Genomic DNA, 65,210 nt, shown 5'->3' with positions numbered 1-65,210 from the left:
TGTTCAAAAATGGGGCATAAGTTTTGTGAATATTTTTGACTTAGAGATACAAGGCCGAGGCTGAAAGAATTTGAAAAGACATATTAATATAGTGGAAAATAACTCTAAGATATTGTACAAAGGGCATACAAATAAGTGTGTAGCAGAATGGGTAGATATCAAATCTGAACCATTTGTTTATTTAGCTTTGAAGCCATCTCCACAAAGGAGTCGGCTGAGAGTGAAAAAGTATACATTTGCTTTTACCAAGTGTGATCAGATTTTTGATATCTTATTGCAAGAAAAATATATTAAGTTACTTGATCATCGTGTTATGCCATCACATGAAGAGTTGAAAGAGCGTTCATATTGCAAGTGGCACAATTTATCTACTCATAGTACTAATAGTTGTAATGTGTTTCACCAACAGTTACAATCGACCATTAATGAAAAATGATTGTAGTTTGCAAATCATCTAGAGACAAGGGGGCATAAAGTAGATGGACTATCTCTCGATGTGAGTATGTTTAATTGTGAAGACAAGAAAATGTTGATTTGGCCAAAAAAGGGCTGATGCAACCAAAGGAAAGGAAGTAGTGCTAGATAGTAAGCTCATTGATCACAGAACTAAAAAGGCTAGCAATTTTTTGGGGACAAAGAAGAATATGGTTTGGGTCCCTAAAGGCAGTAAATAAGTTAAGACTAATGATAGTGTTCAAGCATCAACCCCTAGAGCTACATAGAATGTAAAGTCGAAGGTGATATTCAAACAACTTTTGGTTAAGTATGAGAGGGAGAAAACCGGGCCAAGTACAGCTGGTCGGTTTGGTAATTTTGCACCACCGGGAACAACTACAAAGCATAAGTTTGATGGTCAGGATCGATGATTGCAAGGTTTTCATGCAGCAGCGCTGCATCATCCTTTTGGGCCACCAATGTCCATGTCGTGGGGGACTTTTTTCTATGGTATTTCCTCCTTGTCTGTCGTGGGGCTGGTATGGTCCATGGACACCACCTCTGGTGCCTTTTAGTTGTTCCATCCACGGTGGAAAACATCTAGGTCACCAGTGTTTGATGGACTATCTTATCCTAGAGATGGACGATTAAAGCTAAAGAATCGGTCAAATAATGGGAGAGGTAGGAAGGAGGTAAAAAGGTTTTGTCGTGTGAAGGAGAGGCTAATTCAAGTGACAAATCGTATCTGAAATCAAAAGAGAAAAGGCCGAGTATTGAGAAAGAGAAGGTACAACAACAACTGGCTAATGTTGTTTCAAGTGTTAACCATGGGGGGCATGGTGCGGCAATGAAGATAACAACTACACATGGTTCAGATGTGAACAACCTTTCTCCTTACAAAAGAGGCGATTGCAAAGGCTGCACATGCAAGAATTGAAAGAAGCAAAGGCTAAGGAGGTGAAGGATCATGTTCTTAATGAGGTCAAGCCCATGTTACCCTTCAAGAAGGTGTGGAGGCCCAAGAAGATTAAAGAACCAAGTATTGATGACGATGAAATACAAATGGATGAGGGTTCTCCATTAATCAAAGATGGTGCTCCGCTTAACAAAGGTATGGATGTTGCTACGATTTTTACATTACCTTCGGAATTACGAATGGTTGATGGATGAAGGAAGCATAAAAGGCCGATGCAATTTGTTTATCGACCGAAGAAGCATACATAGCTGATGCTTGGTTGACCATGGTCCCAAAGAAGGTAAAAGATTATTAGTATATTTTACATGGTTATTTAGTTGTGCAAATGTTTTTTTGCCAAGCAAACTTTACCCAAAAAAATAGGGGGGGGGGCATATGTTGACGACCAAAATTGGTATTTTGGAATAGCTTGGGCATGGCTATGTGTTTGGGTGCTTGATTAGCCGAATTGTTTAACATCATGATTAATTAATTCGGTTTGGTGATCAAGTAGATGATTAGCTGAGTGAAAGTATGTTAGTCTATTGCTAGATCAGCATTGGTTAGGATTAATGATGTGTTGATGGCCGAAATTGACAGTGTGAAGAATTTCGGAGCTGGGACATTCAACGGGTTAGAACATCTAGTTTTGGATCAGAACTTTCGGTTATGTTTTTACTGGAATATCTGGGTTTGGATTGGGACTTCCAATTAAATATTTTTTTGTCCAACCTGATAACCTCATTCTAAGGAAGAATTGGATAGTCCGGCATGGTCAAAATTTCCAGTTTAGGGCTAGAACTTATGGGTTAATTATTCTAGTTCAAACCGAGAACCTCATTCCAAGGGAGGTCATGTGTTGACAACTAAAATTGGCATTTTGGAATAGCTTGGGCATGGCTATGTGTTTGGGTGTTTGATTAGCCGAATTGTTGAACATCATTGTAAGACCCTAAACCTGGGATCTCCTATATCTCCTGTATCAGTCCCTAAATCAAGTAGCTGATATGCATAGTATAACAATCATGGCATCATAGTCAAATTCATACATAAAGTATTAAGGTTCAGAGTATAAAAAGTTTACAAACCATATGGTATATTACAAACTTGGCCTAACGGCCAACAAAAACATAGTGGAAATACTACCCAAGACATAGGCAGTTAGAGAATGTCACTTCTAACTCTACTCTTCATCCATGCCCCCATCCTTGATGTAGTCGACATTGGCTTCTTCATCTGAATGATAGTAAGAGTGAGTATGGAAGGTACTCAGCAAGCCTTATACTACTTCAAATGATTGATATATGCATAAAGGGTATTTCAAGGATAAGGCTTTACGGTTTAGTTTTAAGCGTAAAACAATTTTAAGCAGTAATTCAGTTGTATTATCTATCGATAGCTTTTAAATAGTTTGAATTAGTTCAAAATCAGGTAACAAGTCACATCTGGGGTTTTTTCGGTCCTGAAAGGGGCTACACCTCACTCTGTAGTTCCTATAATCACATCTGGTGTACCTCTAGTACCACACATATCCTGGCAGATTGAGCCAGCAACATCGTCACACAGACATCTAGTCCACATACTCACTCATCAAGACACATGCACCCGACGTCTAATCAAGATGGTTACTGCTTTCGCATGTCTATAACTGTAGACACAGCTATTCGAATAGTTTTACATTCTGCAGAGGTTGTACACTGTACCTAAACGATATGCTCAACCTTCATCCGTTGCGAGCGAAGGAGCGAATTATACCAAGACACTTCAATCACCTTTTTTATCGGGCTTTTCTACGACATACCCTAAGTATCAGAGGCCTTGTATTGAATGTCAGCCCCCTTTTTAAGCTGTTGGCCATTTCTCGAAACATTCAAATAGAGAGATAGATGGTCACTTGACCCCTCACTGCTCCCCAGCCTCCTAGTATGATGCCCAACCTAGTCTGATGAAAGAAAAATCAAGTCCTGTTCATACATGACGCACAATTACACCGAGGTGGCTAAGCATGACGGCGCAATAGCTTGATCCTTAAGCAGCTAGGGCAGGCTTTTTCTGGCAATGAATACCATAAAGGTAACTCAAGCCCTCAAGGGCATCATCATCTAGAGTATTAATCTACCTGCTCTCGCCAAAATAGTTTTCACCTATTTTTACACATCCCCTCCATATCCCACACAACATCAAGGATTTCACAACCATCACGGAATTCACAGCCATCAAGGATTCACGGTATATGAGTTAATTTGATAAAGAGTGAAGAGATATTTTCTAATAGATGCATTTCAAGGCAACGTCTCTGAGGAGATGTATTTAATCCTAAGCATGCTAGATATTATGGTGTCATCTGACGTTAATATAGTTAACAGTAGGTAAATCCTAGGGTGATATGTATTCTGGATGATAACATTAAAGCATGGCGATTGTTTGATAGGATTAGCTACTACAAGCAGTTTGAAAGAAAACGCAATACATAGCATATGTGATAATAAGTCTAGTTTTAGTTGATCATATAGATTATTTGAAAGCATAGGTTCAATATGATTAAGGAGATAGGACTTATATTCTTCGATGTTTTCATCTAAGCTTGGGTCAAAATCAGGATCCTCCTCGCTCCTGATGCTTTCCGCGCAGCACTCGCAATGCTCTGCTAGTTCTGCAATGCGACTACGATCAATATCGTGCTATACTAGAAAAGAATCATTTAACACCAAATATAAATCCAAATAACCCCTAATATATATCATACTATGATAGATAGGTAGATCTCTATTTTAGATGTATTTTGGTGAAATAATCACCGAAATCGGAGCCAGAACAGAGAAGTTATAACTCTCGGAAGATTTAACCTAAAATTAAATCAGGAAAATATAAAATTCTACTATTCATAGATGGGACCCACAGGCAGGGCGTATTGAATGCACCGTCACGGTGGCGGTGCGGACAACGTGGCGGCGTCGTGCTGGTGAGGAAGAAGGCACAATGACAGGCTATCAGATGGGCGACACATGGACAGTGCAGCTCACGCATATGGGTACAGGCGAGCGGGCATGCTAGCGCGCGGGCGAATGGGCCAGGGAGGTGTGCTAGTGAGCCGAGCATGGGAAGAGGAGAAGAAGGCCGGGCTGGCTGGGTCGCGCAAGGAGAAAGAGAGAAGGATTAGACCCAGAAGAAAAAGGAAAAAGAAAAAGGATTTGGGTTTAATTTCAAATGAAGTTTTTGAATTTGGATTTGATTTTGAATTTGGCATAAATTCAAACAGGTATATTTGAATTATGTAAAGGTAGCAAAGCTCTAAGTTTGGAAAATGATTTGAATCCAAAAGATTTGATTTTAACTTAGATTTGAGATGAAAGGAAACTAAGAATAGATTTGAAATTGAGAGACATTCAATTCAAATCTCCACTCAAAGAACCATAAAACAATAAATCAAATTCACATGTATCAATTTATTTATGGAGAAGTTTAGATTTTAATTTAGCGCATTTTGAAATACTTAGCCAATTTAATACATACAAATATATACATATAGGTATATAAATATTCATATACATATCTCTCTAATTTTACATGGTTTAATTAATTAAAAAAAATTAAATGGGAGTGATTTTTGCTATAACCTATATGCTAAACTCAGGATGTTACCATCATGATTAATTAATTTGGTTTGGTGATCAAGTAAATGGTTAGCTGAGTGAAAATATGTTAGTCTATTGCTAGCTTGGCTTTGGTTAGGATTAATGATACATTTATGGTCGAAACTGACATAGTGTGAAGAATTTCGGAGTTGAAAAATTCAACGGGTTGGAACATCAGGTTTTGGATCAGAACTTCTGGTTATATTTTTACCGAAATATCCAGGATTGGATCGGAACTTCTGGTTAAATATTTTGTTCCAACCTGAGAACCTCATTCTGGGGAAGAATCGGATATTCCGGCATGGTCGGAATTTACTATTTAGGGCCAAAACTTTTGGGTTAATTATTCTAGTTCAAACTGAGAACCTCATCGGGGGGAATCGGATATTCTGGTATGACCAAAACTTCCGATCGGAAACTGAAACTTCTGATTTGAGTTGGATCCGAGATTTTAGAAAGAGATAGAGTCGAAGTTGAATGAGAGTTTTGATAGATTCTGACTTAAAATGGGGAAAGACTATCCCTCCCTATAAATATAAAGGGTCATGGCCAATTAAAAATGATCAATATCCAATCGAATCAGTTCAATTTACTTTTATCTCCCTTTTATCCTTTTTACCCTAATTTGCTTCTTGTTCTTATCTCTATGGCTAAGGACAAGCCGCTTGTCATTTACGCTCTGACGGGATCCTTCCTGAGCATAGGTGACGACGAAGGCTCAACGATGTAGTATCATAACAACGATGTTGTCTACTGAGTACTTAGCTCAGAACTTCCAATCGAAAGGCCGAAACTTCTGATTTTTTAAGATAGCTTAGCTTCAATTTACACATGATGTATTCAGTGTTTTTAGCGTGATAACTTTTAGTGTTAACAGGGTGTATCCTTCCTCCCCACGTCGGGCGTTGGGCATGGAATCGCAGGCCCTTACATGTCCACACGTTTGCGACTCCCGGTCTCATGTCTGAGCCCAATGACTGTCCCACACAACAGGTAGCCTCCTTTCGTCGGCGACTCGGTCTGGTTTTGGGCTATGCTCCTTCGTCGCTCGTCTGCAAGCAAAGGGGTTCAACGCAGCTAGCCGCAGTGCTTTCCTTTCGGTGTCACCCATTTAGTGCCTCCTCAGGAAATAGGCCCGTCGCCTTCACCGCCCCTATCCCTTCCAAGCCGTCTCCGATAGAGGCCAAATCGACAGGGAAAAGGGAGAAGCACGGGGAATCCGTTTGTAGTCACCAGCAGGGAGATCAGCCACCTGCCGCATCGGATCTGGGAGGTTGCTTCGTGGGATGAGGAAGAGAGAGGACTGCTTCTCTGCGTCAGGAAGAACATATTTCTTATTTCGATGTTACCCTCTCCTTCTATTTCTGGCAGACACCCCTCCAGCTCCACACGTGTTACGTTTGCTGCTCTGAGCAAATTAATTCAGAGGGGAGGCAGTCCTTGGGTCGCTGCGTGGCCTCCCCTCCTTTCTCCTCCCTGTTCCTACTCTACTCCTCCTCTGCCGACATCTGCGATTTCTATCCGTGCCCATCCGCTGTCTCCTTTTTCCCCCAAATAAACTTTTGATTTTTTGAGAAGCACTTTCACTTCAACACAATAAACTTTCGATTTTGGGGGAAAAACTTTCAGTTCACAGTCAAAAACTTCCGATTCAAAATGGCAAAAACTATGACTCGATCAAAATAAACTTCTTATTTTAGGAGTAGAACTTTCAATTCACAGCTAAAAACTTCCGATTCAACCTAATAAACTTCTGATTGAAATAAGAACACACATCCTCAGCACAAAAGTTTGGATTTGGGGAAGGGAAAGAGGAAAAGGAAGAGGAGGGGGAGGGGAGAGAGGAAAGGGAGGAGGGAGGAGGAAGGAGGAAGGGAAGGAGATTACTAGCTCGTCATTATCCTGTAGGTGATGCGGCGCTCATGGAAGGAGATCTCGTCGGGTCTCATGGCGGGGAAATGGCAGTGGCGTGTGCTCGGATTTTTTTTTAATTTTAGCCTCATTTAAAATAATATTTTAAAAATAGCACGTTGGAAATTAATATTTCAGAAAGTAGCATATTTTATCACGCTGAAGTCCTTGATGTGACTCTCTAACGTGGTCATGCCACGTGACCAAGGTGGCCACGTTGACGTTAGCCCTAATGGCTTTACACGCGGAGCCGACGTGGCACCCTTAGTCACACCAAAATTATTGGCACGACATCTATCATACATTGGCATGTCTCAGACCAATACACGACGGCCACTCTCCTCTCTCTCCTCTACCTCCTCCTTCCAGACCGAGCTCGAGGACCTTGCTTTCTGTATCTTCCCTCTCCTCTAAATCCTTCATCAAATCCATTGATTTTGGACCTAAATCAAAGAAAATTTCACCATGGGTTGCTCATTGAAAGTAAATACTCCATTGCATCCATTCAATTTTAATTTTCTCCGTAGTTTTAGATGGTTATGGGCTAGCTAGGTTCTGGAGATTAGGTGATGAAAATATTGAAATTTGGTTAGATTAGCTAATGGTTGTTTGTTGTTGTTTAATGCTTAATGTAGCATGTTTGTTATGCTTATACGTAGATAATTTTACTATTGTAGTTTGTGTTGCAAAATTGACCGTTTAAGATGGTAACCAAGTTTAGTGCATAAGATTTGGTAGTGTTGAATGTAAAAGTGTTTGTTGCATGTCAAATTTGTAATGGATTGGTATTTATGCAGTTGTATGGTATGACAACTAATTTGTGACGTAAGCAAAAGTGGGCACACATCTGCAAGAAGTATCCCAATGTTAATTGTAAGGATGACCCCGTTCCTCCCTTTCTCCCCGTCCCGACTTGTGATTGTGATAAGCCCGCCATGGTCCTTTAGTCGCTAAATAAAGATATTGCTAGTCGTGCTTACTATCGGTGCAGGATTATCGTGTGAGGGTATATTTGTTACGGGTTAGAGTAGAAGCATATGGCATTACTTTTGCTGATATGATGTTTTAATAATTTGTAGGAGTAGGAGATGCACTATTTTTTCCAATGGATTGATGAGTCTGATATGTATGACCCTAGGATTCTGAAGGTGAAACGGTTTAGTCAGTATCTGAAGCTATATGATAAGTTTGTTCATTGGGTTCCTCCTCCACCAAATCAATTAAAATTGATGAATAAAGAGAAGTGGGAAGTGAGCAAAAGACATGTATCAGCTTCTCCGTTGTGCAAGTGTGGGAAGTAAAACGTGCTTTGTAAACCTTTTAGGGAATCTCCTTATTTCTGTTGTGAAGGAATGGCAAAGGAAAAAAATAATCATGATTGCTTGTTTACAATTTGAATGAGGTAGAGTTAGATGTCTTGTATCTTGTATCATAAATTTAAATACATCACCATGGCGCTATTTGTATCTTTCGGGATTTATTGCACGGTCTCGATGGTGAATGGATAGAGGAGGAAGATGATCAAGTGAAGGGGAATAGAGTGATAGAACCACGTCGTCCAAGGAAGCGCGCTTGTGGTGTGAAAGCTCGATACGAGATAGTGCCCTCCGAACTTGATATGGGTACCACTACGGGCATGTGGTTGGTAAGAACATGGTTAGTTTTACCCATATTATTTATTTATTTTTTGATATCCTATGTTGGTTGTACCTAGTTAATGGGAATTCATATGAATTTCATTTTGAGAATAGAGTATGTGGAGATGTTTATGAGAGGAGTACCTTGATAAAGATGAGGTGGGTCATGAGATTACATGGCGGAGTAAGTATCATTCAATGGTGCTGTCAAGCTATCTGGAGCATCATAAGAGGACAACTCGTGAATTCTACTGTGCTATGACAAGAGGAGAGCCATAGATGGTCAAAAGGCAACGACTAAGGCAGTGCAAATAGAGACAATGAAGGCTCTTATTGCTAATTTGATTGTGCTTGTCCCGGACGATAATGATGATGATGAGTTGCTCTATGATGGGTCGGACGATTAGCACGAGTGGTCAGTTCGATGGATATATAGTTAGTGTCTTATATTAACATACTATGTTATGAACTATTTGTAAGCTTCATCGTTCATTGTACTATGTGAACAATATGGACTGTTTTATTTATGTGTTTTGTATGTTTATTTGAGAAATTTGAACGTGTTAAAATAATGACGAGAGCACTAATTATGCTAAAATAGAAACAAGAAGGTAGCGTAATAGATGGATGCCGAGAATAGTTCATTAGAAAATGATTATAATACATTGTGATGGTGAAACTTGTCTACTGCTACGGTAGATATGAGTATCGCCTTTGGTGGGATTAAAAACACAGTACTCTGGAAATAAAACATCATGTCGGCCAACACTCCTGGTGTATTCTTGAAATTTGTCAATCGTTGAATTTAAAATTGACAATTTAAATGCCTTTTCCATGATTGAAAATAGCGCACTACTTTGTATAAAGTTGTTCATTTGTATTTTTTTTTAAAGTTGTCTACTTTGTATTCAGGTGGGCCCGCACCAATTTTTTGTGATGGACAATACGATTGAACCAATTTAAATTATATATGGGTGGGAATAATTTCATATATTATTTAACAAATGTACATGAAGTATAACAAATATTTTAAGAACATTGGAATATTATGTGATGCCAGGAGCTCTGGCGTGACTGACTCTGTTGTCACGCCAAAGGAATCCCATTTCCAAGGGCTCACTGGAGAGAGGAAGTGGGGGAAGGGCTGGAGTGACGACACAATTTGTCATGACAAACACCCTGGCGTGACAGACTTAGGAGCCATGCTAGCACCTACCCATTTCTAGGGGCTCACTGGGAGCGAGGGAGTGAGAGAAGGCCTAGCGTGACGACACAGTTTGTCACGCCAAACACCCTGAAGTGACAGACTTTGCAGTCACACTAGCACCTACCCATTTCCAGGGGCTCACCGGGAGCGACGTGTTGTGTCACGCCAAAGGCCTAGGCGTCATAGGGTAGTCACGCCAGGAGCTTTGGCATGACATGCCTTTATAATGCAAATCAAAGGTTATACAGACATGTCACGCCAAGGACCATGGCGTGACTATTTTCTAGTAACACAATTTCCTTTGGCGTGACAAGCCTCTATAACTCACACAAACATGAGCTATTTCTCATCTGGCTGACAGTCCCACTCATAGGCTGCTGATTCACAACAGTAAACCTCTAAGCAAGATGGCAGTCCCACTAGTGTTAGTTTTGCCCTACCTGTTTGGTGATATATTGACAACAACAGCTGGCCAATGGCCATCCGTGCACAACATGGACTCCAGATTCAAACATTAAATTTAGTGAAAGTGTTTACATTGTCGGTAAAGCAAACTAACACCAGCACAATGTGAAGTCTAAGCTTTATACATGTGCAAATATAATGGCAAGTTTGATCACATAGAGTACAAGTTTTTGTTCCGTTCCTTGTTCTTTCAAACAACATCTTGCAGGCAGGTGGCATCCTTGCTTCTTCTCACAACCATGCAGCTTCAGCTAAGAGGGAGCTAGATGAAAACATATATGACAAGGAAGTGGTTATGTGAGTAGCATAGCAGCCACCGCTCGCTCAAACCCAAAGAATAAAGAATGCAAACCACTTAAATATCATCATTGCTACTTAAGATCCTGAAGAGGGAAACTGAGGGGATGTTGCATACATATAGTCCACACAAAAGCATTGCACACATGTTATTGTTCAACAGCACAAGCAACATGATAAAACTAAAATGTCAACATAATAGAGTCCACACATAACATTGTTCAAGCACCGCACACATGACATTAACCCTATGGTGTGTATGGATTCTTCTTTCTCTGATCACGACCTAGGTTGGTAGCAAGGATATTGGCACTTGCAATGTCGCTCCTGTCACATGCACACCGCGGCTTCTGTGAAGGTTGTGTCGGTGGAGGAGCACCTGCGAGCTGTGTGCTCCTGATCTCATTGGACCCGTAGGATGGGTTGTCACCTTCTGAGTTTTCTTCCTCACTCTCGGAGGGTTTCTCACAATGGGCCTTACATTTCCCACATGCAATCGCTCCCAAGGAGGTAGAGATAGTCCTTGAGCTAGTGCGCGACACTGTGTGAGCAACACTAGCACTGCGACTAGGGGCCCTGATACCATAATACACCGGTGTCTGCTGGGTCGAAGCTGTCGCATGGCCAGTAGATGGCTATGAAGAAGTAGCACCTGGTGCTAGTGCCAGATTCGACGTCGTCATGCAGCTCATCTTATACGCCAGGAAGCGGTAGCACCTACAAACCCTCTGCCACAAAGTTGGTGAAAATGTAAGAGAGTGTTTGAATAAAGAGGGGGGGGGGGAATAGAATGATGGAGTATACATGAATTTTTACCTCCACAAAGGTGCGAAGGTAGCCGACCTCCTCCTCAGAACCCTGTGGGAGTAGCAACGCTTGCCCAGCCTCATTTGCAAGGCGTCCGAGCTACTGACCCTGCAAACACGATGAAATACATTAAGTACGGTAAAACCATGAGTCCACACGTTGCACATATCATGAATTACAAGTACCATATAGTTGTGAAGTGGGGCACGCTCATGCTGGCGACCGTGGCAGGTGACCCGAGCAGAGTTAGGAAAATCTTCCGTGTTTATCGCAACATGAGTTGCTTGATTGTTAACCTGGAGTTGTTGTGCAACCATCTCAAGTAGTCGTGGTAGGGACTCGAGCGGTGGGTGGCCCCACTGTGCATGATAGCCTGATCTCGGTTGACCCACTGCATCAAGTAGGCGTGGTGGACCTCGCGCCAATCTCTGGCACCCATTTGCTTCCTCCTGTCAATCCTGCAAGATGGCAAATAAAAACATATAAATGAAACAATGCAAAAACGATGCCTGGAAGCATTTTTGGAAATTAGGTTGACAATAAAATTAACTCACTTGTGCAAGGTCACCAACGTGGAGATCGCGTCTAGAGGTGTACGCTGCAACCTCACAAACTGCCTCATAACATGGTTCAGAAGATGGATCTCAACAATGTAGAAGCAAATAAGTGGTGGAATAGAATGCAAGTATATCCTGTCTCGTGTGCATAAAGGGCTAAGTCTCATGCCTAGGATATCTGGCCAGTCATATGGTTCCCAAGTCACCTAGAAATGAGCAACATAATACAACAATGTCAACTGGCATGTGCAAGTATATGAAATAAAAAGATCCATCCATTTGAACTCACATGACTTTGCATAATGAAGTCAAGCTCATTGGTGTAGAAGAGGTACCGCCTGCTTGCGTTGCTAGTCATTGACTTGACGTTCTTCCAAAGGAAAGCAACGGCTGGCATCGAGCCCTCATCCTCAAACTCCCAAACCTACAGTTACAATATAGCAAATGATAATTGCAAATGATGACATAAATAAAATATAAGCATAAATAAAAATACATACCCGGGGATAAAATCAGTCGGGTCTACCAATGGGCAACCGCTCCCACATCCATACCTGTAGCAGGTACATGCATCCCCCAAGGTTGCCATGGTCCCTACTGCGCCTGCATGTATCACAGAGCTATCGGTGTTGCCATGCAAGCGTGGCAGATTTCCAACTATACTGCCTGATGTTCTCCCAGAATTCGCCAAGTATTAGCAAGAACATCCAAGAAATTGTGTTGCCACTCTCGTCGAAAAACAAGTACCCGCCAACAAGGTGCCACAACCAAGAGCGAGCGTACCTCTCAATGACACCCTCCGCTGCATCCTCAGGGCACTCCCAGAACTTGGCAGCCAACCAGGCGGAGCTGACATCAGAAGTTTTCATCTCGCTCTAGCTCAAGAGGCCTACTGCCAAGGAGCACCTCCACCATGTCACGCCATCCGGCAGGCTGCACCATCCCGCACACAACTTGCCCATCCAATGGTAGCCCGAGTATCATGGCCACATCTTGTAGTGTGACATTGAGCTCGCCGCAAAGGAGGTAGAATGTGTGTGTCTTCAGCCTCAAGTGGTCTACAAGTGCCGTCAGTGATGTGCCGTTGAACATCGGCAACCCTGTCGTGACTAACTTAGCCAACGATAAGAAGCATGCGCGTCGAATGTAGAGGGTGTACCTCTCATCCCACTTGAGAGGGCTGTGAGTGTGTATCCGAAGAGATTTCAGCACCTGAAGGAAACAGTTTAAATTTAAATTGTTACTTACACATGTACACTACTTAGCAATTATATGTAACAGTTACAGACAAGTCATACCTTGTTGTTGTCGACCATGAGGTGAGCTCAGTGCTCCCTGTCGTAGTACATATCAAGAAGCGGGTAATTGGAGTGTGTCATCACCCTGAAATATGAAACGTCACATAGTCGTTAGATAATTACAATAATATATTTAAATAATCGACATGGGACAAAATACAATATTTTATAGTTCACCTCTACCAAATCCAAATTGTGGTTTACTGCCCCACTTCTAGAATTTCCTTTTTTCCTACGAATTGCCTGATTCTTCAGCCCCTCCTTATGTTCATCTTGTGGCCAAACTGGTGGCATATGGGGCAACATATTTTAACAGGCACTCATCAAAGTCACTGGTTCCGTATATGTTATCACCTTAACCATCATTGGAATCATTCATCTCGTTCCGGAGCCATTTTCTCTTCCTCCTCCTTGATTTTTGTTTTGGATGCCTTTAAGAACATTGTTGAATACCTCTGAGATATTTATGGACATTGTTCCATACCTATAACTACCCTCATCATATGCTAGTGCCCATTTGCACTTATCAGCCATTTCGTACTTCAACCACTCTGTCGCGGGCTCGTTCAAAAGCTTCTCCAATTCTTCAAGCATTTTCTTGAACTCTCTCTCTTCTTTAAATTTGCAAAGTATCTTCAGTTTCTTAACTACCTCTTGCTCTTCTGTCTTCTTTAAATATTTGCAGCAAAATGACACATGCACCACTAGTGCACAAGAGGAGGGTAACTATCCATTTGTTCTCTACCTACATTAAGGAGATCCTGATGCTAATCCGATATCATGCAGACTTGGGTTGTTGGTCCTACGTAACGGCAAACCAAGTACAAAAACCATGACCAACTGATGTTCCTCTCTCTTTGTTAACGCAAATGCTAGGGAGACCAACTGATCCTCTATATCAATATCAACAATAATCATCCTAATCGTGAGCCTACCATTCTTGAAGGCTTCCACGCATTGAGTAAAGCATCAAAACACACACAAGATGTCGGGCTTAATGACACCACTATCGCTACCTATCATGTCATCAGATGAAATGAACCATTTAGTCTTGGGGTTGAAATGTGAAATTGCATTCAAGATCCTAGGACCCTCGCGTATGTCTCCTTCCAATCTCGTCATAGTAATGCCATAGCATGTTGATTCGTCCTCCATGCCTTGTCGTACAATACCCTGTAATTGGTAAACCCAACTATAGACTCAATTAGAGAGTCACAGTCGTGTCTGATTCTACCCAAATGATGGGAGAGATGCACCGATCAAGATACCTCACCGTGCATTGGGAGTGCACTTGTTTGGGCCTCGCTGACCCACTAGTGTGAGGTTGTTTCACATTTCGGACCTTCCATTGTCAGCTGTCACATGGGATAAGACGGACCCATATACCCCATTCACAACCTCTCTGGCATTTGATAGTGTACCTCCTTCGCATAAGAATGAACCACGTCGTATGACCTGTGGTGCCACACTGCGTAGTCCCTGAACTAGAACTTTACTTCATCAAGACTATTAAATAGCATCCACTTCTTGATCAACTCCTTCTCATTATCTCATTCCTCCTCTGTAGACATTAAGCCATTATCACATAGAACTTTCTTGGTCAATAAAATATCCGTGTAGCCTGGCACCTCGGACACATCCACATGTACAACCTTCAATGTACTCATCTCCTACTCCGTGTAAATTCCATTCCACCAAGCCCCCTCCTCATTCTCGCCCGCTTTTCCTTCCACCTCAGCACCCACGTGTCGTTGCTCAACACCAGACACATATCCTACTTCTTCTACCTCTTTAACTTCATCTTCGGCCACACCATCCGATGAAAAGATTGGTATTTCCTTAACATTTGCTTGGGCCTACTCATACTTAAAAAAAAACCATCATCAAAGTTGGTACTTACCACAACCAAATCAAAGTTATTAGAACCACCAGTAGCTATCTCCTGAACAGAGGCACGAGGTACCTCCGAAACCATAACATCGGCGAGTTCGGAGACACCGACTACCTCTGGGATAATGACGGTAATTTCCTAAGTTAAATGCTCAACAAACTCCACTCCATAGCTAATGCTATCCGACACATCTTGAACCGATGGCATTGAGCTTCCCCCTATACCCACATCAACTACAACCTCCGGGCAACAAACTTGAGAACCATTCATACAATCCTTATATAACTTCCAATCATTCACTGACGCTAACTCCATAGAAAAATAGTGAGCCCTACCACCTCGGCCGACATCAAACCTTCAACTTACGGTTACATCACATGCATCTACATCAACATTCATAATTGATCTAACCCGAGCAACAATTTCATTGAAGCAAGACGGGTTCCCAAATTTCAACACTTGCTCCCTCATCTTATCAAACTCTCCATTTGCATTAACTGTGCCATTACAAAACACACGAACAATCTTGTCTATCTACACAAACCAACTAAACATTTCATCACAAAGATTCATATGCCCTGTCAAAACGTAGCATTATACAACAACATGCTTCAATCATACACATTTAGCCTAACAATATATAATTTCATTTCCTACGTTGAATAAATTACATGTAATAAAATCTACATGTTACATATGCGTAATAATACATCTATAGCACGATATTTGACCTCTGATCTACCCCAAACATACTAATTTCATATATCATCAACTCCAAATTTCTAAACTCTAACCAGCATTCAACTACAAATGCAAGCCAAAATAAATGAAGAAACCTGGAGAGAATGGAGAAGTTACCTTCCTAGGGTAGTTCCTCATAAAATCCTCTTCGATTTGAACCCCAAAACGCTGGAGGAATGAGGTGAGGGAGAGAATAGGGGTTCTAGTGCCATCAGCTCAAGAAAGAAGAAAGGGAGGAGGGAGAGGACAATGGTCGACGTGATGCTCTGTATTGGTCTGAGTCACACCAAAGGTATTGATGTGATAGAGGTCACGCAAATATTTTTGACATGACTTAGGGGTGCCACGTTAGCCTCACATGTAAAAGCGTTGGGGCTGACTCCAGCGTGAGCATCTTGGTCACATCAATTCATATGGTGTGATCACGTTCGAGAGTCAGGACAAAGACTTCGGCGTGACAATAGAGGTTACTTTTAAAAAAATCAATTTTCCACGTGCTGTTTTATAATATTATTTTAAAAAAGACTAAAATAAAAAAATTCCACGCGCTCTATCGCTGCCGCTATCTTCTCTCGCCTCTCTCGTTGGGATAAGTCGAACGGAAGTGGGCGATGTAGGCTGCGCCATGTGTAGCTCGCCGGGCGCAGGCCGCGAGATGGGCTTGCAGTGGGCAACCACGGAATAGAAGCCCTCGAGGAAGAAGGCATGAGAGAACGAAGGCGTTTTCCCCATGGGTCGGATGGTGTGCCCAATGGGTGTTGCCATAAGGGGCCCAATATGAGGCCCTATGACTAAATCCGAAAAAATGTCAAGCCTTTAAATGAAACGGGCCGAGCCGAATGTGGCTTGCCTATGGTAGCCCCCATCTGATCCCCTAAAAAGGACAGAGACATCTTTGAGCTAGCTTGACCGTTGGATCGCATCCACGAACCATGATCCATCCTCTGAACTCGACGACAAAATAATATGCGACCCCATCTTTGAGCAGCTTTGTTAGCTTGGGTGAGCTAGTGCGCCTAGTACGGACGTTGGAACTTGAAGCCTGGGCGTTACCTCGGACTCGCTCTCGTAATAATCAAAGACCGTAATAATCAAAGACTGTAATAAAATTTACTATATAAAATATAAGTTAATTCTTATATTATTTTTTCTACTCCTCTCACATTTAATAAAATCTTTAAAATTTAAATAATTTACGTACTTTTATCATTCATCCTTCAACCTCCATACCTCGTTATCAGCTATGAATATGAGACATATTTTACTAATAAAAATAAATGAAGAAATTAAAAAAAATTAGCGGATAATCTTTTTTTTAATCTCATCTGAAATCAAATTAAGGTATTACTCTCGACGTATTCGTTCGGCGGTACTCCTATAACGTATCCATATCCTACATTTATTTTTATTTAATGTTATGACGTGTAATATTTATATTTTTATTATAACGTATAAACACCTAACTAGCACTTATAAAAAGCAACTCACTACATAATGCCTCCGGAAATTGTTTTTGGGTAAACGCACTTCACTCCGTTCCTGAAATTTGCCCCTTTTGGACCAATAAAAGGAGTTTGCAATGGTTGGTGCACAGCTGCACAACAAGGATCATTATTCATCAAACTGGGCTTGGAGGTACCAACAATGGTTCAGAGTTTCAGATAATCCGTGAGGTGGTGTATGCCTAGTACTTAATAAAAAACGACAGGCGATTTTCAGCCGCATGTGAAATTTTGTGATTCTTTTCTGATGTATGGTGACCAATGTTGAAGTGAATTGACGGATCCTTTTATCAGGTACGGTACACGAAGTAAAACGAACAAGATTAAGTCATGCTGTCGTTATATAAAAAACTAGCAAATATTCAAATTAGCAATCCGAACTTTATGCGTTGGTGGTGAATATAATTAGGCTTTTTGGAATGCACCTCAATCATAAAACTGTGATGCTCACGCTCTCTATTATTGTCAATAATCAGTGAACAGTGATCTTACCAACTTATAAAAGAGATGCGATGCTTCGAGTAGGATGAATCAAAGAAACACACAGAGATATTTTTATACACGTTCAGATCTTATTTAGGATAATAGTTTTTTATCTTGTTTATTTTGTATTGATCTCTAAAACTAGTCAGGGGATGCTAAATAGATCTAACTGCGAAAAGCTCAGTGGATACAGAGCTTCTGCATGTTTCAATGGTTTATGTCTAATTGTCTCTCAGATGGGCTTGAGTCTACTTTATGGATTTATCCTCCATATGATCTCCTGACTCCGTATATATGGAGGTTGATGTGTATCATCTGAATTCCTTTCCTAGTAGGATTATATCATTTTTAAATTTAGAGATAAACTTTCTTGTTTAAGGGATATTCTAAAATCTGCAGGTAGTTTCTATATCTCCAGAGATTTTTTCTAGAGATAAAGATATGCTCCAAGAATAATAGAAAACCCTATGATATCCGGATATGATAGTTTTATACTACTCATTGTCAAATCCCCCACCGATATGCGAAGTGAGACTGTGATGGATCAAGAAAATTAGCTCAGTCGAGGAAGACATCTTGATAGGTTACCTCTCCAAGTGATAACTCGGGCTTCCGGTTAGGAAGTACGTCTATCTGGGTTCCTGATTGTCATTGATCATCTAGTCTGGATATTAGACCTTCTCCAGGTAGCTCCGTGGGCCTCTAGGTAGGGACCTCGTCCAAGTAAGAAATCCGGGTCAACTAATAAGCACCATTCTAACTTCTCGTGATTCCGAGAAAGTTGGGAAAATCTAGCTCACCGTCCAGTGGGTTTTTCAAAAGTTGAACCATCACGTCACAGATTTTGCGTGGTGGTGAAAGAATATTTCCTCCTTTTCTGATAAAAGATCACAATGATATTTGGAAACTGGGCACATTTGTCAGTGTCGTGCGCTAGCTCTCTTTATATTTCATAACAACAACCACTCCATGCCCCGAAAGAGATCCCGAACATAAAATGCAGTGGGGCCCTTTCATAGAAGATCATAGTTCCAAGTGGTATTCAGAACTTCCGTGGTGGCTAGTTGGAGAATCGCCGAGTCCGTTTAGGCTTTTTCTGTATCCTGTGATTGACAATAGAAACTTATTCTTTTGTTAGTAAAAAACAAAAAGAATGTAAAGAAAAATGGTGGAACTTCTTGAGAACTCTACACCGAGGAGATACCGACAACCTAATATACCTAGTGGTACTTGTTTCCTCCTTTGGCTAGGGTATGATGACTTTGTTACTAATCGGGGAGCTTAATCGGCTCAGCCCTAGCTTTGACATGAGTGGGAGGTGCCGTAGCCCTCAGACACTTGAGGATGCGATAGAGAACTTTTGTCACATCCCACGATGTCGTAACTTAGAACTTTGTCTCCACGCGAAGGAAGTCACTTTGGCACACGCACAATATGTTGTCGTTAGCTCTTGGTATATATTATTCATCTAGACCCGATTGGTTATCTGGGAAGAAAACTTAGATAGGCAGTCCAAGATAATAAGATTAAAATTATCAATCAACCAGTATGAATTAGCCGATCGGGGTAGGTGAAAATAATTGAAAGCTGGTACTCTTCCGCTTTGGTCGTAGGAACTCTCATTTCTTGAAGTTGATTTCTATGTGACCTTGTTTAGGCTTATCCGGGTGCACACAATCGGCAGAGGTACCTGAATTGTGGCTTACTACTGGTGTACTCATCTTACGGGTGACAGACGTTGAATTGAGGGAAGAAAAAAAAAAGAACACAACGAGATTCAAACAACCTTGCAGGAAATATGAACCTTTATTAGTGCAAACTTACTCTTACTACTTACACATAAAACTTTTAGAGTTGGTCGACGTTCCAAGAATTATTGAGGACTCATCCATCATCCATTGCTAAGAGATCCAGGGCGAGCAGACTCGACCACCGTATAGAGACCCTCCCACTGCAGGGATAGCTTGTTGCTGTTACATTGGCTCTGAACAGGTCGTAGAACCAGGTTCCCAGCTTGGTGGGCTTATTATCGGATGTTTTGGTCGTAGTAGCTCTAGAGGGATTTTGATATTCGGCTCATCGTATCAACACTTGAGTCCTTTCTTGCTAGAGATACTGAATGAGATGAAAAGAAACTTGAAGCCTTCGGACACTGCTAGGAAGGGCCCCAAAAATATCCAGACCCCATGTCACGAAATGTCAAGGGGATCGTTTGTAGAGCTTGAATGGGTCGATGGACGCATCTATTGTAGGGGTCGCATAATGGTGTCTTATAGAAGGAGGAGCCTCTGCGTTGTTGCGGCTTTGTAGCGCCGAGCCTCATACTAATGATTAGGAGACGGTAAACCCTACACTCCATTAGGGTTTTTGGATTTGGGGATGCATGGCCAGTGGAAGCTGACCGTCGCCCAAAACTGGAGCAGAAGGGATTTGCGTGTTTGTAGGATCATCACCATGATTGATTATACCATCTTTGATGGCGAAGACTTCTCGAGGGTAATCTCCACCAGAGGAGGAGTCCAGATCCAACATGGATTTTTCATTGAATTGCTTCAGGTAAGTGTCTCGACAATCCATGTTGTTAGAAGTTGCGGGGGAAGATCCCGACTTGTGATGAATATTGCATTCACGATTGTCTTGGCGCATTCACGATCGTTGTCAGATAGTTCTTCATCGAGGTTCACCCGATCGATCACCAGTTCATCGGTTGAAGGGTTGAAGTTGTCGTAGAACCCCTCGTCTGAGAACTCGGTCATCAGCTCAAGCTTGGGCGAATTCGACGGCATGTCATGTGTAGGTGTTTCAACGTCTATTGTTATGATCCCCGTATCGACGATTGGTGAATCGTTGATCTTACAAACTTGTAAAAGAGATGGAGATGCTTCAAGTAGACAAATCAAAGAAACGCAGGGGGATTGTTATATAGGTTCATGCCTCCCTTAGGTTAATAGTTCTACATCTTGTTTATCTTGTATTGATATCTGAGACTATTACAAGAGGGTGCGTGACTAGTCTAGATGGTTCTAACCTAGTCGGACGGCTTCCTTACCTATAGTCAGGGGGGATGCTAATACAAATCTAACTGCAAAAGACTTGGTGGATGCAGAGTTTCCGTAGGCTTCAATGGCTTGTGCCTAACTGTCTCTCGGATGGGCTTGAGCCTACTTCATGGATCCCTTGGCTCTGTATATCTATGGGGGTTGTCGTGTAGCATCCGAACTCATTTTCTAGTAAGATTCTGTAATACTTAAACTTAAGGATAAACTTCCTTATTTAAGGGATATCCTGGAACGTGCGGGTAGTTTCCATACATACAGAGACTCCTTTCCCGAAGATGAAGATGTCATGAGAATAACGATAAACCCTATACTATCTAGATATGGTAATTTTATACTACGTATCGTCAAGTATTATCCAAAAAACCTTACAGCAAGGCCACTAACATGTCCAGAATTGGTTAAAAATGTACTCTAAAAAATAATTGATAAAAAGGGGATCCATAGACACTACCCAATGTGCTGCATGTGAAAATTTAGAAAGTACGAAGCATAAATTACTGTTGATAAAAAAACACGGCATGACCAGACTTTTTATACACACTGAATAGTCTGGTGATTAAAGTTGCATCATCACCTGAGTATCCGGTGAGTAGAAGGGGATTTCGTGTAGAAAACATGTTCTCTGTATAAATTGATCCGGCGAGTGCTCCGGTGAAAATGCCAAACTATTCGGTTCTTGTAGGTCAGTATTTGCCAAAAAACATGCTCTCTGGAAGAATTAGTCCGATGAGGTATTTAGTTAACACTGAACTATCCGGTGAGGTTAAGTCAATTTCTTTCAAAAAAATTGCTCTCTAAAAAAAATAGTCCATTGAGGTTTCCGGTTCAAACGCTGGACTATACGATGCTTATAGCTTGAATCGCGTAGAGAGAATTGCTCTCTACAAAAAGTCCGGTGTGTGATCTAAGGTAGCGCTGGACCATCCGGTGAGCTCAATGGCGAAATTTGCACACGAATTTAGTCCAACGCATGCTTCCGGTGAGTACAACTCGAAAGTCAGGCTATCCGGTGTGACCAAGTGGGTTTTCTTGTTGAAAATTTGCTCTATGCAAATATTGGTCTTGCGACATTCTACGGTGAGTACATTTAACACGTCAGAATATTTGGAGCACGTTGGAGTGAGTTTTAGGGGTTTTGGCCAAATAAACTCACCAGATGGTTCGATGATTTGAAATTTGTTCTCGCTAGATCATCCGATGTTCATTCTGAGTCCGGTTCGAGTTTGTTTTTAGATCTATTCGGATTCTTTTGGTAGTTTTGGCCGAACAAGGTATGTTTAGGCATGTTCTAGGGATAGAGTCCTATTTAAAAGGATAATGATTTTATCTAGAGGGAGGTGAATAGGTGTATTTTGAAAAAATTTACAAACTAAATGCACCGGATTAGCAATATGCGGACAATCCGTATATTTTTCCGGAGTTCTCATAAAAGTGCGGACACTCCGCAGAAATCTGTGAATACTTTGAAGATTTCAGGAAAAACTTAAGAGATGCCTATGCAATACAAAATTGATGAAATCCATGAATTACCCAGCACCAGTGGATGTATTCCAACCTATTTCACCAAGTACCTGCAACTCAAAGTTCACAAAAAAGTAGATTGAGCAATATGTACAAATATTGAGTAGGAACTCAAAAACAAAAAAATTAGAGAGGAGGCACACAATTTGTTTTCCGAAGTTTGAACACCTCCTCTAGACGTTCTTACGTCTCTGTTGAGGGGCTTCATCATACTTGAGCTAGGTCTCTCTCAACTCTTTTCCTCTCTAAGCTCGGTCACACTTGAACTTGGCTTTCACTCTTGATTTCTTCCCTTACGGAGGCAAAATCGAAGCCTTCACAAACTTCTCGTGACACACCACAACCTTAGATGCTCTCCGGCGATGCCTAGCCACCTAGGGGATTGAATCTCCAAGAGTAACAAACACTCCGCGAACTTCTTGCGACGAACTCATATGCTCAAGTTGGGAGTTATGCTCACTTGCTCTCAGTCTTTCTATCTCTCAACCCAACTCACTTTTCTTCTTAAATTACTCAGTAAATTGGAGTGGCAAATAGTTCTTTTGGCTCTAGAATGATTTTCTTTCGTGCCCCCAGAAGCAACAACAAAGGATGGAGGTGAGGGGGGTATAAATACCCAACCCCTAAAAACTAGCCGTCACACCTGTGAAAATGCGTACTCTCCTAAAAAATGTGGAGTCTCCGCAAAAATTTGCAGACCCTCCAGATTTTAACACAAGAAACTGAATTTTTTTTAAAACAAAACTAGTCGTTAGACCTAGAATTTGGGGACCCTCTGCAAAAGTGCGGACTCTCCGCAGTTTAACAAAACGGCCTAGGTCACCGAAGAGAAAACACCATAACTTTTGATCTCGATGTTCGATTTCGACGATTTCAGACTCGTGGAAAGCTTATTCAGAGGTCTACATATCCCAACTGAATTCAAGATATTAAGACCATAGGATCAAACTAGGAACTCTACGAAATTCAATTTGGACACTTCCACACTTTCCGCACCGGGCTCCTAAAGCAAACTCTCACTTTGAGTTTGGTTAGAAACTCTTGAGCACTGAGACACGATAATTAGCTTTACGTTGCATCCATCTTGATAATGCAGTATATCTATACTCAAATTCAAAGATAAAACTCGTTAGAATCACATTTGAGCCTTCAAATACCTTCAAGTACCGCTTCTTTCTTTCAAACTTTGAGGGTCTCCAACTTTCATATCATCTTCACGTTTTCTCTTCTTGATTCTTCATATGATTGATGAAAATCATTCATAGCTTCACATGGCCTCACATGGTCCATTGGCGCAAAGCCTTCACTCGTTCTTCACCACTACCTTGGTCCTTCGGCTGCAAGCTATTTACTTGCCATTCACCACTGGATGGTCTATTGCAGCCGAGTCTTGCTTGCCCTCCACGTCTTGCCATAGAAAACCATTTTGTATCCGACGTCTTTGATAAATTCAATTTATCATATATGGTGTCCAATCTTGTTTTTCACTCTTGGCATATATGATTTCAATACAACTTATATCTTCTTATGGATCCTAACCCCAACTCACTCTCAAGCATAAAACACATGGGTTAGTCTATAAAATCTAATTGACAATGACATACCTTTAGTTACTTAATCTCCACAAGTAACTTAGCCTTCATGCTTTAAGCTTCTTCTTCTTCTTATGAGCATCGCTAAGATCTTAATGATTTTGATGCAATTCTTTGAACTCATGGAAATTCTCAACGAATCAATGCTTCTTCATTTATGCATCTGCTATGAAATAACCTAATAACAATTCTCAATATAATTGTTAGTCCATATGTATTGTCGTTAACTTACCCGATCATCACTTAGAGCTCATTTATCTTGATGCATATCTCTTCTCTATGCATTGCCTATGGAACAATCTACTAACAAATCTCAATACAATTATTAGTCTATAAGTATTATCATTAATTACTAAAACTACATATAAGGGATAGATGCACTTTCACTATTCAATAAGGTCAAGTCTAATGCTCCCCATATAAATAGTTAGGGGTGAAGGCCGATTAAAAAAAACACACAAACAATCATCAAACAAAAAACACATCTATTTTCTTCATTTCTTTTCTGTTCTTCCTAGGAGTAGATCTAGAGTAGCTATACTTTGCTGATTTGTCTCGTCAATTAGTCATGTGCTCCTGCGAAATTATAGTAGCCATCCTTTGTTGTTCTTGCTTGTAAAACAATCAGTTCTTCATCGTAATCGGAGAATTATCCTCTTTGCTAGTTTGCTTGAAAACTAGTCGTGCGCTTCCATAAAAGTGAAGCAATCTAGTTATTTGCGACCTTGTGTGTTAGCCAATTTTCGTGCCAACACAATTTGACGACTCCGTTGTGAACTGATTCATTCGGCTTAGGTAATAGCCGATTTTGTTTCCCTAGCCAATTAATCGGATAGATCTATTTTATCTCCATCGCTGCCGCATCAGGTTCTTAAGCCGATTGCATTTGCTTGCTGCCTTGCCCATTGCCGATGTACTGTTGTTGTGCGTGTTGCCTCTATGCTGTGCGATTAGCTATGCTTTGTGCTTCCATGAGTTGCCATGTACTGCGTTGCCTGTGTTGCTGCCACTACTACAAAAACTATTTCTAGAGGCGGTTCATAACCCATTTTCACAGGCGTTTAACACAACCGTCTGTTATCGAAGGCCTGTGAAAATAAACGATTTTCACCGGTGCAAAATAAACCACATGTGAAAATCTATTTCCACAGGCGGTTCCTTAAGAGAACCGCAGGTGGTTCACTTAAGGAACCGCATGTGAAAATAGTTTTCCACAGACGACTCATCTTAATGAGTCGTCTGTGAAAAACTATTTTCACATGCGGTTCCTTAAGTGAACTGCTTATGGAGATGGTTTTTACAAGCGACGCACTTTAGTGTCCGCTTGTAGATAGATAGATTTCCATATGCTGTTTTTTTTAAAAACTGCCTGTGGAAATAGATTTCATTAAACAAATAATGAGTATATATTTCCTCCACATTTTAACACATTTTCAAGACAGATTTCAACAATATTTGAATCAACACAAGTCAAATATTTAACATAAATACAACAATATTCACAAGTACATATATTATCACAATTTACATCAAAAGCCAACATTGCTAAAGTTTTTCCTCTCCCACTCACAAAGCCTCGGATGACTAGCTAATTTGCCTCCAAGATCGAAGAATCTACCACCCTTGTGGATGACTTTGTGCATGATAAACCGGCACATGTCACGTTGGATATTTTAGATATCTTCGTCTTTGAGACAGGTGTGGGTACGCTCAATCATATGTGCCTGAAATGAAAGCACAACTAAAAGAATTAAAATAATACTGACAACGGAAACATAACCAAATAAGAATGTGCAAGCGCAATGATAGCTTACGTCCTCAGGGTTCATTGTGTACCTCCCGTTTACCCTAAGAAACTGGCAAACATAGAATCCACAAAGAACAGTATCAAAATCTTGCTTGTCGCACTTCAAATAAAAATACAACGTGTTCATTAGTTCAATAAGACTCTTCATCATAAATAGTGAGATACAAGCATTAGAAGTGTGTTATTATTGGAAAGTATTTACGGACTGTCATCGTATCCGGCTTGGCCGTATCGTGTATCCCACCTTTCGTTACGTACCACTTGTATGCCCTATTCGAATACCAATAAATAATTATTAATTCGTAAATGATTTATAAGAATTTTATATATAGGGATATCCTTTACCTCTGTATAACGTTGATGAGATCTTGGTAGCATTTTCGGGCAAGATCGGTTAAGTCAAGGACCACGAGTCTTTTCGACTTCAGCATCAGTATTATACAAATAAAGTGGTCGCTACATGAATACTTATGTTAGGTTCTTGATCGACCAATTAAGTTGAATACTTATGCTAGGTTTTTAACGTATCACACTTACTTAAAGTTGTAGGGAGCTATGATGTAGTTCTTGTTTTGCATTGGAAAATAAATTGCATGACATGAAAATTACATTGGAAACTAAGTTACATAACATGACACTATTTACCTTAAATTATTTTGCTACACTATCAAGGTGCATGTAGGACATCATAGATCTATTGAGGGTTGCTTCTACAAGTTTGGTCTTTTCTGGATCTCCAAAAGGCAGCACGTCATCGAATTGATTGTATTCTTCCCCATCCTCCATATTCTCAACTTCGACAATTATTCATTTTTCGGCAACAACTGCATGCTTCTTTTCAATAGTGGAGTTGATTATATAGTAAACATGTGCGACGTGATCAACGACTATCCACAGGTCAAATTTGTGGCCTACAATGCTGAGGTCGATAGTTGTGGACCCGTTGTTGTCCACCGCCATGCCATTTTGGCGTTTGAGCCATTTGCGTCGAAAGACAGGGATCTGCAGATTCACTCCATAGTCGAGTTCCCAGATTTTATCTATGAACCTATAGTAGGTGATCTTTTCCCCTGTTGTGTCATAGGCTTCTATCCAAACGCCGCTATTTTGGGCCATGCTCTTCTTATCCTTTGTTATGGTATAAAATATGTACTCATTAATATCATACGCTTGTCATGACGTAACTAAACTTGATGGGCCACAAGCCAATATTTTCATATTTTTTTATCTACGGATTCACCATTTGGAAGGTTTTGGTTCTTGAACTATGTGGTGAAGCGGCACTTGTACTCTTTTAAGATCCAATTATATGAGCGGCCTTGATTTTCTGTGTGAAACTCATTCAGGTGTTGCTCAACGACTATCTGAAGCTGCTGCAAGATGGTGAAATGTACTTCTTCCATTGCTTTGTAATCATAATCGATTAATCTTTTCTTCCATTTAGTGCCTCTCCCAGACAACCTCCCCTTATGTCGAGATACAGGTACACCAATCGGTTTAGCATCTTTTATGTAATCGATGCAATACTCAATGACTTCCTCAGTATTGTAGCCCTCGATAATGGAACCCTTTGGATGAGCACGATTCCGGACATAGCCCTTGAGAATGCCCATGTACCTCTCAAACGCATACATCTAATATAAGAATACCAGGTCTAATGAAATTATCTCATTCATGATGTGAACCAAGAGGTGTACCATGACATCGAAAAAGGAGGGAGGGAAGCACATCTCAAGTTGGCACAGAGTATCTACCAAGTAACTATGTAGAGCACCCAATTATTTAGCATCGATCACCTTCTGAGCAAGTACATTGAAGAAGTGACACAACCATGTGATGACCACATTTATGTATCCTGGTTTGATACTCCTGATTGCAATAGGGAGCATCTGCGTCATCATCACATGATAATCGTGGGACTTCATGTCAATTAGCTTCAAATCTTTAATCGAGACTAGTTTCTTGATATTAGATGAGTAATCAGTCAGTACTCTCACCCTACGTATGCAATTGCACAATGCCTTTTTCTCATCAAGTGTCAGAGAGTAGCTAGCCGGGGGAAGATAATGTTGGTCTGTCTTCAGGGTGTAGCTCTGACCTGATTTTAAAATGCACCAGGTTCTTACTTGACTTAATTCCATCCTTTGTCTTGCCCGGTATATCCAGTAAGAGGCCAATGATGCTATCATATAAATTCTTTTCAACATGCATGACATCGATGTTGTGACAAGCGTCCAAGTCCTTCCATTATTGCAAATACTTAAAGAAAATCAGCATCTTCTTCCACAGCATGTCGGTCGGTGTCTCGCTTTTCTTCCTCTTTTTTACCTTTCGACGGCTTCCAAAAAACAACCTTGATGCTCTTGACCATTTCAAATACTAGTACCCCGCTATGAGGTTTTGAGCCAGTACCTTGATCAATTATATTGTCAAAATGTTACTTCATCTTGCGGTATTTGTGAGTTTTGAGTAAGAATTGTTGATGTTGTGTGTACACTACCTTTTGTGAGTATGGAAGGTACACAGACGCGGTTTCATCTAAGCACCCTACATATTCTTGCTTCCTTTTAACCTGTCCTGAGAAGGGAAAAAGGGCGGGATAATTACTGATGGTAACAAAAATCATGTTTTTCGTTATGAAGTACTGTCGTCAGAACTCATCCCACATCCGGATCCCATCGTTCCAGAATTTCGCCATATTTTTTAACAATGGTTCTAAAAATACATCTATATCGTTGTCAGGTTATTTCGGTCTTTGAATAAGAATGGACAATATAAGGTACTTTCGCTTCATGCATAGCTATGGAGGAAGATTGTATATGGCCAGGACCACTGGCCAAGTGCTATGTGAGGTGCTCATCTCACTGAAAAGATTAATTTTATCGGTACTCAACATGAATCTTACATTCCTTGTTTCTTCAGTGAAATCTGGATACATGGCATCGAACTTTCTCTATTAGCTAGCATTAGCAGGGTGTCGAAGCTTAGTTCCATCCTTCTTGCTCTTATCAAAATACCAACGCATCTATTCAGAGTCCCTAGAGTTCAAGTACAAATGCTGCAAATGGAAGATCACTGACAGGTACCACATCACCATGGCATGGCTTCTTCTCTTCTTCTCCGCATCGGAAGAAGTGTCTTCTTTATCACGACCATCATTACTTTTCTTCTTCTTCGTGTTGGTGAAAGCATCTTTGTTCTCACAATCAGCATTTCTCTTGTACCGACTCGCATTGCACAGTGGGCATCTATCTAAGGCTTTGTACTCTTTACGGTAGAGGATACAGTGGTTCAGATACGCGTGTATTTTTTGCACATCCAATGACAATGGGCAAATAAGCTTCTTTACCTGATAAGTGGTGGTGGGCAAGGAGTTAGGCTTCGAAAGCATTTTTGCAAGATACTCAATAGATCGAAGAAACTCTTGTCGGACCATCTATTGCTGGGCTTTAACGTTATAAGTTCAAGCACTGGATGCAACACTGTAAACTCCTTATCACAACCCTTCGATTTCTCATACAAAAGTTCCTTCGATGCCTTCTATAATACCTCAAAATTATCTAAACCTCTCGTGCCCCTTAAAACATGCGGTTCTACATGACGCAATATTTCCTTCAGATTGAAATCAGTATCATCATCCATCATAACATCAGTGTCGTCTTCGACTCTCTCATCATCACCATCCATTTGATCAACAGATATGCCATCGTTTGGTTCGTATGTACGTTGTTCGCCGTGCTTCAACCAACATGTGCAATCCTCAACAAAACCTCTTATGATAAAGTGTGATTTGGTTATACTTGATTTGTCCCATAATTTCTAGTTCTTATAGTCAAAACATAGATAATATATTTTCTTTATTTTCTTAGTCAAAACGTCGTTCTCGGTGGCTTCAATAAAGATTAATTAATTAATTAATTAATTATAAAATCAGAATAAAAAAGATTTTTTAAAAAAGGGAAAAATAGGCTTGTTATGATTATAGTATGCCAACGTAATTAAATCTACATTGACGTAAATTTATGGCTCAAAATAATATAGATTCATTACTCTCTCTCCCTCTTTCTGTAGATCTAGATCTATCTAAAAAATACTCATTCATGATAAAACCTCATAGAGGCTAAAAAACATCAAATTCTAACTATATTTTTGAAATATAATACTAGAATCTTGTGAATCTACATAATTAAATCAATATTGGCTACAAATATTAGATAATTCGATGATCTAAATGGCTAGAATCATAAGCATCTCTAGATCACATCTAAACCCTAATTAAGCCTTAAATCTAAATTTAAACTTTAAAAAAATACTAGCTAGAGATTAGATACACTTACCTTAGATGGCTCATCCAAAGAATTAAAAACAAAACACTCTTCCTCTGTTTTCAAAATCCACGGTCGCCTTTGAGCTTTACTGTTTAGACATAGCGAACTCTCTGTCTGAATCAAACTCCCCACTAGGAAGCACTGTTTATGAAGAGATTTTCACAAACAATTCACATAACAAACCATCTATAAAAACTAATTTTCACATATGATTTCTTATGTAAACCGTTTGTATAAATAGAGTTATTTTTACAGACGGTTCACGTAAGAAATCGTCTGTGAAAATTAGTTTTCACAGACGAACTAAAATCTCATAGGATCGTAACCTACTACCCAGACGGTTTATTATATAATTTACCTATAAAAATAAAATCTAGTTATTTTAAAAATAGCTTTGGTAGTAATGTGCTCGCTGCGTTTGCTGTTGCTGCTCGTTGTCTGCTGCTACTGCTGCTAGTTGCTTCCGCAGGAGTTTTTGTCACGCTGTTGCTTCAGATCATGTCTGTCACGGCGTGGTTCACCGATCTGATCACCGCCTTATGTGCTGAAGTCGCTGGAGCCGAGTTGAGCACCTCGATCGACTCTGTCAGTGCGTCCTCATCCGAACGCCTGATACTTCAATCTACAAAAGCCGCAGCACATCTGGGCTGCTGCACATCAGTCCAACACAGAATGCTGTTTCTTCCCGAGGCAAACAACGACGTGCATCCACGGCAGCTTCAAAAAGAAACCTCTCTCTGTTTCTCTGTTGCTGCGCTACGTGTTGAAGAAAATTTGGATGGTTTTGCCACGTGCATCCGAGAAGATTACTAATCAATCTTGTCCATCATGACAGAATATGGACTCAGAATCAATCACAACATCATTATTACGACGAGATACAATTTGTAAATGTATTATTTTTTCTCAAGATTATTTTGCAAATCTAATAAATATTTAATGAATTTAATGCATCGGTAGAAATTTAGATTACACGTTAAGTAATTGCTTTATACCTTCAGTTTTAGAATTACAATATGCTGATAATATGCAACAGCCAATGTAAATAAATATGCATATTTTAAATTTCAATGTTGTTAGCAACATATAACATGAGCTTGCGTCTTTTAATTCATCGGTAATATTTACATCACTTAATGTATCACAAACTAATATGCCGATGAATAATCATTATAGTCGAGTTGATATGATAGATTTGGTCAATTATTATAAGTCATTACATATTAATAATTTTAGTAGTGTACAACACGAAATTACATCTTTTAATTCATCGGCAATAGATTCATCGTCTATGGTTACACAACAAGCAATACTGATGTAGTAATGTTGATTATTCGGCCAATTATGTTAAGCCATCATATGCTACACCATATGCTATTAGAATGGAGGTTGCACCTTATATTTTTTCAGCGCCATATGCAACACCTAATACATCTAATTCGGTTCCATACGTCACTAATGATTATAGCCGAATAGATGAAAATTCAATAAGTATGTATGTACCTCCACAGAGCACTATAGCATATAGCGTGTCTCCCATACCATCTCAAGGTTCAGCTGTTACATATGGTTCATGGGCATACAATAATTTTAGTAGTCCTTTGCAGCATACACCATATACGAAGCCGAACCAAATACCACAATATGCTCTTAATGTGCCACAACCCAATTCTTTTAGGCTAGAATAGTCAAATAATGTGACACCTAATCGGCCTATGGCCGAGCATCATATAGAGCCTAAAAGTATTGGGGGGCAATCTGATGTAGAAAAGTTTGAGAGCTAGTTTTGAGGTTATTGCGACTGAAATACGCAAAGATGTGAGAAAGTATCTCAATGCTTATCTTAGAAGTAAGAAATTAAAGTCGATTTTCGAAGAAGAGGAGCTGGCTACAATTGAAAGGAAATAAAAAAAAGCCGACCCTTGTTGAATGGTCATTTACTGCTGAGGCTATAGTGTTACCATTTGAGTTTTGTGCTAAAACAATTGATTATCAGGACTGGGATAAAGGTGTTTCGGTCATGTCCATGCATATAGTTGACATCAATGATGACAACATGTCTACGATTAATGAATTATCTGAAGAAGATCATAGTGCGATTGAAGCAGAGTTGCAAAAACATTGGAAGGAGCTACTTTCGTGCTATTGAAAAACAAAGCAAGGTGGCATTGATATAAAAGAGTTTCCACCCATTGATACCCTACTAAAAGAGCTACAATTTGCATCTACGCTATTTGCTCTCCAACCTGATTTATAGTTTCGATAGATAAATCTTTTGGTGGTTCTATGCTTATTGATTCTGAAAGATTGGGTAGATAAGGTAATATGAATAAACAAATTGATAGTGTGTTGCAAGGGGAATATGAAATAAAGCTTGATAATGCAATATATGTGTTTAGAAGACCGTACTTCAAATATGATAATGCGGTCCCATATCCACGAGGTTTTGAAGTGCTAGAGATTGCGAAATTCATGAATAAGGATAGTAGAAACGTTGTGGGATTTGTCGGCCAATTTATTGCAGCGTATGGGGAGGCCGATAATAGTAATATATCAAAGCTAGAACTATTCCTATCATCTTTTCTAGGCATTGGATTTATATGGGTCAGTTTACTTATTCTAAGCTCGGTCTACACTTGGTCACAAATGGAGTATAAGTTTTGTGATTATTTTGGATTTACAAATACAAGGTCAAGGTTAAAAGAATTTGAAAAGACCGATATTAATATAGTGAAAGATAACTTTAAGATATCGGACAAGACAAGAAAAAGCAAATGTATAACTGAATGGGTAAATGTGAAATCTAAACTATTCATTTGTTTAATTTTAAAGTCGTCTCCACAAAAGAATCAGCTAAAGAAGAAAAAGTATACATTTGATACGACTGAATGTGATTAGATTTTTGATATCCTATTGCAAGAAAAACATATTAGATTATTTGATCATCATGTTATACCATCACATGAGGAATTGAAAGGGCGTTCATACTGCAAATAGCATAATGTGTTTAGTCATAGTACTAGTTATTGCAATGCATTTCACTTACTAATACAATCGACTATTAATGAAAGACGATTGAAATTTGCAGATTGTCCAAGGACAGGGGCGTAAGTTAGATAAAAGATCTTTCCCTGTAAACCTGATTAGTAATGAGAACAAGAAAATGTTAATTCAGGTAGAAAAGGCTGATGCAACCAAAGGCAAGAAGGTGGCAATAGCTAGAAAGATTAATAATGATAGAACTAGTCAAACTAGCAATATTTTGGACAAAAATAAGAATATGGTTCGGGTCCTTAAACGTAGTTGAATTATTAAAGCTGGAGCTAGTGTTCAAGCATCAACTGCTAGAACTACACAAAATGCAAAGCTGAAGATGACATTCCAATAACTTCTGGCTAAATATGAGAATGAAAAGGCCGACCAAAAGGTTACTAATTGGCTTGATAATTTCAAGCAATCAGGATCACCTCCTAGATGAGAGTTTGATGGTTGGAATCGTCAGCAGAGTAATTTTCATATATCAACATCGTCTCCACCATACAGATCGCTGATGCATACACCACATGGACCTTATTCCAGCATGTTTTATCCTTGTCCACTATGAGATTGTTATAGTTCATGGATGCCGCCTCATATGCATTTTGATTTTTGTTCAGATTGAACTAACCCTAGAGGACCGATAATTGATAGGATCATCCGGTGATCTCAATGGCAAAATTTGCATAAGAATTTGCTCTCTAGAAATATTAGTCCGGTGCAAGCTTTCAGTGAGTACAACTCGAATGCCAGACTCTCTGATGTGAACAAGTGGGTTTTCTTGTTGAAAATCTACTCTCTGCAAATATTGGTTTGGCGATATTCTCCAGTGAGTACATTTAACACGTCGGAATATCTGGTGCATGTTAGAGTGAGTTTTAGGGTTTTCTACCAAATAAACTCACTTGATGGTCCGGCGTTCTAAAATTTATTCTCGCCGGACCATCTAATGTTCATTCCAAGTCCCGGTCGAGTTTGTTTTTTATATCTGTTCAGATTTTTTTGATAGTTTATGTCCGAACAAGGTATGTTTAGAGTTTAGATATATTTAAGGGATAGGGTCTTATAATAGGATCAAGTTTAACCCTTCTCCTATAAATACTTCATGGGGTGGAGGCCGATTAAAAAGACACACAATCGTCAAACACAAAACATATATGTTTTCTTAGTTTCTTTTCTGATCTTCCTAAGTAGATCTAGAGTAGCTAAGCTTTGCTGATTTATCCCATAAATCACTCATGTGCTTCTATAAAATTGGAGTAGTTATCCTTTGATATTCTTTGTAAAACAACCGGTTCTTCGCTGTAATAAGAGAATTATCTCATTTGCTAGTTTGCTTGAGAACTTACCGTGTGTTCCTATGAAAGTAAAATAATCTTGTTACTTGCGACCTCGCGTGTTAGCCAATTTTTGCGCCAACAATTACCTACCTAATTTTGATCATTTGCGCAACATTTTTTTGAATGAGCAACGAAAAATGCAATCCAGAGTTGTGCGATATTCTCTTGGGCAACTCAGGAGAGGACGGGCATATTATTGGTGCCAGCTTGTTCAAACCTTTGGGTACATTACACTTTTTAGAAGGACTATTCTACTTCTAGGTTCCTAGAAGCATATGTCTCCGTATTTAGGACTACTGAAATATCTGAGGGAGTACAGTGCGCCGTAATACAAAATCGATTATCTCATAATTTACAGGAAAGGTCCTAGAATAAGTTAAAATTATATCTACAGTATGGCTTGTGCACACAATCTTGCTCTATCTTTCCAAGATGGAGATCTCAATCTTGCTCTATCTTTCCAAGCTGTAGATCCCACTCAAGTGAGACTCCCCCTCACCCCACCCCCCAAACGCACATACCACCCTCACACAGCCCAAAAAAATCCACCTTTCAACTTGAATAGTTGAATCTGAATTCGAGACATATATAAATACAGCGATAACTTGAATTTATAATTTGAAACTCTATAGTTCTAAAACTTTCAAGTAAAAAATTTCAAACACTAAGTTCAAAAATCAAAATTCCAACACGAAAACTCTATAATTCTCACTTCTTTTTACCATGAGCATGATAGGGGTACTTATTGGGGAGGCATACGCCAAAGGTGGATGAGGAGGCGTCTGGCACTAGTGGTAGAGTTGCAATATCTTGCAAACAAACGACAGATATACTTCAAGTATTAGACACTTGAGATACTCCATAATACGAAGTAGAACTGTGGATATGACATTCGCAACATAGTTTCTAGCGCTCGCTTGCATATTAGCGGTTTCGTAGGAATTATGCCATTCAAGAAAATACACACGGGAAAGGATAGCGTATCCTTATCGTTACGGCCATCTATTCTTTTTATCATAGAACTTGTAGATTGAGCCCACACACATTCAATAAACATTTCTATTTAACAAGCTACCATTGTCCATGGTGCATGCTCACCTGAGGTGTGCAACATTACAAATATTACATGTTTCGGTGATATGCCTGCCTAGGAGCTTTCGCAATATTGGTTTGAAAATTCATCAGTTACCAGTCAATAACCACGATTACTGAGCTTACCGGTCCGTACCGATTTCACAATGTGACCGGTTTTCGAATTTGAATTAAAAAATTAAAAAATCACAAAAAAATTCTAAAAAAACTAGATACAATTATAAGACATTCTGTGAAAAACAAAATTAAAAATATCGTTTGCATCATATTCTATAGAGAGGAACTTTGAAAAAAAAGTTGAAGTGTGCAACTCATTTATTAACTTATATTAAAAAAATCTTAACATGCAAACACATATTTTTCTTGTGTATGGTGTATCTTAAGGGGATATTTAAAATTGGTTTCACTTCATTTAGAGTTTTATTAATTTCTCCATAATTTTTACAAAGTTCACAAGCAGAAAGTGAACGTATTAAGAAACAACACTGTAATTAACATTTTAATGTCTACCATTATTTTTCCTACATAAAGAATAGTATAAGTAAACTAATAAAAGTGGTTTCACTAATTTTAGAGGTGTGATAGGTTAGTTATGAATTAATCTAGTTGTAACATATTTATACAATCCTGTATATTATAATAACTATTTCATGAGTTCATGTATTTTTAAAAGACATAGGATCATGTAATAAGACTAATAAAATTGGTTTGATTATTTTTAGATTAGCAAAAAGTTACCTATGCATTAACTAGGTTTAGCAAAAACATTTTCTCACAGAAAATATTCAAATTTTTATGAGTATAAATACTTTTATCATGTAGATAATGTTACAAGAAAACCAACAAAATTTGTTTCATTTGATTTGAAGTTCAAATGAATTAGTTATTGATTTTACAAGTTTAAACCATTTTTGATTTTTGTTGAACTTCACCGTTTACCGAGAAATGCGCTCAATAAATCAGAAATTCGATCGGTTACCCGTGAATGTGGTCAATACGGAAAATACGAAAAAAAAACCCCCTATCAATAAATCGGTCGATTCAGTCGGTTTCCAATGGAATTCGACCTGTTACTGTCGGTCGATTCGGTCTAAATTTGCCCTAAATTGCAAATTTAACCGAGTGAATTTATCTGAATTCTTGCCGAATTTTGACCGACTTTTGTGGTAACTGTGCATTTCTGGTTACTACCGGAACCGTTTTTCGGGTTCCAAAGAATTTGTGAATCTTATTCGCAATTAGAATATCTTGTAAGTTACGCCCCTTTTATGAAAGTCAGGAAACTAGAACCTTTGAATCTTTCTTAAACATTCGTTACACGATACCTTACCTCTTGGTTCGACTTGAAATACACATAAACATCTGTTTTTTCCGCTTAGATTCCTGTAAGATTCGTGTTAGTGCATCCAAACGGAACGGACTGTTATGTGGGCCCGGCACGGTAACTGGCCTCTCTCCCGCACGCTCTCTATTCTGCACTCCTGCAGACCGCAGACGCTGCACCACGAATCTTATACTCTATTCGCGGCTATATACACGCGCATACACACAGGCCACGTCGCCCCGGCCTTTTCCGCCGTCCGATCACCATCGCGGGCGTGTGCGCGCTCCGGCTAGCACTGCGCCGGTTTTCCTACCGCGAGCGGGCCAGCGTTGGCTTCCCGTTCCTGAGGCGCTCTGGTGGGACACCTGCCGCGTTACAGTTCGTTAGGGAGGAAAAAAATCTGCTTCTCTTTCTGTAGTCCATCGCTCTCACCTCCCTCTCGTCTCTCTCCAGTTCCGAGTCACTCAGTCGTCTCGTCTCCTCGTCGCCTCCTCTCCATCAGATCCGGCCAGCCGCCCTGCCCTGGTGCCTCCTCTCCCTCAGATCTAGCAGCCCGCCTTGCCCAGCGGTCTCCTCCCGACGCCATCGCCGCTGCATCTCCTCCCGTGGCCGCCGCCCAGCCACCTCCCTCCTCGCGGTGCTGTCCTTCCGCCTTCCTCTCTGCGCCGCACCTCACTTCCTTCCGGCGCTCTCTCGGCGGGGCACTGCGTCGTCCGCCGCCCTACTCGTGCGCGGGGCGCGTGCAGTGCGCAGGAGCTAGCTGGCTCCTTGCTGGTGGCGTGGCAACGGCGATGCATTGCTGGTGTGGGAAGGGGGCAACGACGATGGCGCGCGACGAGGCGGAGCGGCACGGCCTTCAGCGCGGCAGTGCAAGGCGGGGAGGCGCGGAGCCGTTCATCGGCACCCGCGCGGAGGAGACCGAGGCGGCGGCGTGGCTTCTCGCCGGTCGCCGCCCGTCACACGCAAGGGAGGAGCGCGATCTCGCCTTGATCTGCGAGGTGGAGAGATCGGGACGGCGGCGGCTCCCTCGCTCCCTGCGACGCGCAGCCCCTCCCGGCGCCGTCCCCTCCGCTGCGGCACACCGCTCTGACGGCGCCATCCCATCCCGGCGCTGCACTAGCCCTAAAGGCGCCATCCCCTCCCAGCGCCGCACCGCCCCTCCAGGTGCCGTCCTCTCCAAGCGTGCCTTCTTTCCTGGTGTCGTCGTCATCTCTTCGTCTCTCACCTGCCTCTCCTTTTCTCCCTCCACGCGGCAACATGCCTCCGCTTCCTCAGCTCCCCTTGTCGTGCCTACCACCACCTGGTCGGTGGAGCCGCAGCCATCATCCAACTGCTATTCTCGCTGCTGGCCTCGGAGGCGGCTCTTATGCTGTCCCTGCTCTTCTGCACGCCTGCGCGCCGGCTCGCGCTGCTCGCCATGGCCAAGACCGTCGCCGGCAATATGCTCCTCGTGCTGGTCTCCAGCGGCTACAACGTCGCCAAAATCCCGCACCGCGCGGATGAGCTCGGCCAACTCACGCTCACCGACCAGGTGCTCGCCAGCTTGCACCTCCTCAAGGCCCCTCTCATGGGTATGTGTGTTGGTGAATAAAATTTTTGGCAGATAAAAAATTCTGTTTGATTGCAGCTAAGAGGTTGATTACTAAAATAAGTCAGTACGTTTCTGCCTATTGTTAGAATGAAATCATACGTGCCCTGGAAAAAAATAATTTTCTACTAACTGTGTTGCTATATTCCTAATGTACCAGGAAATGCAGTGACAAAGAATTTTACTGGAAATTAGTATTGCCGTGCAATTGATTCGAAAAGACCAATTGATTACAAAGCGCTTTTTGAATAAATGGCAACTTCCTGTAGATTTTTGATACCTAATTGTGGAACCATAGCAGTTTGTTCTCATAGAAACAATCAAGTAATTCCGATTACTTCATGTGATTATCATAGCAGATAGCTCTCAGAAAAATACCAGTGGCTAAATGCAGGCCCAGGTTTGATGTTTTTATGTGTAACAACCTAAGCCTGGTCATATAGATACGATGTTTAGAAAACTGTGTATATCCCTGTACCAGTGAAATCCTTGTATGGATGTTTTGTGATTGAATTAAATTTCATGATGATATAATCCTTCGTATACATATTCTTGGCAATTGTACAAATCATTATTGCATTAATTCATTAGTATAATGTAGATGCATAGTGTACTTTGGAATTTTCAGCCTGGCATATTCAGCGCCATTTAGATGTGACTAAAGGACGTATGTTTTCATACAGGAAAATTGATCTTGGAACAATGCATTTATTCTCCTATCTGTCATGTTCCTCCGGTTATCTGTCAAAGAAACATATACAATTATTACAATCAGTGTCTCACTGTTAATAAATTGTTTATCTATGAGTTATCTGATCATGGAAGGAAGCTTTTGAAACATGGATTTGAGGATTTTCGCAGATGGAAATTAGAACCAGCTTAAGTATTTTGATTTATTCACAATATTCCGCCTCTAGCATCACCTCCTGCATATTGCAAACCATCACCCTTGGTCGTCAGACGGCATGTCACTGCCAATCTGAGTATCTCCTCTCTGGCCTCTGGCAATGGAAGATCAGAAAAGCCTAATTCTGCAAGTAGTTGGGATGTAATTATTCGTTTGGAGAAACCCCCTGCTCCATTAACCGTATCTCAGCTAATCCTTCGTATGCTGACTTCTTTGCAATTGTACAGGTGTGCAATACTACTCATGGGATGCCTGGATGAACTCATTAGTACAATGAAAATGCATCTAGCATTTGGAGTTCTTAAGAATGCCATATCGATGAACCTGAAAGACTAAAGGGTGTATGCCTTCTTACAGGAGAATCTTTGAACTCTGAAGTTAATCAGTTATTTTTATCTCTCATGGTACCCTGGTTAGTTATCACACAAGCATATGCGAATATGCTTTGAACAATCAGTATCTGACCATCTTACATGTCAAGAAATTGGTTGCTTATGAGTTCTGTCCTCAATGAAGGAAGCTTTTCAAATGCGGATCAGATGCTTTTCCCTAGGTCGAAATACGAGGCAACTTTAATATTCCAGTTTGTTGACAATGTCCATGGTACCATCGGTGACATTGCTTGTAACATCGGCTGCATATGGCAAACCATTGCTGTCCACTAACTGCTACTGATTGTCAGATAAAATATCGCTGCCAATCTAAAAATATCTCTACTTGAAATGAAAGATAATAAAAGGTCTGCTTGCAGTTTAAGAGATGCAACTGCCCCATGACATCACAGCAAGGTAATATGAATTCTAGCTTCTTCACTGTTTACTCTTTTTCACCTTACTTACTGTTGGAGTGTTGGTTATCGTTTCAGTCCTCCAGGATTGCTTCCTCCTATTATCATTCTCTCTGCCGAGGGCCCCTCTGAACCACTAAACTCTAAAGGTATGTACACAGTGAATTGTGTCCTCATATTTTGCCCTTCGCTGCATTTAGCCATCTTTTCTTCCCCACAGGGCTGATCTGGATTTTATGGAGAAAAATTAGCACTAACACAAAAACAAAGGCTAACCTGCCTTGCCGGAACATCACTGAAATGTAAGTCCTACAAAACTTTACTCCCTAATGATTATTGTATTTTACCTTCACAAAATCATAGTGAAAAGATTGTAAACACTTGCCTCATGCACGTAATCATTGGCAGGAAAGGGCTTGCAAGAAAAATGATTGACCAACTTGATTGAATTTTGGACAATGCTGAATTTCACTGTGCTATTGCCTGGTAAGCAGTCCCCTTTCGTTTTAAATTCAGTCCATGGTAATTTCTCCTCAGGTGTGAAATTCTTTTGCAGTTTGCATGAGAATAGATTCACTATTTTCAGGACCTCAGCATAGGGAAGGTTACTCTCCCTATAACTTTCTGAAACTGCGCTTCCATATAAAGTATGCATGCATCTTGCAGAGATTACCTAAGTACGTACCATGCTTTGCTACACAGTTCTGCATTCTTGTAAAGTGATTGTCTCATTGGCTTTCGCTTTTTTTAGACAAAGCAAAAGGCTTATGGTAGTATGCTTAATTATATTGAACACTCAATCCGATGTGATCACCCGTGATGGTTCCTTTATAGGATCTCTACCAAATAGGTATTATTAGATCAAAGGCTTTTGGCCCTGCTTTTATTGAAAGGATATCCACCAAAAAGGTATAGTATGAGGACCATTTGATTTTTGCACATGCTGCATGTTAGTTTGTTCAGCTAAATAAGTGCATACCTTCATACAGAATGACATGGAGAATTAGCACTCGGATCAGAATGTTTAGTTGAGTGACGGTAAGTGCAATATACATTAGACATGTTTCCCTATTTTTTGTAGCTTTTTGAGCTGATGGTCTGCAATACTCACTACCGCTAGCTGGCAAATATTTTTGGTGTGTTGTTGCTCTGCTTAGCACTTTGGCATGATATGACATGCAAAAGAATGTTTCTTTCAGTTTTTGACGTTGCTTAGTCTTAGCATTGTTTATGTTTTATTCGTGTCGTTTCTGTCATGACAGCTGTACATCAATTACATAACTAGATGTTTAGATTAATGAGGCTACACTCTTCTCAGCGCACGTCAGTCATCTTGTCCTCTTGGTTTCGTATTGTCATTAACTTCAACGCATTGATCTATTTGGGACTCCATTCCTCATTGTATATACAACCGTTTCTTTTGTATGTCCATTTGTCCTTTTGGTAATCCATTGTATTACAGCAATGTCTATGCAATGCATTGGTATTACTGGACTGTCAAGCTAAATGTCATCTCCTGCCTTCCTACCAAGTTGTTGATCACTTGCTTGGCGCCCAATAACTTCTCATATTCGTATATATGCTTCTATTTAGGCACAAAAGCTTGCGAAGGTGCCTGGGAACAGAGCAACCTTATTTTCCTATACTTAATGTGAATGTAAATATGGGCAAGTTGAATTTATCATTTTGCTCATGCGGGTGTTCCACCTTGCACCTCTAGATATTTGTAAATTAAAAAGAAAAATCCTTGCAAGCTATATTTGAACTCACCATGCGGGTGTTCCACCTTGCACCTCTAGATATTTGTAAATTAAAAAGAAAAATCCTTGCAAGCTATATTTGAACTCACTATGATACTTGAATCTGTTTTCACCAAATTCTAGGTAAATACCAATTGGCTGATTTCAGCTGTTTCATCTCAGTTACCAATTTTAGGGAGAGGTGCAAGGACATCCTATCCTTGTTTCTTTCACGATCCTTTCCGATGTGTGACTTGAGTGGTTTAGATATTTTATACTACTGAGTTTTATGTAGGTCCTCATTCTCTGTTAAAGAATAATATTGTAGCAATTATGGGTGAAAATCATGAGTGTCCATACTGTTCAAGTTGGCTTTTCCTAATCCTCCACCACACCCTTGATGTAATGACTAATGAGTGTTGTTTTGCAAACATAAAACATAACACTTTGTAGTACAGCAACTGCACTATGACAATAGTCTCTTATATGCAACTAAAATATTTCTGATATGATATGTATAATGACCTCTGCTCAACACTGGTTTATCCAAATAACCAGCACCAAGGGCACACCGGTTTAGGCTCAAGTTACATCTAAGGATCAAACTAACAATATTATGCATTTCAAGCGTGTCAAATTAGATGTGCCATCTTTAACATGGGGCATTGTTTTACTGAGCTGACAGCAAAGATTTTTGTGACTCTTCTAGGTTTTCGAGATGATGCTGGTAAAATCAAAAGGTCTATCTCCAGATATGTGTTGCTTTAGCTTCATTCAGAGGCGACTTACTTTTCTCCTTGCTGAATCAGCTTGTCCAATTTTTATGTTATCGTTTTTAGCCATTTAATTTTGATGCTACAACAAAAATGACAATACTAGCTTCCCTCCAACCTTTTGTCAGATCGATTCAATTTATGAGTTAATGCATTCCTCTAGCATAATTGTATTGTGCGCTTATAATAGTTTTGCCTCTTTAGACTACGGTGTAGGCCTTGACAGTTCTCAAATACCTATGAATTATGCATGCTATGGTGTATGCCATAAAGACACAAACATTCAGTGGCAAATTTGGTTTTTATGAGCCTATTGTATTCTTTTAATGGTATGTAAAAGCAACTCAGCGCTTTCAGAGAAGAGGTGATTATGTGAGAGCTTTCTTCTTGTTATGTGAGTTTTCTTCTGGTTACATAAAAATATTAAAAATGAAAAATATGCATCACCGAATGAATCTACTTTATTTTGGCCTTTTAAGTTATTTCTTTCCTGTATTTCATCTGTACCATCAGAATACAAAAAGTGAATAGAAGAAATGACACCTCATCACATTTAGTTATTGAAAGGTGAATTTTCTTAGATCCTACCATGTTATGTGAAATATTGAAGATATAATTTCCTTGCATGTTTAAGATTCTTCACAGAAATCTTTTGTGAATTTTTTCAAAGTAGTGTTCAATTATTAGTTTCAAATCATTTCTGTTTGAGAAATGTTGCAGGCTTTGGTGTTTAATCAAATTTACCTTTATTTGTAGACCTCCTCTCTAATTTATTATTATTATTGTGCTTAAGTAAGTTCAGAGCATTTTTAGAACCTCTTCCGAAGTAGTGTCCATGGTGCCACATATTGAGTATACAACTATCCTTGAAGAACATGATATGTCCATTCGATACAATAGGTTCCTCTAAGCATACAGAAGCCCGCCTATTTCATCTGTTCGCCACCACATCAGCTCCATGTAGCTCCCTTTTACTTCGCTACAAAACTCCCTGCCACATGTACCAGTTCTATTCTCATCTCTGTATAATATTTGTCCGTTAGCTGTACTGAGCAATTTAAGGATCTATATTATGTAATGCCTATTTGGTCTATCTACTGTGGATTGCTGTGCAACATATACAGATATTTATTTTCCTCTCCTGAACACACAAACCAGCGTACCATACTGTATAATCCCCGTGTTTGATATCTCATTCTACTAACTGCTCCTTTCTAACATATGTAAACATATTTATCATGTTCTCTACGCTACACAACGTAATCACAAACTGATGCTACTAAAATACAACAGTCATTCATGCACTACATATTTTTTCAAAGCCTTCTCTCCAGTAATGGCGCGCAAGGGCGCGCCAGTCTCCACTAGTGTACTCTATTCGGCTGAGAGCAAAGCAGGACAGGGAAAGCCAGGAACCTCGGCCTTGCCCTGCTGAAAAGGCAGCCCCTTTTCTCTCTCCTCCCTCGGTCTCTCTCTCCCCTCTCATCACCTCACCCTTTTGGATTCTTCTTCCCAGGCATCCTAAATTCTTGCCCCCATTGGCCCAAGCCCACCTCCCCCTTTGTGGAATCCTAAATTCTTGCCTCCCTTCTTGCTTCTTCCACCTGCTTCTCCAACTTGGGAAAGGAGCAAAACAAAGCAGCAGCAGCAGCAGCTGCGCCCACACCACCTGCTTCTCCTGGCCTCTGTGTATGCGAGCCTACCACCTTGCCGCAAGACTCCCCCCTCTCGCCATGTGCCGTCGTCAAGGCTTCCTGTCAGTGTTCTTGCGCGCGCTAGCTCCTCTCTGTTCTTGTTTCAATCTTGTAAAACGTGCGGCCTTGTTGCGTTGATCGAACATGTGTGCGTCTGTGCGTGCATTTGTTGTAGGTGTTTGTGCGGTGATCACGCAGGTAGTGACCAGTGAGTGAATGGGAGCCAAGGCAATGTCGTCCCACGGGAGCGGGGCCGGCGGGGGGGCCCTGTCGCGGCAGGGCTCGGTGTGCAGCCTCACGTTCAGCGAGGTGGACGGCCAACTCCACGGCGTCAACCTGGACGAACTCCTCCGCGCGGCCGGCTCGGGCAAGAAGACTGTGGACGAGGTGTGGCGGGACATCCAGGGCGCCGGGGGCTGCCCGCGGGCCCAAATGACGCTGGAGGACTTCCTGTCCAGGGCCGGCGCGCCCGCCGACGCCGCGGACACCGACGCGCGCAGCTGGGCGCAGCAGTACCAGCCGGCTCCAGCGCAGCTGGGCCACCACCCAACTGTCGGGCGCCCCGTGCCGCGGCCGCTCGGCGTTGGCGCCGGGCCGGTGCTCGACGCGCTGTACCACGAGGGCAACGGAGGCTGCGCCGCGGCGGCCGGGCGGAAGCGGGCTGCGGGCGCCGAGGGCGCCGTAGTTGAGAGGTCGACGGTGGAGCGGCGCAAGAAGCGGATGATCAAGAACCGCGAGTCGGCAGCGAGGTCGCGCGCGCGGAAGCAGGTTGGTTTGTTGGTCCTTGCCAACTCCATTAATCCCCAGTTCATTCGATCGCACGTCGCGAGCGCATGAGCATGCGGTTGTTTGAGCCTGGATTCGGTGGACGCAGGCGTACACGAACGAGCTGGAGAACAAGATCTCGCGCCTGGAGGAGGAGAACGAGCGGCTCAGGAGGCACAAGGTACGATACAAATCAAACCACGCACCGATAATTTTGGAACTCTTGTGATGAATTAGACCAAGTTCCAAGCCACAACTTGCAACTTCGCAACTAGGAGTCCTAGTCTGATTGTCGACCACCTGTAGCAGTTCGGAAGAGCTGACTTACATACAAGCGCGCCCAATAGTTCTTGGCTGATAACCAGCGCACAAGGTCTAGTGCCAAGAGCCCCTAGTGCTCCACTATCGTGGGAGGTCATCATTAAGGACCCGACGCCTCTGGTCTAACCAGCTGGTGCTTATGGACTCGGGTCCTCGAATGGCTTTCGAATAGCGAGGTTTCGAAGGAAAATCAATCAGAGGGACCCGTTAGCTGTCCTCCGTCTATAAAAAAATGATCAGTATTTAATGTCGGTATAAGTATGAGTCATCCTGATATTTCAGGACAAGTAAGGGTCAATTGACACCTTGGCAATGTGATGTCGCAATAGGCGACCAATGGAGCACCATATCTTTCGGGCCACTTATGCCTCTGTATTTACCATAACAGATAATATCTTCTAATTATAGATAAATACATCCTAACTAGACTCATGCCGTGTGATTCGATCGGTACTAGGTTCATATGGGATAGTGATGATTTGTATCATTATCTCTGTAAAAATTTACTTATATATTTACATCTTGAATGATACTATAAATACCGATCCGACCCTTGGTCATCAAGTCAAAGGACGAATCCTTGAACAATCAATACATATGGTTTTACTTCATCTTCACTTCTTCTATAAACTTGAGCTATTCATGTAAGTGTGATCTCGTCGTACTTATTCGCTGAATATATTTTCTTTCGCCAACAACTATTCACCGAAGGGCCCAACCTCGCGCAGCAACTTGCTTGGTCTTTTGCGCTCGGTTCGTGCAAAAGGGTTACTCTAAAATTATCAGGCTAAATGGCTTTTGTTTATTTGGGTGACGTTTGGATATGTACACTGAAATTCAATCGCAGGCATCTATCATTCTTTTAATTTATGTCATAATCCTTTGTTCATTTCTCTTTCTCTATCCTACTCCTCTTTTTCTCGTTGTCCAACGCCACCTTTGTCTTTAGACTTGTCGAAGTTCATCCAAATTGCTACAGACAACACTCGTGGCCTCTTAACAAGCTTGCTGGGATCTAACTCTCTAATACATGACAAGAAAACCCTTGCTCTCTCGCTTGGTAACGAACCATCATGCCCCAAAACAAACAAGAACATTTTGGTTATTTTAGTGACGAGTGAGATATCTCATCGAGCCAATCATTGGAGTGTAATCGTACAATTCAGAACTGCCTTCTGAGCCGATGTCTATGCGAGCTTGGTACTGCTCATTTTTAGCGCTGTCTGTGCGTGATTGGCTGTGCTCTGGAGTGGTTGATGAGGATGTCTGGTGAATGCTGATGGATGGACCACAAATTTGTGTCCAATCAAGTGGGGTTCCAGTCTTTTTCTGTACATCTCCAGATCCCCTTGTACGAAAAATTCTCTTCTGCTCATGACAAACTCGTTTTTCAGTAAAAAAAAAAAAATCCCTTTTTTAAACCAAAAGGGAGGCAAATGACATTGGTGGATGATCAGTCAGCCATTCCTATCCCTCTTCCTGTTATTGCACAGTTCTCTTATGCAATGGCCAATGTCTAATGTGTTCTCGTTGTCGTTGGACAGGCATCACTACCACTTACTAAAGATAGGGTTCTTTATTCTAAGCTTATTCAACAAGTACTATTTTTTGCCCATCTGATTCAGCTAGATGTGAAAAATTTACTAGTATCCATGTAGAGAAATCTGCGCATCTATCTCGAACTGTGTTTCCTTTTTCATTTTCTGGTTTTATACTCGTCTCACGCGCCTTTCTATGCCCATGTCATGCAATCTGAAGACAGTATGTATAACTCTGAAGTGACCAGCTCTCTGAAAGGCGAGATCTATGTCCTACTTTGCACTTTTGGAGTGTGAGACCCTGACCTCATTGTCTAGAAAAACATTTCATGAACAGATAAACTTCCACGCTGGCATTCTGGTAGTATAGCAATGCTAAAGAAAAGGTGTGTTTAGACCGTCTCTAACAGTTTTCCTTTGCGAGTCTTATTTTTTTCGCGAAGAAATTCTGGTTACTTTCAGCGTTCTAATAATTTCCTTTCGATGATTCTTTCTCCTATTTTTTTATTCTAGGATTATCTCTTATTTCTTTTCAAGAATTTAGAAAAAGTTGTTAGAGATAAAAAATATAAGATATAAGAACTAAAAGAAGAATCAAGAAAGGAACCAAACTAAGCGAATATGATCGAAAATGGTCTTACAGCCTATGGCTTCACAGAACGCGAGACATTTCTTTCTTGCAAGGTTGTACAACGACCGTTGTTTATGCACTCGCAGTGCGATCGGAATCGCATGCGTTTACGAGCCGAAGCACACTGTATCCTTTTTTACTTCTTAGAGAACGATGAACTCGTAGACAGTGTCCTTTGAGATCCGGATTTCTTCTCATATTTCGATGTTCCATATGTACATGATATGTCCATCGAAATCTTTACAGTTTAGGGAACTGATGCAGTAACCGTTTTGTGTTTGTTGCAGGCACCGGAGCCGGTAGTGCAGTATGTACCGCAACTGGAGATAAAGAATCAGCTCCGGCGGACTAACTCGGCCAACTTCTGATCATGTTAATAGTAGCAGTGAAATATTCTGGCACTAGGGTTGTTGAATTTGTAACTGCTCTGTTGGAAATGCTCTTCTAGTATGTAAGAACTCTTATATGCAGTCTCCAACTTGCAGTATGGGTTGGGTATGTGTTGCAAAAGCATTGCACTCCTACCTTGTAGATTTCTGCAACTATGATTGCAAGAGTGTCACAGATAAGCTGTAGTGCTGTATGATTTCCCAAATGAAAAAAAATGCGACGTCCTTCTTTCTTTGAGCAGTCTCTAACATACTAATTTTACTCAAACTCTTTTTTATTCCTCCAAAAGGGTAGAGCAAGCAAAAAAATTCAGGAAGAGAGAAATTTTATTCAAAGCTGAAGCACGAGTGGTACACCAATTTATTGTGTATTTATTAACGACTAGGTTAACGGAATCTCTAACTGGTCCACTTCACGTGCTATTGTTATCAATAGGGGTGGCAATCCTAGGTGTGAATTCAGATATGTGTGAGTATCACATTCGATGGGTGTGGGTATAGATCTAAGTTTTTGTCTATAGATATAGCAGGTCGGGTACCCATAAAGTAATGGATCGAGCATGGGTATTATAATTTATCCACGAGTACCCAAGCATCGTTGACCCAATACTTCCACCTCCCCCGCGACACAGCCGATTGCTATTTGCTAACTCTAGCTTAGAGTATCTCTAATAGCCTAGTCAAATTATATCTTCTATATCTCCATACGAGGGACCATCCAAAAAGATGCTCGCTCTATTTCTCTTTTCACTCTAACAGACTATCAATATTCCACCATCTATATTCTACTTTTCTATATTTTAGTATTTTTTTAACTAACCATATATTTGTGTGATGTGGGTTGTATCTGAGAATGCACAACTGTGAACAGAGAGAGAGACCGTAGGACATAAACACCTCAACGGTGATGAACACATACTCAGCCAGAGCACACAAATCTCAACGGCGATGAACATATATTCAGCCGGAGCACACAAATCTCAACGGCGGCGGGAAACACAGGCGTGCATCGGAGCATACACATCGCAACGGTCAAGAACAAGCGGAGCAGCCCAAAAGGCAAGAACTTTGCATATTCAGCTCCCAATAGCTCTAGCTACGATCAAAAGAAAGGCAAAAATCTAACAGCTCGAAAGGTTCATGTTGGTGAGCAAGTCAACAAGGAGTACTGGTCCCAGGAAAAGGGAGGGCATCATGACGAAGCAGAAGAGGATCAAGGGGCGAGGTTGCTCTGCTTACTGGGGTGGATCTTGGTGCTGATGAGCTCGAGCGCGACGCATCGGCCGACCATGTCCTAGAGCACGACGAGGTGGCCTACCACCGCCTCCTTGAGGTCCTGCTTCTGCTTCCTCCGCACCGTCAGTGCCGCTTGCACGGCCACCTTCTCCGGCTGCTTGTCCGCATCGACACCCTATCGCTGCCTCGTGTTCCTCCCCTGCTGCAGCGGGTGGTGAAATGGCGCGAGGCAGAGCCTATTCGCGTCCCAGCAAGCTGGCACCAATCTGAGATATAGATGAATCAAGAGATAGAGACCCGATACTTCACGAATCCAAACAAAATCCAAATCAAATCAGCTTTTCTCGAAGAGATACACAGGAATCCATTGAAGATCCATTTGATTTGGGAGCGGATAGGCTCGGGCTTTGTAACACCCATGTTCTCTCGAAAAAAAACTTGAAAACTCATCTCTCTTCCATTCTCGTGATCTGACACCACCCTCTGCATCGCATCGCGCCGCCCGTCTTGTCACCACGCGTCGTAGTTATGCTCACCGCCTCGCGCCCAGCTGCTCTCTCGAGCCCTGCGTCTCGCCTCGCGTCCCACACCGCCACTGTGCCCATACCATCACCACCTATAAAATGAGTAGTACATTTTTCTTCCTCCTCTCTCCACAGCATCATCTCTCTCTAACTCACCTCCACCCGAGTAAAGCACCACTGCCACCACCACACTGAAGTCCGTCGCCGGTGAGCTCCACCACCCTTCTCCTCTTCCTCTCTTCCCCAAATGGGAAGCCCCAAAATCCTCAAATCCGGCCCCATACCTTAGCCTCGTCGCGAGCCGTCTCCATCATGATGTAGATCTGACCATCCTCGCTCCGTTTTGCCGATCACCGGAGCTTCTCCCGCCTCGATTCGTTGCTGGCCCTCACCCTCGCCCTCGCTGTCCAGATCCGCCCTCACCTGGGATGAATCCGATCGCCACCGTCCTACCCTGTCGCTCGTCGGAGCTGGCCGCTGCTCTCCGTCATCGGCGCACTGCTGTTCACCGCCCCCATCACCTCTCTCCCTCCGCCTCTCCCTCTCGCTCTCTCTACTCAATCTGCCCGAGCCGACCGCCTCTCCCTCTCCCTTATCTTCTCTCCCCCCCCTCGCTAACAGGTGGGTCCGCCCTTTACCCCGAGCCAAGCCCAGCCCTGAGCCAAGCCGCCCTAAGCCAAGCCGAGGAATATTCTGAGAATATTCCTTTTCTTTTTCTATTTTTTCCTCCTGACAAAACTTCTAAAGCCCGTTTCTCCTCCGTCCTAACTTTGTTTTCGCCGATTCTTCCACCGATATTCATCTAAATTCGAGATCTACCCAATCATGTAACTTTCATATTTTTTGTAATTTAATTAGTTTTTAATATAATCATTTGATTGATTGCTTATACGTGCGCTTTTGCCGTTTGTTGCGTTTGTTAGAAGAAGAAGTGTTCGAAGAAGACCCAGAGGATCTGAAGTTTGACAAAGGAGCGGATGAGGACTTCAACGAAGGCAAGTTCCACATCATTGATCATGTTGATCCTATGTTTTAAAACACAACCGTAGAGCCATTGTTTTAAATTATAGGAATATGCATGCTTAAGTTAATAACTGTAATTTTAAAAATATATGCTAATGTAGTTATGACCTGGCTTGTTTATGCCATGATTTGATATTATCACTTTTATTCCGTTAAAACCCTAGAAGGTCCCCAACATCAACTATAATAATTGTTTGGATGAATGTTTGTTTACTAGCATGCTGGATTGATTTGCTCAAATGAAAGCACTGGGATAATTACATATATTAATCATGCTTTTTCAAAAAATATGAAGTGTTGTGTGCTTGGTGTGTGTAAGATGTGTTTGTGGAAACTCTAGTGTGTTTTTAACGAGGGTGAGTAAGGTACCATACAAAGGTGGAAATTTCCTTAGAGCAAGGTTTGTCTTTGTGGTGTTCTTACTGGAAGACACTTGTCTCGGTCGTATAAGGACCGGTTCACCGTGACATCATACCTAGTATTCAATCGTACAATCACATGACCTGAATGGGCAGGACTTGACCCAACCCCTTCAACTTAGTTTGGTACCCACTCAGAGGACGGTAGTGGCAACAGGGACCAGGAGAAGACTTGGGCAGTGCGTAACCCAAAGTCTGGCTGGTGAATGTTGTTAAGGCTATGTCAGAGCCTTGGGATTGCTAAGTGGTCCTTCCCATGAATATTCTAAGACCATTGGTATCTTAGTGCCCCGTGAGTGGATATTGTGGCTATGTTGTAAGGATGTTGCATCTCATTATAACAGTTCCACCAGTTGCTAAGGTTGGAGTTTGTGCATATCTTGTGGGTAAAGTGTACAACCTCTGCAGAGTGTTAAACATATTCGGATTGACGTGTCCTCGGTTAAGGACATGCTATGGTTCGGTAACAATGATTAGCTTTTCGGTGTGAGTACCTCCTTGGCGTGTGAGTGGGCAGTGTGCCCGTGCTTTCAAAAAGAGTTGGCTATGTGCCTGGAGTATCCCGGACTGTGTGTCCACCGGCAAAAGAAGTGTGGAAACTAACGGAATGGAAATATCTCCCTCAGGGCCAACAACTCCATAAACTCAACTTATGTGTTCCTAAAATATGTTCTAAAATAGTCTTTGGAAATTGAACATTGCATCGAAAACTAGCTTTCTGCAAAACCTAAAGACTCTCAGCCTTATCTTTGATCTACTTTTATGCATCTAATGTCTCATTTTGAGGCAGGGCTTGCTGAGTACCTTATGTACTCACTCTTGCTATATGTGGATTCAGATGATCTAGAGACTGACTTCGTCGAAGGTGAAGATGAAGAATACAAAAGATGGGTTTTATCCACACTCAAGCTGCATGTAGGGCTTGGGTTGCTTTTGCATTATTTTCGTTGCGCTGTGAGGCTTTGTTTAACTATGCCTATGGGCTTTTATTGTAATGAACTCTGTATTGTACCATAATATCGTACTTTAATTGATGGATTCCTGTAATATCTAATTCTATTGGAAATATGTGCATACCAGCTAATGATCCAGGGACTGATATGAGTTGTACAAGGTGACCCGAAGGAGGGGTCCGGCAGGCTTATAGACAGAGAGGCAGAGCACGGCTTCGAGAAGACCGGCAGGGGCAACTGATGAGGATGAGGCTCAGCAGGGGTAGGAGAATAGAAGACCGGTCGGTAGATGGGCTGGTGGCCTGTCGGGATGCGGTGGCACGTCCGGTGACAAGAAGAGGAAGTCATCCTCGTGGAGCTCGTCCCCGGCGCTAAATCGGGACCCCACGGGCAGCTAGTCGATGGGGAAGTGGAGGAAGGTGGGAGGGAAGTCAGCGGTTACTCGATGGCAGCCCAGGAGGTTGGCGTGTGGTGAGGAGGAAGAATTGGAGCGCCTCTAGAAATATCGTGTGAGATAGCGTTTTTGCTAAAGGATGGTTTTTACGCCGCGCACGTTATTTTCATGATAAAAGGTGTGATATCATGATTCTTGGAGATGCTATTGGTAGCTTTTTTTTTTGTTGCTCCTCACTCCTCACCTGCACTCCTACATAGAGGATCAGGCTATCGCCAACCGCCTCCTTTGTGGATCCAGGTGACCAGGCCACAGGCGGCCGCTACACTCCCAGACAAAGGACACACTGCCACCCCTTTGCCAGCCAGCTCTCAGCTCCCCCCAACTGGAGATCGGCGGCAGTGGAATGGAGGTGGAGGTGCGTGGTATGGGCGGTGCTTGGATCTGCTTCATTGCGCTCCCACTCCATCTCATCTACGCACTAGAGAGCACCTCCTACCCATCCTCACGCTCGACTTCCACACGACCGACAATGATCTCTGGTCCCTTGCCTGATCTGACGTCGTGTCCCGATCCTATGGCATGAAGCATGAAGCATCAAGCTAAGTAGCCCCAACCAATCCCGTTGTTCGAGCCACCATGACACTTGAGTCTCGGTATCCTAGAATCAGAATTGTGGATGTCAAATTATCGAGACCTTGTTCGACACCACGTTATCATGTGGAGTTAATTTGATGCCCCATTTGGCTTGTGGAGACGGGAGAGTACAGAGAATGATGTTGTGGTATTTGCAAGTTTTCTTTCATATTTCCCTGTTGATTAGTTATTGCTTTGCAAAACTCTGATTGCAGAACTATGATTACCCTCTCTTCTTTGTCCTCAATTTGCTTACATCGCCCACTTTCCAATATTACATAGAAAATTACACCCTGAATATTTGCTCTACTTGTTGAATGGGACTTCTTGTTGTTCACGTACCCACAGGCAACCCATGGATTTCAGGTACCCGATGGACATGAGCACGGGTACAAAATTTCGCTCGTCAGCCTTCGTGGGTACGGGTTGGGTAAGACAATTCGGATGGTGGGTCGGGTACGGATCTACTTCGCCCGTACCCGACCCATTGTCATCCCTAGCTGTCAGTGTCCTCTTCCTCCGGAAGTATCAATCGGAGATCCTCGTTATCTCTGTAGACTTGAACCAAGGCTGCAGCCTTGTATGCAAGGAAATCCCATCATCCCTGGGAGAAGCTGCACAAAGAGGGCCAGTCATTCAGAATATGTCCGTGGAAGAACTTATTCCAGACAGGGAATATTAGTCACTTGGACTAAGGGATTCATGATAATATCCTTGCTATATAATTGTCATAGTTAACAGGGAAACGAGCACTGAAATACTATGTGTATACATACGGACAAGATAAATCTGACATATTCTGACAACTAAATGAGGTCTAGTATAATAGCAGAGTGGTGCACTTACCTCAAAACTGAAAATGGTGCTCTGGAAGTGATCTGATAAAGCTGACAAACCAAAAATCACAGCAGGAATCACAAGCCTTGGAGATGAAAGATCTACTGAAGTGCCACCCAAGGTCTTCTCTATTGTATTCTTCAAATCTTCGCTTGTGATGCCAATTCTAGCGTTTGCATAGATAGGAATAAATGAATAATTATTGAAACTATTGGAATGTGAGGAATAGAATAACGGAGTACGAACTAAAGCTTACAACATCTTGAAACCTACTTCTTCTTCACTTTGTTCTTCAGAAAAATTTCTGGAATATCATCCTTTGACAGGTTGTCTGTGTGCCGATACAAAAGTTGAAGGTACAAACAACTTTCCAACATAAGAGTGGCTAGCTTCAGTATAGTTGAAGAAATACATGTTCACATATCACAAGGGACCAGTAGCAGCAGCACTATATTAAACACTACTAAGTTGTATCAGACAATTACTTAGCTTACCTGAAAGCAACTCCAAAAGCATAACTAATAGCAGCCTGTTCAATAAGAGTATTAAAGATTCAGTCACATCAATCACCCATATTTAGCCATTTAGGGAAAGAAAATTGTGCTGTTCATTAACTTACTGAATCATATGATATCTAAGCAAAGGCATAGTCAATGATCTTATCTAGGATGTCCATTAAATGTTGAAACCATTCATATACCATTTTAAAGATCACCTTTGATTCTAGACATGACATCGACACATCAAGTTGTATGTTGGATGCATCCCCTTACATTTGGTCAAATCTGTGACCCAAAAAATAACATGAGTCCGATGCAAGGCCCAGGATACATAAATGATGAACTCTATGATGCCTACTTCCCAGTTGGAGCAGTTATGGAAGCACAAACCGGTTAATCTTATCAGTTGGTTTCTAAAGTTCAAAGTTAAACAAGGAAGCATTTAATTATGGCATATAATTAGTATTTTACTTTTTACACTACTAAAGTGTTTTGTGGTGAGTAGGGATGAAAACGGAACGGGAAAATCCCGTCCCGTCTCGGTGCCGTATCCCTTTTTTTCCCGATCGTTTTCGTATTTTCGGATCTTATTCGGAAACGGGACGAAAACGGTATAGGTCTCGCGAAAACGGTACCGAAAACGGTTTGAGCTATTTTCGTCCGTTTTATTATTTTCCCGTTTTTATGCGGGATATTCCCATTTTTCCTTCGCGAGATAAGGCCTGAATACATCAACCCTAGCCCACTAAGGCCCATGTGCCGACGGCCTGTTAGCTTGCTGCCGCCACTTCCTGAACAGCTGAACCCCTATTCGGCTATTCCTTTCCGTGTCGCACTGTCACCCTCGCCCAGCCGCCAGAGCTCCACCTCCGCGCAGTCGCCCGCCAGCCGCCACTCCGCTAGAGGCCAGATGCTCCGTAGGCCGTAGCCGCACTCCGCCAGCCAGGCACCAGGCGCTCTGCCAGCTTCAGAAATCCAAGAGAAATAAGTGGTGGAGGAAGAGAAAAAGAAAGCATGTCGCGGAGCTTTTCCAGAAGGTGGCACTTATCGTTGCCTTTTACTGTTCATTATCTTTGCGAAGACGTTCCTTTCACATCTAATCAACCAAAAATCCAACTATTGGATGACATCCATTGTCTTGATGTTTCATAGGAGTGTGCAGATTATGACAGAATCGACAAGGAAGCTGATGAATGGAGAGCTAGGCAAATAGCCAAGGACATCGCGAAACGCAAGGTGCCTTTCATTTGTGAAAAATGTTGTTTCATTCGTAAGGATACCTTGTAGTAGGACAGCATTGTGGCTCCACGATTAAGTGATTAACCGATTCATTGGTATACATGCAAACCAGGTGGAAAGCATGAAACAGATTGCCAAGAAGAAAGCAAATGAGGAAAGGAAGCGTCTAAAATCTGAGGTAATATTGGAACCAAATTCATGCTTAGGGTGTCCTGTGAAAGTTCTATTCTCTGTGAGGACTATGTTTCATTAGTTGTCTGCAAGTGTATCTGCATGTGCTATTGAATACTAATACAACCTGATACTTGAGTTTGGATGAGTTAAGTTGCAAGCTATAAGTTATACCTTTATATTCTTGTGACCTGTGACCTTTCTCTAGTTTTCTTATGAATTTAGGAACCCTCTGAACTCTATTATCTATTTATCTGGAAGTTGCCATCTAAAACTTTGTTATATTTGCCTTTGAAGTGCAATCGAACTGAATTTGAATAAGTTAAGTTGCAAGCAAGCTTTAAGTTACACCATTCTATTCTCTAGTTTTATGAATTTAGGAACCCTCTGAACTCCATTATCTCTTTATCTGGAAGTTTCTATCTAAAACTATGGTATATTTTTCTTTGAGGTGCAATCCGACTTCTGCGCCATCATTCCACTACCTTCTTGCTTGCTCCCCCTCCCTCCCCCAAGAGTTGTTATGCAATCAAATAATTATTGTGTAGTTGTTTGAGTTGCTTTATTTATATTTTAATCTACTAATGATTCTATATTTGTATGGACGTTTTTTAGTTAATAGTAACGGCATAATATTCTTGATTCCAAATGAACTAATTTTCTCAATACAAATCTTCCACTTTCAGCTTGAGCTTGCCCTTATGGTTGAGAAACTACAGGAGCTTCGCTCTATAAGAGTTCAAAAACCGAAGAAGCAAGGCAAGAGATTCTTGTTTACCTATTGTTTTATTTAACCTTCTCTGTTTCACAGTATATGTCTGGTAACCTTTTGCTAACAGATCAATTAGGTGAAGTAACTAAAAAATGATTAATAATTGGGTCATATTTACCCTTATTAATAGATACTTTAATGGTTAACCACTCATTCTCTCTCACACAGCCTTGGAAGCATGGCCAGTGGTTGGAAAAAATGCAATGGCTACACTTTATTTCATAGTGGACTTGCATTGCAAAAGGATAATCCTCAAGAAAATGTACATGTACTAAAACAGATGGAGTGTTATCATCACATTGTTTTCTGACTTAAGGTCTTAAGGACTCAGCTATGTTGTTCAGATTCAGGCATTGCAAGCTGAAGCACACAGGCCTAACAATCCTCTTTTCTTTTATTAAGAGAAAAGGATATCTTATTCATTATGCTAATAGCATATATGTGCCTACCTGTATATGATCCCATTGGCAGAAACTCTTATGAATCCAGTGTGCTTACTGGCTTCTGCAAGACTGCAAACCTTGCTCTTTGCGTTGGTGGTGTTGATTTTTCTTTTTAATTAGTTCAGTTGAATTAATCTAAATATCAAGAGATGGATATGATGAATGATGCTGATGAGTGATGAGCTGTCGGCTACGTGGAAGAATATTTGTCTATGTGTTTTGCACTTTTGCTATCCTATATTCCTATTAGGCTATTATTGTGACTATGTTGTGTCGGTGTGTGAATTTATCTATTTGTAACTCATATGTCATTATGTGAACGAACATGGTTGAATGTGGTGTACTAGTGTGACAGTATTCAAACATCTAGTGTATGAAAATTGATCGGTTATGTCCGGTTTGAATTATCGGTTCCCGACCGATACCGACATGTTTCCGTTCGGATTAATTCATTTTCGATATCCCGACATTCCCGAGTTCGTACCCGTTTCCGACTTTTCCGTTTTCGATTCCGTTTTCGAGATAAAATGTGAAAGTGAAAACGGTTAGAGGGTTTTCCCGACCGTTTCCGTCCGTTTTCAACCCTAATGGTGAGCGCAAAGGTACTTGCTTCTTCTTTTATGTCAATTGTACCTCAAGAGAAAAGACCAGGAGACAGTATAAACTACATGCTGCTCCAATTCCAGTGGCCAAGAGCAACAATTCATTCTTGAGCTGCAAGAGAATCATGAGCATCAGTAGATGGTAAGCAGTTTTCTTTGTTCTGAAAAAATTCAAAGAAGACGAAAAACTGGAGAGGGATCACACTGCTTCATATTTCAGAAGGTTGAGTTCTTCCTTTTGTCGCTCTCATTCTGTCTATCCTGTCATCATTTGAAAAAACATTCCCATTTCTCAATCAGCTATTTCTGCAATAACATTCTGACAATCCAAAATAATGAACAACAATCCCTAAATAACACGATGACAGACCTTAGCAGAAGGCCTCTTGCGGACAGGCAGGTCGCTCTCACCAGATACCCAATCTCTGGTCGCCGCTAGCCTCAAGACTCCCTCACCTGTAACTTCTTCCCCGACCTGCATTCCAATGGTCAATCAGTTATTCCTTGCAAAAGTAGATGACGGCAGCGCGATTTTGCATAACTTAGAGCATCTCCAACCAAGCCCTCTTCTCACCCCCTATCCTATATTTGAGGAAAAAACGATGAAAATTGATCTCCAACCGACCCCCTATCCGACCCCTTATATTTGAGGAGCCCTCAAATCTCCTCCCTCACCCCCTACATTTAGGGACTCCTCATCCAACCCCTCATTTGGGAGAGAGGGGAGAGAGAGAGAGGAAGAGAGGGGAGAGAGAGGAGAGAGAGTTACCGGATATTAATAAAATAGAGATGATTCGAATATAGGGGGTCAAATATAAGGGATCGGTTGGAACACGTTGAGAAATAAGGGATGATTTCTGGATGAGGAGCCCCTAAATAAGAGGAATAGGGGGTCAAATATGAGAGCTTGGTTGGAGATGCTCTTACATCAGGTTGCGCAACATTTGCAGCATTTTCTGGACCCGAGGTCGCCTCTAACACATCAACATTTGCGCCATTTCTCCTCCAAACCATGTCAGAGATTTTGGCGACGAAATCGCCGTGCAGCTGCCTCTCTTCAAGGAACATGCGTAGGACTTCCTCCCCAATACTGTCCCCAGCTGTGGGCAGGAGCACAAATCAGTGGATCAGCATCAACTACAAACCTCAAGCTATCTCCGTTCGCCATTCGATTCTCTAGTGCATGCGACATCAAGAGCCCAGGAGGAAAATAAGGAGCGGTGGCGAATGAATGAATACCTGGGGCTTGCAGAGAGGAGTAGCGGGGAGGGGAGACGCGCGGAGGAGGCCTGCGCGGCAGGGCGGGGCCGAGGGAGCAAGCTGCGAGCGGCGAGGTCGCAGCAGCGGAGGCCGGGGAGCCCCATGGCCATGGCGGTTTCAAGTTAGTTTCTCGCTCACTGGTGCTTGATCCGTGAGCTTACTGAGCTGGAGGAGGAAGAGAGAGCTGAGCTGAGGCCGTCCTCTCGCCACAATCCAAACCTCGCAAGCTGTCACGAAACCGCAGAAATATCTGAGCTTTTTTTTATTTTTATATTTTTTCATTAAAAATTTAAATAAATAAATTTCTCGTGAAAAAATTACAAAACTAGACGTCGGGCCCTCACAACGATAGTAACTCTTGTGAGGTTAATAATTTCTAAATTATTAACCGTTTCATAAGAGAATGGTAGACGTCTAGTTTTATAATTTTTTTTACAAAAAATCTTCCATTTGAGCCTCGCTCTGAAGTCTGATCCACTCGCCATCCATCTTCTGGCCCAAGTGGCCGGCCCAGTAGACTCTTTACCGCGCCACGGGCAGCTCTGGATCATGCAGTCGATGATTTGCCGCTCAAAGATTTACCCTTTAATAATGATTATAATGTCACTCATACCAATAAAATATGAAAGTATCTGAGTCAATAATTGTAGTCTGAAGTGACAGATAAACGAAACAACTTCTTAGCGGTGACAAAAAAATCAAAGCTTGCGTCATAATCGTCGTTTGCATCCCACAAGTTAGGCATTGCAGGAAACCACAACTACTCGACAAGGGAGGATAGTAACTCTTGTGAAAACATTGATCAGATTGATAAGAAGCCAGTCAATCCAAGATTCCAAGTACTTTTATTGTCCACAAATCACAGCAGGATGGTTCCAGTAATTCCACAAGTATAGCACAGGTCCAGCGAGCTAACTTTTACGGAAATTACAGGGATTATTCGATAGAATTGCGACGCAAATCCTTGCCGCGAAGACTGATCTACAGACGTGTGGTTCTTAGCCTGGGGGCCAGTTCATCTGCCTGCCGCCAAGAAGATGTACATGGATGTGGTAAACAGATTGACCTGCAAAGAAAAATATCAGGTGGTTGATAGGGCAAGTGGTCAGTCAAAAATGTGACCTAAGGGATTTCAGTTGCACATACATCCGCTAGGGCCATCATTGATGACAACACGGTAGCCATCTTCAAGTCCTTCCTGCTTTGCAACCACTTTCGCAACATATAGGAGATAACCAAGTATCTCTACATGCCTCTCTTCTGCCTGGGATGATGGCACGAATAAAATGTTTTTCTTTTTTGTGAGGATAGTAAATTCGAGGAAACTAGCATATAACGTATTGATGACCATGATGAGAAAAGTTAGCCTAAAATTATGGAAATCATAAATTTGATAATTGATGAACAGTGAAACTCTACCTTTGAAAGGCCAGTTAATCCATCCTTGACTTTGGGAATGATTAAGATGTGCGTTGGAGCTTGAGGGTTTATGTCTCTGAAAGCCAAGACCTGGAACCAAAACATCAGATCAATGCCCTTCAGAGATGACAAACGAATAGCTTACACCACAAATCAGGATGTACATTTAGGCCATTCACAAAGCAATAAACAGCAGAAATCAACTGAGCATCCAATTTAATCAGAACCTTGCAATTTAGTGATCTGTCACACAGTTGCCATTGACAAAATGGTACTTTGATTCTCCTATACTACTGTAAGGGCCCATAAAGAATGCACAGGGAAATTTCATTACATGAACTGGCCATCATGAAAATTGACATTGTGATCCACCATACATGACACGGAGCCATCCATATGCAGCACAACATGCATGGTTACTGTGTGCGCAACCTCATTGCTTGTTCTCATTTTAACAAACAAATTATGTAAAAGTGAAAAAACCTACAATACTAAAGAACATGTGGATATAATGATTAGAGTTTTTCCTTGTAACATGCTTTCTACTTTGAAGTAGTTAAAACTCAACAATGTCAGGAGCAGCTGAAAGATTACAACAAACAATGCAACATTGAGGGTTAATTATGTCCCAAAGTAGCACAGATCGCTCAATTAATTAGTGTTCAAGTTCATTAACAAAATGTAACCGTCACAATTTATAAAGCATGTGAACATAGTCCCCCCTGTAATAGAATATTTTTCCAGTGTCATGCCCCAAGTTTTAAAGGATTGCTTGGCACGCACACACAGATACTAATCAATTTTTTCCATTACACAAACACAACTTATGGGCATCTCCTGCATTTAACACTAGTTGAGAACAACACTCTCACTATTGCAAACATAACAGGCTTATCAGAAGAGTAATTCTCGTACTCCCTTCTCCTAAACATAAAGCCCATAAGAATGGTGGGCAAAGCAGCTATCAATTAATTATCCACAAGAATATTTTTAATCAAATCGAAATATCGAGAAAAGCTATACTGTACAATACCTTCTCATCCTCATAAACCACATTAGACGGTATTTCCTTTTTGATGATCTTGTCAAATCTGCAGATGCATCAGGCATCAGAAACTGATACACTTTGACCAAAGTCTTTGCTGTGCAATGTGCACAATGCAGATACTCAACCTATTTTTGCATCTTAGTTCTTATTTCTTCAACAAGAGGTCACCAGTTCAACAACTCAATCTTGCTACTGCGAGAAAACTAATCTCAAATGATTCAGAGCACCATATCTCATTACTAATTAAACTTAACCCCTTCTTTTGCATCTTTGTAGTTCTTAAGAAAGAGCTGACCAATTCAGAAGCTCAGACTTCCTATGGAGAAACAATTTGCCTCAAATGATTCAAAAAACCATCTATCATTTCATTATTAACTAAAATTAGGCTTAGAACCTAATCGATCCCTATTTGCACGTACTAATTCCACGCCTCCTCCCCCCCCCCCCTCTCCAAAAAAACCCCCACTTGCAAATTTACACGAGGGACAGATGAGTCAGTACCCTCATTTGAAATCAAAACTGCTCAATCAACAATCTCCCAAATGATAGTCAAGCAGTTGACACCGAGCGTACCAAGGTGTCTACAAATCAGAGGGGGTCTTGCAACAGTAAAAGCGTAGAAGAGGGCGAGGGGACTCACATGGTGGGGTTGTCGTTGGGCACGGCGGCGAGCGCAGCTTCCTTCTCCGACGCCATGGCGAGGAACCGTTCGCCTTTCCGAACACCAAGTGGTCGCCGCCACGAGGATTCGGTGGGTAGAGACCCCGAAACCCTCGTTTTCTCAGATTACCATTATTTCGGTATACAATTATTTTCTTGCCACTGGTTCTGTAAATTACTTATTTTCGTACCACTATTAACAATTTTACCCCTTTCTTCTTTCTTGCCTCTTCTATACCATCTTTCTCCTCCTGCTCCGGCCATTGCCGCCGCCGCCGCCGTCGTGTCTGCCTCTGGCACTGCCACGGACTCCGCATGATTGATGTGGTCACCATGTAGGTCATGGAGATGTGCTCATGGGCAAGGTCAATAAGCACCCCCTCTCCCTCGTCAGCTCACAAGAGCCACCGTCGTCGGCCCCTGCGGCAAGGACGCACAACAGCGGCCATGGCGACAACAAATAACGCGAACCTGGTCTAGAACCTCCCTTGGACTAACGAGCTCCCTCTTCCTCCTCTCCACCACCTTGGACCGCGGCCTTGGGATGCGGCGGCGAGGCCGAGCTCCATGGCCACCGCCGGGGATAAGGTCCAAGACCGTCACAGGCTGAGCTGCATGACTGCTGAGGGTGAAAGAGGGCGCAACGACGAGTCCATGGCTGTCACGCAACGATGGTGACCTCTCTGGCTGGCCAACGACCTCAGCTCGGTCAGGAGAGGGAGCAGCATAGGAAGGAGATGGAGGAAGAAGAAAGGTACGGGCAAAAGGGTCCAAAGTGGTATACAACTAAGAATTCGCAGATCTGATGGCATCACAAAAATTGCACACGAAAATAATGGCAGTTTGGATGAGTCACACCAATTGAGTGGCAAATAACTAAATATCCCCGTTTCCTCCGTCAAATTTACCGTCCTACCCATCCAGCTTTGTCTCGAACGTGTTAATCCTAACCATATTCTCTTTATTTTCTTTCATTCCCGATTTACTTTCTCATTTTTATTCCCTTTATTTTCTCTTATCTTCAACAATTTTTTTTAAAAAAAATTTGTAAAAAAAAAGAAGAGAGAATTTTGTCCTAAAAGGAATGAACTTGGGAATTCCTTAGTAATGGGAACAGTAAAGGGAAACTGTTGGAACGCTGAAGGGAATGAAAATTCCTTCGTGAAAAATTTTAGATCCTGACGGGAATCAGTTGGGGATGGTCTAACCGCTGGAGCCTAAGTCATGCCTAGGATATTTTGGTCTTTTCATGACAAATCCAACCTGCTAAGGAAAAGTCTATTATCGTCCCTTAAGTATGAACCCGGTTTAATTTTCGTCCATAAACCAAAAAACCAGAATTGTTTTTTACCTCTAACTTATAAAACTATTAGGAATCTATCCCTCAGGTCTTTTGAGGCTGGTTTTGCTTGTGTGGCGATGTTGAGTCAGATCTGACGTCGGAAGGCATACTGAGCCGGCACATCTCTTTATCTCATCTCATTTCTTTATTCTTGTTCCTTTGCTAAACATCCTCTTCCCTGTTCCATTTCTTCCCCAAATACAAATAGCAGATGAGCTGCACCATTCCTTCTTCCCCGAATCAGAACAAAGCAAAATCAAATCTAAGCCACCATAGTTGAGCAAACTTAATCCACCTCTTCTCACAGCAGATCCATAGCCAAAAGGCCTCAAATCCACTCATCTCATCTCTTTCTTCCTCACTGGATACATCATGTGTCCGTACATCTCCATGGATGCACCTTGCAGTTTGGTGCTCGCTACGGGGAGTAGAGTCCTACGGGTGGCTGCTTTGGCTCACCCAAGTCGTCCATGGGGGCCTTCATGGTGACACCCACAATTGTCCCAAGAATGACGCCCACAACAGCGAGGTTGAAGAAGAAGCATGCACAGATGGTCGCACGAAAGCCTCCAAACCCGTGCTCGCCCTGCGTTCCTGGCCTCCCCATCCGAGGTTACCCTGTTACTTCGATCTTGGCTACGCTGACCCTGAGGTGGCCCCACGTCCTGAGCTCGCATGACAAGGAGAGCAGGTGTGCCTCCTCTGGCGGACCTTTGGCCCTGCCCACGCTGCATCCCCTTAAAGGGTGAACTTCGTCAGCCTCATAGCTACCTTATAGTGCCACGATGTGACACTGTGGGAAGCCGCCCATAGAAGACATGGTGGTGGTGGCTTCCTATAGGCCACACACGGAAGCCGAGGGTGACAGCTCTACTTCTTGCCAGCCGCCACGGGAGTGAAGGATGTCTACAAGCCACCACGAGAGCGGCAAGTGGATGGGTCGAGGAGGAGGACGGCCAAACTAAGGGAAAAAGGGGAGGCAACACAATTGAGGGGGGGGGGGGAGGTGTGCAACAACAACGTCCTTGAGCAGCTGGCCGTAGCCGTCAGCGGCCACAAATATCTTGAAGCGGCAGTGGCACTTGGCAGCGGAGGCGGCCATGTTGCGCAGCTGATCTGAGCAGGGGTGAGAGGAGAGATGACAAGTAGAGTCAACCAGTAAGGGGATTGGATGGTTGCAATGAGCTTAGAGCAAGACTGTAAATACTAGATGCAGACGAGGAAGACGATAGGAGAGAGAGGAGGGAGGGGAGGGGGAATAATTGGTCGTGCCACGTCAGAATTGACTACATCGCCACGCAAGCAAAATCAGCCTCAAAAGGCTTGAGGGACGGATTCCAAACAGTTTTAGAAGTTAGAGGTGAAAAAAAATCTGGTTTTTCGATTTAGGGACGAAATTTATACTGGATTCATAGTTGAGAGATGAGAAATGGACTTTTTCCATTGCTAATACCTTAATAAGAAGAAGTGGGCCCATATATCATACTCACAGCCGATGGTATTTTTCAATATAGACACTTTTACGATGGTATCAACCTAATTTTACCTAAGATTTAGGTTAAGCAGTCCAGAAAGCAGATTTTATTGGGAACCTGTTGCTGCACTTGGTTAACGTAAACACCATGTGTGGCTTGAAATATGCAATGCGAAATTTCAAATCATGTCAGAACTCATAAGTAG

At 41.7% G+C, this 65,210-nt stretch overlaps 2 protein-coding genes and 1 pseudogene across 7 annotated transcripts; 1 reads left to right on the top strand and 2 right to left on the bottom strand.

Moving 5' to 3' along the window:
- Positions 1-37,313: 37,313 nt before the first annotated feature.
- LOC133912403 (ABSCISIC ACID-INSENSITIVE 5-like protein 2) lies at positions 37,314-48,285 on the top strand. 6 transcript variants are annotated; one of them, XM_062355106.1, is made up of 10 exons: positions 37,314-38,491; positions 39,192-39,545; positions 39,643-40,203; positions 40,281-40,351; positions 40,423-40,504; positions 40,611-40,688; positions 40,759-44,470; positions 44,584-45,176; positions 45,283-45,354; positions 47,951-48,285. In XM_062355106.1, the coding sequence occupies exons 8-10, from the start codon at positions 44,625-44,627 to the stop codon at positions 48,029-48,031; spliced, it is 705 nt and encodes a 234-aa protein (XP_062211090.1). In that variant the 5' UTR covers positions 37,314-38,491; positions 39,192-39,545; positions 39,643-40,203; positions 40,281-40,351; positions 40,423-40,504; positions 40,611-40,688; positions 40,759-44,470; positions 44,584-44,624; the 3' UTR covers positions 48,032-48,285. The 6 variants fall into 6 exon arrangements, 1 of the variants encoding a protein (XP_062211090.1); XR_009908795.1 differs by lacking the exons at positions 44,584-45,176; positions 45,283-45,354; positions 47,951-48,285 and having other exon boundaries at positions 37,322-38,084; positions 38,196-38,491; positions 40,759-44,083; XR_009908792.1 differs by lacking the exons at positions 44,584-45,176; positions 45,283-45,354; positions 47,951-48,285 and having other exon boundaries at positions 37,319-38,491; positions 38,669-39,545; positions 40,759-44,083.
- Positions 48,286-53,375: 5,090 nt separating this feature from the next.
- On the bottom strand, positions 53,376-59,307 carry LOC133912401 (uncharacterized; annotated as a pseudogene).
- Positions 59,308-59,848: 541 nt separating this feature from the next.
- On the bottom strand, positions 59,849-63,101 carry LOC133912400 (14 kDa zinc-binding protein). Its single transcript, XM_062355105.1, has 6 exons — positions 63,081-63,101; positions 62,169-62,307; positions 61,514-61,571; positions 60,481-60,570; positions 60,208-60,325; positions 59,849-60,127 (listed from the first exon to the last, which is right to left on the bottom strand). Exons 2-6 carry the CDS (start codon positions 62,222-62,224, stop codon positions 60,060-60,062), a joined length of 390 nt encoding a protein of 129 aa, XP_062211089.1. The 5' UTR covers positions 62,225-62,307; positions 63,081-63,101; the 3' UTR covers positions 59,849-60,059.
- Positions 63,102-65,210: the final 2,109 nt, after the last annotated feature.

The sequence above is a fragment of the Phragmites australis genome, chromosome 3 (genome assembly GCF_958298935.1).
Source record: "Phragmites australis chromosome 3, lpPhrAust1.1, whole genome shotgun sequence".
Taxonomy (NCBI): Eukaryota; Viridiplantae; Streptophyta; class Magnoliopsida; order Poales; family Poaceae; genus Phragmites; species Phragmites australis.
The sequence above is the reverse complement of the archived record's forward strand: the minus strand, read 5'-3'. Positions and strand labels throughout refer to the sequence as shown.

Bases quoted from the DNA above. Each gene is read 5' to 3' on its own strand.
- LOC133912403 (XM_062355106.1), top strand. From the start codon at position 44,625: ATGGGAGCCAAGGCAATGTCGTCCCACGGGAGCGGGGCCGGCGGGGGG. The intron at 45,177-45,282 runs GTTGGTTTGTTG...CGGTGGACGCAG, and splicing joins GGTCGCGCGCGCGGAAGCAG to GCGTACACGAACGAGCTGGA. The intron at 45,355-47,950 runs GTACGATACAAA...TGTTTGTTGCAG, and splicing joins AGCGGCTCAGGAGGCACAAG to GCACCGGAGCCGGTAGTGCA.
- LOC133912400 (XM_062355105.1), bottom strand. From the start codon at position 62,224: ATGGCGTCGGAGAAGGAAGCTGCGCTCGCCGCCGTGCCCAACGACAAC. The intron at 61,572-62,168 runs GTGAGTCCCCTC...ATGCATCTGCAG, and splicing joins CCCAACGACAACCCCACCAT to ATTTGACAAGATCATCAAAA. The intron at 60,571-61,513 runs GTATTGTACAGT...TTTTGGTTCCAG, and splicing joins TGGTTTATGAGGATGAGAAG to GTCTTGGCTTTCAGAGACAT.